Source organism: Centroberyx affinis, unplaced genomic scaffold (genome assembly GCF_046629955.1).
Source record: "Centroberyx affinis isolate AG114_WGS23_722 - 3 ecotype Tasmania unplaced genomic scaffold, CSIRO-AGI_Caff_v1 ptg002826l_1, whole genome shotgun sequence".
Lineage (NCBI taxonomy): Eukaryota > Metazoa > Chordata > Actinopteri > Beryciformes > Berycidae > Centroberyx > Centroberyx affinis.
The window spans coordinates 76,321-147,296 of NW_027280969.1; the positions used below are offsets into that span (position 1 = coordinate 76,321).

Sequence of the window (70,976 nt, forward strand, 5' to 3'; positions counted from 1 at the left end):
GTCTATCCTCAGGTCACGTAATTCTTATCAGCAAGAATTTTAAAAAAAGATATAAGTGCAGAGAAAATGCATAATTAGAGACTATATATAAAACATTATTAACATTAAACATTAATTATTAAAACATATAAACGATTTTAAAACACAGCATATATAAATAGCCTAGTAAAAAGTGCAGTAATATGCAAAACAATTGAGGCATTACAAAAAAATGCACATTATGAACTGGTGATCTAAACTTGGGGTGGTACAGATATTGACAGATATCAGAGATGATTGTACAACACAAATACCTTTTTGAAAACTAATAAAGAGTCAAATTTGATTCAATGTACCATGAAGCTGTACATATACAACATTGTCATTTAACAGCATCTCTTTCTTTTAATAAGAAGACAATGCTAAGGCACAAAGAAATCTATTCAAAATGACTGCATCTCATTTTAGCTACGCCCCACCAGAGAGGTCCATATTTAAACTCAAGCTTAGCTGTTAACTTCACCAGCGTTAGAATCAGTCTTACATGTAGTACCCAGGGGTTGAGTACAGCAGGTAGGGGTTGAGTTTCCGGTCAGCTGGGGCAAAGCTGCCGTTCTCGTGGGCCTGGCGGCGGTAGTACCGGCGAAGGGCGGGGCTGCCGGGGTGGCACTGCCGCACGTGGAGGAAGTACTCGTCAGGCCGGTTGGAGGTGTAACCGCACTCCTCGCACACGAAGATCTTGGAGCGTCGCTGGCGGTAGGCGTACTGCTGGTGGACGCCGTGGATCTTCCTCATATGGGACTCCAGAGAGCAACGCTGCGTGAAGGCTTTCTCGCATAGTTCACATCTGTAGGGGCGGATACCTGCAGCAGGAGAAGAGAAGTGGGTGGTTTTTGTGTGTGAGTGTAGATGCAGGTATGTACTTCGATTATAGAGGCTTAGTTGCATCACAATACTGGTAGTCTGATACTGATACCGATTTGTTGTTGTCTTTAGCCCTTGCCCCTTTAATTGGTCCCTACTCTGGTTTTTGGTTTTGTTAGCTAGCTAACTAGTTTACTAGTTACTAGTTTAACAACGCAACTGATATTTAATGTTAACATGTAACTACTAGCCACTAGTTATGTTCTACTATGCATTAGCTCATTTGCAAATCAGATGTGTTCACAAGACAGTGATGGTTAGCTGAGCAGATATGGGTAGCTAGCGAACAAGCTAACATTATCTAAACCAGTGGTTCTCAACGTGGGGTCCGGGGACCACCAGGGGTCCTTGAGGGGGCTTCAGGGGGTCCCCAAGCAAATTTATCTATTGTTAAACTTCACCATTATTTAATTTACAAGAAGTTAACACAATTAGAGCATGTAGAAGAATTAGTATTTTGATCATACGTTCACTCTTATCTCTCTACCTACAATACAGATATTCATGGAATTCTGGACAAAATCATATCGAATAGGGTTGGGCAGTATCCAATTTTTGACACCGTTAAACCTTCCCCAAATTTTCCCGCGGTATACGGTATTACCGTCTGATTAAAAATCACATTGTAGGGCTTGGAGGGAGCCACCAATTCCAAATGATGAATTTATGTAGCCGCTGCTATACCGTTTCCCGCCACAAGGTGGCTGCAGTGCACTTCAACTGTGATTTTCACACAACGACAAAAATGTGATACATGTTCCAGTTTTATTCTCTGAACATCAGAAACGGAATAGCAAACGTTATATATTTACAACATATTTAGAGTGGATGGTCCTGCTTGGGCAGCAGCAGCAGCGGGGGGCTTTGAACTGGACGAGATGTTCATCCTCGCAGCGGTTAGTGGGTGATTGATTCTGAGATGGGCACGTAAAACGAGAGAAGGACCGGTTCGGGGCTATTTAGCCAGACTAGGTAGCTGGCTTAGCTTGCTAGCTCTATGCTAACGTCCGCCTAGTTTGCTAGCTAACGTCAACATGGCTAGCCTAGTTTGCACCATCCGTGCAGGCGGGGGGTTGATCTTCGAAGAATGGTCGAATAGGTCCCAGTGAATATCAAATAACGTTAGTATTTTTTCTTGAAATGCCTATCCCTAGTCGGAACGTGAAATGCTGCATTTGTAGTTGCATTCTTTTTAGGGACCAACTCGCTTGCGCTCGCCATCTTTTTTTTCTAATTCTCCCTTCTGAGGAGAAGCTGTCACATGACGCGCGATTATGATCGCTTCTAACTAGTTAGTCTTTTTTGATAGGTTATTTATTTGACAAATTACATTGTTTACAAAAATTTCTGTCATCACTTTCATAGCATCTTCAACCACACAGACAGTGGTACTGGATAAACACTCTTAAGGCATTTATTGCAGGCAGCAGAATTTTTTTCATGACGGTAATGAAACGGACACCGTTGATATTTTCAAATACCCCGGGATACCGTATTACCGTATTACCGCCCAACCCGAATATCGAACAATAAAAATATTCTCAGATTTGGGTCGGAGACAAAATCTCACCAAATGGGGGTCTGTGGCCCTAATATGTACTAAATTAGGGGTCCTTGATATGAAAAAGTTTGAGAATCACTGATCTAAACACAACATTGATCAGATGTATCAGTGGGGAAATTATCAGTTCTCAGTCAAAAACAGCTAGCACAGTAATTAACTGTCTATTGCAGTCTGTTGAGATGGCCAAGTCATATGTTTAGAAATCAGCTGTTCATAGTGACTTTGGCCCAAGAGCTGAGATCCTCCAACATGGCCATCACAGGATATGTTATGTCACCTGAAAACCCTGAAAGGCCCTCCCACAATCAAACACCTGAGGAGAATCCATCGATTAAAGTTTTGGTATGTCTTTTTGTCTTCATGTTGCTATATCATCTAGGCAGGGCTTCAACTGTTTTAATGTTTTGTTTTTTTTATATGTTTGTGTGCATGCATCCCTCACCTGTATGTGTGCGCATATGCCTCTTGAGGTCAAAGGTATCATTGAATCCCTTGCCGCAGAACCGACAAGGGTGTCTCTTCACCAGGCTGTGGCACTTGAGGTGGCGCGTCAACATGCGCTGCAGGGGGAATACCTTGTGACACACCGAACACAGGAAGTCTCCTGAGCTGGGGGACGCACGGAGGCGGGGCTAGTAGAGTGAGAGATGTGGGGGTCACAACACTGCTGTAAACTTATTGATTAGGAAAGTGAAAAAAAAACAACGTACTGGGGCAAACCTTATAGGTGAAAAATGCAATTTAATAAACAAATTATTAGCTTTGTTGGTGAAATGACGGTCAGATTTGTTAAAAAAATAAAATAAAATCCTGGAATTCCTAAATTGCTGTTCATTAGGGATTCAAACTGAGCAAATTAGGCTTTAGTAAGCAATTGATCTTGACTGTATTTTACAATATGATTTTGTTAGGAACCACAATTGACAGTAAAAGCCAGCCCACAGGAGATACAGTATATATTTCACAAACTCTGACCCTACCTTAGCTCGGCTGGCCAATGCTAGTGCATTGGGGTGGTAGAAGGGGCCCTGGGGCATCAGGGTGGACCAGTCCTGGCCTGTTCCAGGCCCTGGCCCTCCTGGTCCTGCTAGCGGTACTGGCACTCTTATTTCTTGTGCTGTCCCAGGTCCTAAGGCGGTTACTGGCTGAGGGAGAGCGGCAGGCTTTGGGGCATCAGGACTGCTGAGTATCTGTTCCGTAGCATTCTCACTCACTAAAAGGGATCAAAGAAAACTTCAGTTGTCTAACATTAGTAAATTAACAGGTTCTACTGAATTAGAACTGATAATTGACACATAGTATGATTTAACAGTCTGTCACTACTAGGGTTAATCCAAATAGTATGTCTTTACTTATTCCTTTACATTTTTTTATTTGAAATAATCCAATGATGAATCAGCAGTGAAACAATCACAATAAAACTGATAGTACTTTGTCTTGATACTCTTACCTACTATAGTATCTTCTTTCCAGTCCATCTGTTCCGGCTCTTTCCATCGCCACGCACCATATGCCGCCTGTTTCTTTTTGACAAGGAAAGACCTTGGCATCCTTTGCTTTCTCTCGTTCTCCTTCTTTTGCTTCTATATCTGCTGATCTACCTCTTATCTGACCCTCAACTTACAGTCCTTGCACTCAAATGCCACGCTGCTTTTAGTTTGTGATCAGCTACTGTGAAGGACCAATCGAGAAATCACCTTGCCTCACCCTCAGCGTCCCGTCCTCATCCTTCGAGAACCGCCCAACAAGGTAGCCCAACAAAATCACAGCTCTCATTTCCATAACACTCTCTTGGAAGAGTGGTGAAGGTTTGGAGTTGGGGGGGTGGGGGGTTGGGATGGGGAGTGTTTTGACTGGTGTACACCTGTGTTGACTGTGCGCGTGCGCCGCTTTAACTGGTCCCCCACTGGTTTTGCATGTCAGGCAGTGAGAATCCGGGGGCCTTCGCATTCAAGTGGCCCTCGGCATGCAAATTTGGGCCCCGGACCAAGCCCTGGCCCCAGACAAAGGGCACGGTCTGAGTAACAGGAGCATGCACAGAGGAGCCACAACCTTAACTGCTAGGTAAATCAGCCCTTTCTCTTTTTTTTCACGTCTTTCTGTTTCAATTGTTCGGTGGGATTACGGAGCTTCTAAAAATGCAGACAAAGGCCATTCAAAGGCATTGAAAAGATGTCAAGCATGTACTGTTTGCTGTCCGTTGAATGTGTCGTTTACATAAACGCACATACATGATGGCACTTTATGTCTTTCTGGTGTCACAACTAGACTATTCTGTTTTTAAGAAGGCGAATTAAGATGCCCACAACTCTCAAATCTCCAGCAATGATTATCAATGTATTACTCAGGCATCTATACATCTCTGTCTAGCAATTCCACCACCGAAGAATGAGAAGTTTGAAATGAAACTTCTCAGCCTTGTCTAATGGTATGCACGGCCAGTAAGAAAAGAGGGAGTGCACAAGAGGAAATGAACTCCACGCATCTTATTTCACTGAATTCTGCATGGCAAATACAGATGCAGCCAGAGACTAAACCCCATCATGCAAATACCAATAGAGGTCACTCCAAGAACACCGCAGCTCATCCGGAGAATCATGAACAGTACAAATGTGTTTCAGGGGCAGGCGCTGCCTTGGTAATACATTCATTTATGTACCGTTTATGTATGTATGTCCGAAATTTGAGCAGCATTTTCCAAAGTTAGAACAATAGCTATTAGGCATCTTTATTTGCCCACTGAATAGATAAATGGTTCTCGAAATTTTTCATACCAGGGAATCGCTGTGGAACCTCATCTGACAAACACGCTCATTGTAAGTTGCTCTGGATAAGCGCGTCAACTAAATGCCTAAAAGGTAAATGTAAAATGTATGTATGTATTCATTGTTTTGTTTATTTATTTATTTTGAGGGAAGATAAAAGTCAGAATGTTACTTCTTTAAGTGTGAATCTGTTCATGTGTATGAGTAAAACACTCCTAGTGCTTTTTGGTATTAACAAAATTCTCTTAATACTGAGCTATGATAGAGTTTGTAGTGTTAGCGTTTCCTATAGTGCCTGCAGGAGACTGTTGACTGTACTGTGTGTTGCTGCCCTCCGGAGCTGCGCTCTAACTGTATGCAAAGCACCAGCCTGTGTGCTGCAGCATGGAAATCAAATGGTAAAAAGGCAGCTCCACTTTACTTTGCACACACAGATGGTGGAAATTCTCTCTTGTGACTCAACAAAAATACAAGACAGAAATACTGGCCCTTTAAATGACTGCTGTCTACTGTAGGACTGCATAGATAGACAAGAGTTATTTGTCCATTGACTTGATTCGGAGATAAGTTACACATGTAGGCTTTGCAGATTAGGACAAATGAAAACAGATAAGAGGAATATTTGTTGAAAGGAGGATGTCCTGATTTGTGGGGTACACCAGGGATCCTTGAGGAGCACCCCAGTAAAATGAAAACTTGTTTAAAGGTGCTATAACATCAATAAATCACTACCACATACATTTTTGAGACATAAGTATATTTACCATAAACAAACAAAATCATTGCTAAGAAGACTGGCAGCCTCTACCGGCCTCTACACTGCATTTTACATTGCCAACGGGTCAGATTTTGTGAGAAATCTGCTGAATTGCTTTATGGCACAAAGGGAGATGGCTTTACAGCACACAACAGGAAGGGGGCAGTGTCACCGGAACGTGTTTGGTGCCCGGTTAAAAAAAAAAAAAACAGCACTCATCTTACATCTTTTGCATTTATTTCAGCAGCATATTACTATGGATATTTCGGCATTACAGTCTTCTTTAACCATTCAGAAACAATGCAACAATTGAATTATATACTGGTGGAAGACATTTTACATTCATCCAACCTGTATACAAGTAACATTAGATTGTATCATAAACATCTTTAGGATACTTATTTATATTCTATTACTACTGGCAATGGCCTCACCGTGAAATCACCATGCATTACAATGTATAATTTTGTTTATAAGACATGCTCATTCAATGTACTATAATATCATAAAATCTTTAATGAACATTTCACGGTTACCCCATATCATCAGCAAGCAACAGAAGTACATTTTCTATTTACATTTCATAGTGACATATATGAAAACAAAAACAACCTAACTGTAATTCCTCATTAAGGCCCAGATAGATCCAGAAGACCTCTGTTTGCAACAATAGCAATTCTCTATTTCATCCCCTTTTATGTGGCTGTACTACCTCAATACCTTGGAACCTTCGCTGACTGTTTCCTGATATTGCTTTTGTGTTCTGTAATTGAAACTCTCAATTCTCTTTTAGACTTTCCCGCATAATAGAACCCACATGGACACTTTAACAAGTACACAGTGAACTTTGTATTTCAGCTTATCCTGCCTCTGACTGTTTCCGGATGTGCCGAAGAAGAAAATGCCGAAATGTCTGACTAGTGACATGCTGCTGAAATAAATGCAAAAGGTGTTCAAAAATGCTTCATATAGCACTTTTAATTTCACTATTATTTAATGTGCTGCTTTGAACACTGTAGTAAGACACTCTCCCAACTGTTATCACCAAGGAGAACCAAGTATGAAAAGGTTTTACAACCATTTACTTCACGCTTTAGTGAGCCAATAAAAATGGCTGATAACTATTGTTAATCATTGGCAAATGTGGCTTTGTTTACATGTATGTAATGAAAATTTGCTGGCCTGACGCACCTATAATGTACTGACAGTGATGACAGACTGAACGGCTGATTCTCTGGCAGGTCTTATTTGCTTCAGGTGAATGACCAGTCTGAACATGAACAGACTAGAGGCTATGTTAGACTGCTGAATGTGTTCATGGTCTGCCACGCCCTTGTCATTCTTTCAGTTCAAGGGATAGTGAGATGGTTTGGTGTGTATGCATGCGCACATGTGAGTGTATTTGTGTGTGAGTTAGTTGGCCAAACTGCAGGCTATTACAGACTATTATTTATACAAGCAAGAGAAGAAGAGATAGAGACAGTTGCCCAGTGTTTTACTCATATAGTCTATGTATAGAGTAATTGCATTAATATATCATTCTCAAATTAATTTTGATAACATAGTATAATGGCTGTAGAAAAATGAGACCATCGGCGTGATTGATTAATTCTATGTGTTACCCTCTCTGTTAATTCTCTTTGTCCCAGGGTGCGATTTGGTGTGAAATGTACAGTATTGATTTATGGCACAAAGATAGAGCCTCAACCAAAACAGAAAGAGGATTCACTTTGCATTGCTCTACTACTACTAGATGCTGCACAGTCCCACAGCGCCTAGCTAGCTGTGTGGCATCAACTGTTGCTGTAGTTGAAGTTACTACAGTCCTGGAATCAGGATAACCACATTATTCACCAATGTGTTGTGAAGAACAATAGATCCACTCTACTATACTGCTATTGTAGGTTAGCTGTCTTTCAGTAGTAGCCTGCAGTTAGCCAAAATGTTTTGTTAGCTGCCCAAACTCCACATCTAGAAGGCAAAACTGTGTTGCTAGCTCAATCTAGTTGCAACTAAACTATTTGCCAGCAAAAATATTTTTTGTCAAATAAATATTTTTCAAAATAAAAGAACCAGAATATGCCTTGGGTTTAGCCATAAAATTTGTGTTTTTATCAGATGTATTGTATGCTTTGTCTCATCTAGGCCTACCACTTTTATGTATTTACCTCTTACATCATCAAGTGAAGGAAGTTAATGTTTAATCAATTAAGGTGTGGCTCTAGCTTAGTAAGTGCTATTGAACCATAGCAAATAAAAAGAACAGAAAACTCACTACTCCCAGAGGGGCGTTTTCATCCTCTCCTCCACCAGGCTTGCACACTCAGTAGCTCCTGTTGGGTGCAACAGAGGGGCGTTTGGTAATTTTTTGGTACGTTTGCTACTTTTCACATTGCAGGTAGACCTAGGTTTGCAGGTTTGGTCGGTTCATATTGTGCAGTGTGGGGGCTGGTTTAATGCAGTGGTTGATAACGCTTGTCCATGATTTGCATTGTCTTGCTCATCAATGTAGATTACCAAAACAAACACAGCATGTTGTTTTAGCCTGGGTGAGTTTCATTCTCAGTAGAGACTCTAGGCAAAACTGCTGTTGATCTAGGCTGCTTTTTATACCAGGCAAGCTATACTGCTTGGTTGTCAACAGGTTTATTATATTCTGTTCAGTAGTACAGATAGTCTAGCCTACATTACATAAATATAATATATACAGTATATATTGCCTAATAGTGCATCAAACATACCACAGCTGTGCATACTCTTACACACAATGAAGAAATTGGCTCTACACAGTCCCAAATCCTAAACAAGAAAGCAAAAGGCTGATGATAATGAAAAATGAAATTCCTATCATGAAATAATCTCACCATGTTTTGGATGATCTCCTGTGCACCCAGACTTCTAGTGGCAATAACCAAAATCAATCACCAAGATGACCTGTGGTTATTACATGTATCTTAAAAATCGTAATATTTTCATCTGCAACTCAGAATCTGCCATCACCATGCAGTTTTTAAATGGTATCACATGCAAATCTTCATGAGAGACTTTTGAAATCAAGCACATCTTCACACAGTTTGATCCCCAATGCCAAGAAAATGGTATAATTCAACAGAATGTCTATGCCTTGTGATCAGTGGAGCAGTCTCGCTCTCATATGGCCTCCATTGTTGAAGCTGTGTGCTACTGTAGGAACATGGCATTTGATCGCCCTCTAGTGCTAAAGTGCATTTACTGATAATGACGGAAGATCAGGAGAGGTTGAGGTAAATATAAAATATACTGTACATATCAGAGGTCAGAGTGCTTAGTTATGCAGCATAATCATTGTTTTGAATAGTGGGGTGTGTTTCTGCTATTTTGTTATCTGTAGCATTTTGCATTTGGATACTACTGTGTGGAATAGGTGATTCACTTATGGAAGAAAGCCCAGTGTTTCATGGGGGAAAAAATCATCACACCCCATAGCATATATAGCTTACAATTATTGCATAAAACACATTTTCTGTGTCCGCTGGCAAGGCTGAATGAAAAGCGCCTTGTATGTTTCGAACATTGCTGTCATGTGTAATGCATAATGGCTGCAATAGCCAAATGAGCTCATCAGACAGTGTTTGAAGACAGATCATGAGAAGCCTAATGAGATTTGGCCCACAAATGTCTAGTTTGATGTTGCCTCTTTTCTGCATAAAGAATCATAAATATTGCCTGCCAAAAAGAAAGTGAAGTGGGATCTCATCAGAGCTGAAGTGTAAAAACATTTGAGTTTTCAAGATAGAAGACATTATGAATGCAAAGAGAGCTGAGCTTGTTCTGTCTTTTTGGCCCATTTTAAAGGGGTTTGGTTTGTTTAAAGATGATATTATGTGATAAAAGATAGCATACACAATACCCACCAATTGAATACACTTCACTAAAAAGCAGTATGTAAAGTGTAAAGTCCAGTGAGAGGCCACGCCCCTGCAGTTCAGCTCCCCTCCCCTTGAACTAGGAAATTGAGCCAGTGCTTTCAATCCCATTCTGTGTAATTGAGCACGGCCTAATTCGGATGTCACGTTTGATTGGCTAAGTGTGGATCATATGTTCTATCATCTCGTCTGTGTTTTCTGACTGTCCAAACCAGCCTGCAAGCTGCCAACAGATATCTGGCCTGGGAGAAAGGGATTTTGGCTCACTTCACCATGAGGTAAGAGCTGGAGGATTTGATTTGTGCACATTCTGTTGCAATTATGTTACATGTGAAGGCCAACTGCAATGCATTTACCATTCCATTATTTGTCATTCTCTTATGGAAGACATTGTAATATTTACCCTTGTTGATGAAAGGGCTCTCCAAGTGATTGATGGCACATGGGAATAAACAAAGAATTGTAAAAGAGAGCTGCAATCACTTTCTATAGCACTTTTGTTTTTGTTTTTTTCACCCCATGATGTTTGATGTTTATGTAGCACAGCGCTGCTTCAATTCTCCGTCCTACATTTGGAATATTTTTCCAGTCGCTGGTGTAATGTTGCTGGAAAATGTGGGTTCAATTTCAGCGCTCATAAAGGGATTGCTGGCAGTTGCAGATGTTGCAAGTAAATAACTTGGCACGCGTTAGAACTGTTTGCATGTAGATCTACAGTAGTAGCTGTAACTTTTCTACTAGAAGAACGACTGTCACTGTTTCCCGTCTGTGTTCTCTATTCATAAGCAGAATGGCATGAAGACTGTGAGTGATAACACAAAACATTGACCCTGGGTTCTTAAATTATTCATAGCTGACAGACCACAGCGCTACTTTCAAACTCATCATTTCCATTTCAGCTTGTCTGTCTATATGTTTCCTCACTGCCTCACTGAGGTGCTAAGGGTTAATACATTTTCACAGTTATTATACAGTAGGTTAGCTCCTTATTAGGTTCTATTTTTTTTTTTTTTTAACTTACCTTTATTTATTCAGGGTGGTCAATTGAGAGCGGGTGCCCTCTTTTACAATGACACCCTGATACAATACAATAACAATAAAGCATCACAGAGACACACGATATAACAACACAATATATAGAAAATACATAAAGCCATACATATACATATAACATAAAGCATCTTTACAGATCAATAGAAACAGGAACACTCCACTGTTACCATGTCCTTCAATACAAACTTAAAATGATTGAGTGAAACCATCTGTTTTAGTTTCAGCAATTCCTGCAGCCTGTTCCACTTGTCTGGTGCATAAAAACTAAAAGCTAATTTCCCAAGTTCAGTGTTAATGAAGGGAGTTTCAAGAGTCAAATATTCCTGTGCACGTGTCTTATAAGAGATAGATTTGAGCTTTAAAAGAGATGTAAGATATGAAGGTAACTGATTTAGTAATGCATTGTAGACAAAGAGGAGACAGTGTTGTTCCCTTCTAACACTAAGCGAAGGCCATCCTAATTTCAGATAAAGTAAACAGTGGTGAGTTCTGAAACTATCCCCAGTTATAAACCGTAAGGCACTATGGTAGACTGTATCTAGTGATTTCAGAGTAGTAGGGGCAGCATGCATATAAAGTATATCATCATAATCCAAAACTGTTAAAGAGTTGATTGTACAATTGCCTTCCTGTTTTCAAGAGTAAAGCATGATCGATTTCTGTAGAGAGATCCCAGTCTAGTCCTCAGTTTCTTTTTGAGCTCAAATATGTGAGTTTTAAATGAAAGCTTTTCATCTAGCCAGATACCTAGATATTTGTATGAGGCTACACGCTCAATTTTGGCCCCATTAAGGGAGCAAATATATACTGTTTGCAGCCATGTGCAACTGCTTTTAGTTGCTGTTTTCTGTGTTTACACCCATTTCCCAGCCTCACCATGCATCAGCATTTCATCTAAAGGGGAACCTGTGACCTGCTATGACTTGAGCTCAAAATATCGGAGGTTGCACGTTCATATCAGTGTAACACTGAAAAACATCTGTACATACATTTTCCTCTTAAATGTTTGGTTTAGACCAGGGTTATTGTAGTTTTTGTGTTTTTCCGTTGATTTATATTCGCATATAGCTCTCAATTTTTATTTCAGTTTTAGTTTGGTTTTTATTTAGTTTTAGTTCTAGTTTTAGTATTTTTGGTAGGAGTCGTATTTTTTAAAGGTGTAATGACAGAAGTTCACAACAGGTGTCTTGTATATGATTGCAACAGGTATTGTGTAGTACAAACAATAAATCATAAACTCTATTTAAAATGTATTTTCATTGATTTTTCAATTCTTAACATTTTTCAGTTCTTTCTCTTTTTTACCATGTGCATAAAGAAAAGGCAAAAACTCAAATCATTTCACCTATATGTTTTATTTTATTTTATTTTAAGCTAGTTTTAGTTCAGCTTTTATTTTTTCAGTTTATGACAATGATTGTTAATACCTAATATTAGCTCATGATAATAACCTCGGGTGAGACAGAGGTTTGTGCTGAGACATGAGCAGCTGTTAAAGTGCGACCACAGAGACTTTCCCTCTGATAGAGCAGCAGGTACTGCCTTGCATTAATGCTTCCAGCCAGTGGACCCACCCAAAGTGCCCCTCTGGAGTGGAGTCAGATTCCATGAACACCCATCCCAATGATGATGTGATTACATCATCAAGACCAGGCTCATGTTTCCACTGCAGGAGATGCTACATAGACTGATGGTTCATGGAAATATTATTGGATTGTCCTCCTGAATATATAGAATGATGAGGGGAAATTAGTAAGGTTTACACTATCACACTGTCTGCAAAGGTCATAGGGTCATGGATTGGAAAAGTGTGTTTTCCAAGAGTTTGGCAAAACTGACAGTGACCAAATGTTTTGAAAAAGTCATGAAAATGTGTTCAATGTCAGACAGGTGTGTTGATAGATCTAGGTGTATTTGAAGGGATAGTGATCCAATTACATCTTATCTTGTTACATATATTAAGCCAATAATAATAATAATAAAGAAATGGGACTGCTATAGTTGAAGAAAAATCACTTTTTACAATGGAGGTGCTGACAAATACTGGTCATGGAAATGTTTTTGGTTAGTTTTTATTAGTTATGGCATTGGAAAATGCAAAGAATTAGATTTTCCAAGATGTGTGTCAAAAAACACAAAGCCCTCTTTTTGAGAATTTAGTATCGTAAAGATGTTGCAATTTTTAGAGCTTTATATAAAATAGCCTAGAAATTTGTCTCATTAATAATTAGGGGTCCAAGCACCGCAGATGCTGGACTCCTATTATTTTTGTTCGGATTATTATTCTTCTAGATACTACTACTGCTACTACTTCTTCTTCTTCTTCTTCTTCTTCTTCTTCTTCTTCTTCTTCTTCTTCTGCCCTAAAAGTATCTGGTTACAATTTGTATTTGTCAAACAGGGTAACGGCGTCATCACTTGACTATTAAGAGCAATTGATATAAAGGGGATAGTATTCTGCACCTGACTGAAGTTGACATGTTTGTTATGTAACAGTACACTCAGCTCATAATAGGATAAAATACTTGGCTCATGATAAAATATCATGAATAAATGAAACATGTAGTAACTTTAAAACAAAGTAGCTCATGACAGGACAATTTTAGAGGACACTGCACACTGAAAAAGGAATGAATAAAGATTGAAAAAGTTGAAGTCAGTGAAACTCACAAGACGATGGGTGAAACAATGGTTATTTTTTCAGCTAAATGTGATTTAATAGGACTTTTAGTATTTGAGAAACTACTTCACTAATTGTGCTACTTCTAATTGTACAGTGAGTGATTCCTATTTTAGTTGTTCTACCGGGTACTTGACACATTCAGTGTAAAAAACAGAAATGCATGGCTTCTCACAGTGTTAAGAACACACCAACATCATCAGGCACCAAATTCACTCAGCCAAACAACAGAACAGAGATCTCCATTTTGTAGTTCTAGACTTGGAAAATGCATTTGGCTCAGTAATGCATAACCATATTTGGGTAGCTGTCGATGTGTTTAGAGTATCAAATGTCATCAAAAATCTGATGAAAACTTATTTCCAACATATACAAATATGCTTCACAACATTGGAATTTACCACAGCATGGCAGCGCCTCAAAATTGGCATCATGGCAGGGAAAACAATATCTCCTCTTGCTTTCACCATGTTGATCAAGGTAAGGCTATCAGCACATATAGTATACAGACAATATAACAACTATGACTACAATCATCATCAAGCATCCTGTACTAAAAGGCTGAGCTGGCCAAGTTGAATGATAACAAGAAGCATCTCTATTGCCCAGGGAAACTGATTTTGCATTGAAAGAGGCAACTCCAATAATACAAGAGAAGTCTGCTATAATAACATTTCTTACAAAATTAGCAACAGCACAAGACTATATACACATTTATTGTACTCTATATTTTAGAAATGTCCCCACTAAGCAGCAGTAGACATCAATGTTGCTTCTGTGCCTGGGAACTTTTTGGCTGTGTATAACCCAGTTTTAGACCAAGCATACATTATTACATATTTAAACAATGCATAAACAGCTGTAAATGTCAAAAATGTGCACCAGAGAAGACCATATGTACAATATAATGCTTTATTTTTGTCATATACACCAAACGTCACCAAAACCTTTTGTAGCCCAATTTTAGCCTAGACCTCTATAAACCATTTAATCATCTTTTAAACGGCTAATAAACGTAAACTTGCTCAGTGGGTTTGAATGATAAACCCCAGTCAATGATTTATATGAATATGAACATAGTGTATTTGGAAGAGTACTCATATTGTTCAGGTTGATATTGACAGATGGGGAGAAAGAGGAACTGCAGACTGATCGTGAGAGGTAGGAGAGGAAATTAACATCATTTACTGTAGATGTCACTGGGGCCAATGCTGGCTGTTAAAGTGAAGTGGCTGTGGTGAGTCACTGACAAGCTCGAGTGTCACGCATACACACTTAGAGCCACACACAGACACTAGAGGTTACATGTGTAAAAATGCACACAGACTAAATATACAGCACATACATATACAGCAAAGACAGCAAGGCTATATTTCTAACAATGCTGACGCTTCTTACCGGATATTTCTGTATACATGAGGGTTCAAAGGTGTTTTTAAGTAACTTTACTGTTTTAGATGTTAACATAATCCTTTGATTTTTACCTGGAGTTAATGATCTACACAATGATTTATGCATAACCTATTTTTTATTTAGTTTTTAGTTGAGGATGATTAAAAACTTAGTTCTAACAGAAAAAAAATGTGTGAGGGAGGGTATCTATGTTCTAAAAAAAAAAATGCATATGTATATTCTGTTGGTATACCATGTCAAAGAATATAGTTCGTCGATTCTTTAGTTATCTGTGCAATGGTTTCATGCAAATCCATGCAGGCTGGACATGTATGGTACATGGCACCTTGGAAATTAATGATCAACATATGAGGCGAGATGACGATTCAAATATTTTACCAGACAGTTCCTCATTTCCTGCATTAGTAGCAAAAATAATGAAGCTCACAGTTCTTCTTTCATTATTGTCATATGGCCCCAACTAGGAAGTTACCTTTCCATATACCTTTCCTTTAAGTGCTATTTAGCAGTGTTTTGACAGAGACTGAGGGATGTGAGGTCAAATGATCAGCACACCCAGCTGCACATATTGTTGCATGAACAGAACTATGTCTGTATTTTTGTTATTAAGAGATTGAGAAAGGTTACAGTTGAGTAATTGTGCAACTCAGGACGCATTCAGAGGTATCAACAAAAAGACACAGTCACAGACTCAACAGTTTTTATAGTTTTGCAGTTTCCTGTTTTCAGGGTCAGAATAGTTTGCTGTGGCTTCCACCACCCTTCATCTCCCCTTTGTATCTGATCTGGATACAGCTACATGGTTTAGATCTATGTGTACAAAGGCTGAAGCATTTTCTCAGCAGTGTACCAGAGAGCATTTACATTTATAGTGATGCAAGTAAAACAACAACTACTGCTGCTGCTGCTGCTAGTACTGCAACTACTACTACTATTGCTACTACTACTACTAAAACTACTACAACTACCACTACTACTACTACTAGCCTACTACTACTATTACTGCTACTGCTAGTACCACTGCTACAACTACTGTTACTGCTACTACTACTGCTACTACTACTACTACTACTACTACTATTACTACTACTACTACTATTACTACTACTACTACTATTACTGCTACTGCTAGTACAACTGCTACAACTACTGTTACTGCTACTGCTACTACTAGCCTACTACTACTCTTGCTACTGCTAAGTAGGCTACTACTACTATTATTACTTCCAGTACTACAACTACCACCACTACTACTACAACAACTACTACTACTACTGCTACTACTACTGCTGCTACTGCTATTACTACTACTGCTATTATGGCTGGTACTACTACTAGTAGTACTCCCACTAGTACTACTTCTACAACTACTACAACTGCTACAAACAGTTTGGTTTGCCCATGAAATATAATGACATGAGTATCAGTTGCAGATACTGCATTTTTATGAATGTCATCCAATCATTTTGAGGTGAAATCTATGTTTGGAATATTAATATATTACTTTTTTCATCATTATTATCGATAGTAGTAATAGTAGTTGAAGTAGTAGCAGCAGTAGTAGTAGTAGTAATGTGTATTTTTATTTTCATCATTTATATTTTATTTTATTTTATGTTATTGATTTATTCTGCTGCATGCTTTGCACAGCTTTGCCCAAGAGAAACTTGCAACTTCCTCAACTCTCTTTATCTGAAGTAGCCTACATAATTATGTGAAGGTTTATGACCAGTGTACTTGTGCGGTGCACCTTGTCACCCTTTCCTCAACACACACATACACACACACACACACACACACACACACACACACACACACACACACACACACACACACACACACACACACACACACTCACACAAGGCCAGGCACCAAGTGTACTGTAAACAGTTCCTGCCCCGCACACAGACACAACTGCACGGAGGAAAAGGAAAAGTGAGAACCCAGATCCGAGCTGTGCTACGGGGAGGGGAAAAAGAGAGGAAGTGTGAAAATGAGAAATAGACAGGGCAAGAAGAGGAGACGAGAACAGGGCGGGAGGAAGAAAAAAAAAAAAACCTGTCTAGGAAATGAGAAAACAAAGGCAGAAGTGGTTAGCGGTCGGTGCCGAACAATGTCGAGACAGAGAGAGATGGAGGTGTGGAGGAAACAGTGACAGTGCGTCTGACTTGGTAGAGAACGAAGGAACGCGCGAGAGGGACGAGGAAGCAGCTCAAAAGTGATGAGAAGAGGCAGATCGTCTCGAAGCAAGTGAGAGTTCAGATACAGACTACAGCTGGAACATGGGGTGAGTCTTTTTTTTTCTAATGAAGGTGAACTCTTGACAGTCAACAGCATGAAATGGAGCGTGAGGCAAGACAGAAGAGAGACGCACACGCAGGCCAGGATGTGCAGTTAGTGTGGTAACGTGAATCCACTTGACTTGCAATAGCCATTGTTCTCACTCCCGTTCTCAAGCATTTCAGTGACTAATGCAAGAAGTGAATATATCATGCAGAACAGAAATGAAATAGGTGCTGCTTCCTCTTAATTCTAGATTTGACTTTGCGTTACAGCTCTATAATCATGAATACGTTTCATGTGTGGGTGAGTGTCTGAAGCTTATAGGAGGTGTTCTCTTTTTTAGATTCCACACCTAAAAATGATGTTCAATATTTCCACATTGGATAGTGCAGATTGTTGAACCCTCAAAAAGATTACTGCTATTTGGGCTTGTTTTATACGTGCATAATTCGATCCATTTGCATTCAGATATAGCCGCTTTGACATACTTTCAACTTTTCACACTGCCTATTATAGACTATAACCAATCAAATCTACCTCCAGCCACATGGAAACATATCATTTGAGATCAAAAATCACAAATGGGAACCCAGGAAATCCAGTGAGTTAGTATCACTGCCAGGTAGACTAAACCAGTCCATATTAGGCAGAAACGACACTGAGCACAGGAAGTGGTCAGAGCATGAAAACCTCTGAGCAGGAAGTAGAGATTTTTCACAGGCTTCACCTCTACACACTTTGCAAGTAGAGGCATTATTCTTTTTTATAGTCGACGACGGGTTGCCAGGACAATGATTCATGTCCACACAGGCTTAAATGAAAAATGAGTATTTGCACATTTGTTGCAAATGTTCCCTTAGAATAAATGCACTGCAAAACATGCAAACCAAATGTCACCATATGACACCATACGTAAACACACATACTTATGATAGCATTGCATAGGCTTGGCTGCATGCAGAATATCCTTCACCAACTCTATATATGCAACCCCTAAGATGGCATAGGGTTTTTAAAGTAATAAGTCACAACATTTTCATATAAATAAATGTCTGTTTTGCTACTCTCTATCACCGACTGATAGAACACAACAGTGACTCACTCAGCCTGTATCCAGTTCATGAAAGCTTTTACATTTGCTGTTTGCTCTTTCCTGGGAAAGATCCTCTGGTGCGCAGGAAATGATGCGTTTTATGTTTCCGGTTTGTTTGGAATCAACAGAGGAAGAACTGGGTAGTTAGCATGAGCAGTGATAGCCACCATGGCTGAACAGACAAAGAAAAGAGAAACTCAAACTGCATCAATAGAAAATCCAAGGAAAAAGACTAAGTCACAGTACTGGACACATTTTTTTGATTGACAGGTGATCTCCGGGAAGTGCAGTGCAGAAACACCACAGCAATGAGCGCTGAGCACCAAAGACAAAGTCGCCAAAATAAACAAGCACAGACCCTGTACAGACCCACAGCGCGTGTGTTCAATTCAATTCAATGTACTGAAGCATTACCACATGGTTATCGGTTAAATCATTCCACTAACGTCACTTAAATACCACAGGTAATAACATTACCTACCATTAAGGTTTGCAGGACAGCAGAAGATGTGAATGTCTGTAAATTGACGGTGGAGAGTGTAACTCAATGTGTGAGATCCAATAGCCCTATGGCATTATCAGTATGGGACTCAATATGGCATTTAGCCCATAGGCGAGAGGCCATCACTTAGTCAAAGACGCCCTCTAGAAGCCATCTCACTAAGCGTTACCTGACTGACTGACTGACTGACTGACTGACTGCCCTTTGGCGGCGACATGGGAAAAAGACAAGGATCTCATGAATTACTGTAACACACTTTTAGCAACACTGTAAACTTATGGCCAGACCCACAAAGAAGGCGATATTTAGCCTATTTTTTTCTGTCCTTTTCTTTTCTAGCACAAATGTTTTTGTTTTCTTCTACTGCGCTTTTGTTGTTTGAGGAGTGTTACAGTAGAACATTTTGAGAAAAAAAAAAAAAACTTTCTCCACTTATTTGTATTGATAGTGTGCTATGTTTGGAATACACATCCATACTTTACACATTTGGATACCTGTGTGTATGTGTGTTTACTACATGTATGACAAAACTTTATTGCAAACTGCGATGCCCTGCACACAGAAAAAGCAAAAGCCACAAGTGTTTTTCTTTTATACTATCAGTGCGTAGTTGGTGCTTCGTGTGCTTATTCAAATGATGGTTTGTGTGTACTGTATTGACGCAAAAACACAATTTTTTAAAAGAGTTTGAAGAGTTTTGCAAGAATTCTTTGCTTTTGCAAGAGATGTATAATGTTTTGCTGGTTTGGTGTAAGGTTTTGTTGTAAGGTTAGTGTGTGGAGTTTTGCAAAAATAGCTTATAGTTTCAAAGATAGTGCCTAAGCAATCAGAAAAAAACTGTAATAATAGAAAAACTCGGTCTTCTCCTCCTTTTCTCTCCCTCTCTCTCTCTCTTACCCCTCCTCCTCTCTCGGCCCTGGTCTCTCCCACAGTGAGAGCAGCATCTGCCAGGTGAGGGCGACGGTCATGCTGTACGACGACGCCAACAAGCGCTGGGTGCCGGCGGGGTCCGAGGGTACGACCGTGAGCCGCGTCCAGATCTACCACAACGCCGCGGCCAACACCTTCCGGGTGGTGGGCCGCAAGATGCAGGCCGACCAGCAGGTACAGCAGCCTGCAAGGTGTACGCATACACACAGACGCACACCTACAGGCACACGCGCATTTTATCCAGTGATGTAGCGGCAAATAAAAAGGTGGGCAAACTGTATGGGATCCAGTAGGTGATCGCAACCGCCAATATAAACAAAAGCATTCATTTATGCTTTTTTTCCCTTACAAGATTCTAAGTTCTACAGCTTAGAAGTGTGATATTATTCAGTATTATGTATACAATAAATTTACCAGTCAGGCTTAAAATGGGGGATAAACTCCTAGACTGATTTTCGGTGGGGTTTACCCTCCCTGCTTCGAACACACATCATTTCTGTCTCTGAGCTATATACACCATACATGAGGCAGACACACACATACACACACACACATCATGCTGTCATGTGCAAAAGCATGTATACAGCTTTAGCCAGTGATGACGTATGATTAAAAAGTCTACCTCCTAAATCTGAGCTACTCCAATACCAATCTCAACGACAAGTCAACAAATTTACCAAATACCACGTCAAAAAACTATTTTAGTGAGAATACGTGCAGTTTTGACTACATTTTTGATACGACATCAGACAAATGAAAACAAAAATGAAACAAAACAAATGAAATCGATGACTGAAATGAAGTGAGAAATTTGTGTCAACTGACATCTGCCAATCACCAGAAATTCAAATGACACCCCCCCCCCCCCCCCCCCCCAAGTCAAACTTCTGCTTTTCTGCTCTGAGCCGAGAATTTCCAGCCATCCGTTTCTAAAAATCTGTCTGCTACTATAAATACAAAAATAAAACTAGAAATAGCGTCTCTCTGTACTTCATGCAATAACTCAATACTGGGCAGACCCGCAGCTTGCTTCCTACTCTTTGAGGTTTTTACTCTTCAGTATTGCTGGGGCCTGGTACCTTCCCTCACTTTCCTACTTCCTCATCTCACTTCTGTGAACTTTACATACTCGCTGCACTTGTTCTCTATAACTCAGGACCTCCCTCAGGCTCTATTAAGAAGACAGGCATGCTGGTAGTGTTATGAACAGATGTGTCTTATGTTAAAGGTGATGTGTGTTGCATTTTTGAACATGAATAGATCATTGTCAGATTCATTGTGATACCTTGGTATAAATGCCATAAACAAGTGAGACCATGGTTGAGACGACTGGTAGCTTCTCTCTCACATCAGATATTGTCAGTCGAGTTTCTCTCCTAATTAAGACCGCATTTCCCACACACACTTCCTGTCACAAAGAGGATGTCGCTACTTCTCCCCCTCCGCCTCCTGGTGTTGCTCTACATGTGTTTGCTTTCTTTGTCTTTACTGAAGACGATCAACATGTTGGAAGGGATTTTTCCATCGGCCTTTTACTCCTTACACCATCTGCCAATCGCCAGAAACTCGGAAAAGTTTAGCTCCGTTTGCTCTGGAAGAACAGCGCCCTCTTCCTGTTTTGTGCTGTAAAGCAATTCAGCCGATTTCCTGCCAAATTCAACGTGTAGCACACAGTGTAAAACGCAGTGTAGAGGCTGCTAGAGGTTGACAATCTTCTCGGTGATGGTCTCGTTTGTTTACAGTAATCATACCAATGTGTCAAAATGAATGTGGTGATGATTTATTGATGTTGACCTTCTCACTGCTGTTTACAGCCACATGCACGCAGCACAAAATCGAGCATGAGATCAAAGAAGGAATGAGGATGCTTCTTTTGAACAACACAGTCTCAACACCATCTAGAGGACTTTCAGTCTCATTGCAGTCTGTTCAAACCTTCAGACTGGGAGACAGAGAACCTAGACACACAATCGGGATAATCCACAGCATTTTTCCCCTTCCGTCTTCTTCCAGGTGGTGATCAACTGTCCGATCGTCAAAGGGCTGAAGTACAACCAAGCCACGCCAAACTTCCACCAGTGGCGGGACTCCAGGCAGGTGTGGGGGCTGAACTTTGGCAGCAAGGAGGACGCCGCCCTCTTTGCCAACTCCATGCAGCACGCGTTGGAGGCGATGAACGCACCGGCTGACCCAGGTGAACACAACACCAGCGAGGGGTGGACCTCAGTTCAGCAGGTCCAGATCAGGCAGCGTAAATGCAATCAGTGCTATGTCTCAGACTCTCAACATTGGATAGAATATGTACTAATTGGCGTAATTATTTGGATACCAGTGGATTGTGCAATTGTTTTTCTTTTTCTTATAATCCTACTATATTCAGAAAATGATCCATGTTTTTGTTTCCTTAGAAGACCCTATCCTATAACTTAATCATAATCAGCTTGATACCACCTGTTATGATGTATACTATGAATTTACAGTGGTGGAATGTAACTAAGTGCATTTACTCAAGTACTGTACTTAAGTACAATTTAGAGGTACTTGTACTTTACTTGAGTATTTCCATTTTATGCTACTTTATACTTCTACTCCACTACATTTCAGAGGGAAATATTGTACTTTTTACTCCACTACATTTATTTGACAGCTTTAGTTACTAGTTACTTTGCAGATTTAGATTATTAATACAAATTATAAATCAACTAATAAATTATGATATATTTTTATAGGTTAAGCTACCCAGCAGTATATAAAGTAATTAAAATTAGCTCCACCTTTACCAGCTGCAACATTAAAGTGATGAACACATTAATGCATCAATAATTCTAGTCCAATAATATGATATATATGATTCTGAAATGGGCCATTCTGCATAATGATTACTTTTACTTTTGCTACTTTAAGTATATTTTGATGCTAATACTTTTGTACTTTGACTTAAGTAAGATTTTGAATGCAGGACTTTTACTTGTAACAAAGTATTTTTACACTATGGTATTGCTACTTTTACTTAAGTCAAAGATCTGAATACTTCTTCCACCACTGTGAATTTATGCGATCAACATTGATGTGAGTCTGAAATGGTGGGTAAGCTGAGTTTCTACTACATCCCTAAAAAAAACATGTTTCCTCAGGTCAGAGCTCCGCTCCCCGCCCCGCTCAGAATGGACCCTCTGCAGAGGAGCTGGAACACCAGAGGAGGTACTGTTTGTTATACATATCTCAGGTGCAATGATGTACTGTTCCAAATTTGGACTGAAATGTGGAAAAAGCCAAAGACAGGTGGGATAGAACAGACTGCTTAGTGTTAACACTAACAGGAGCTTGCCAACCCCACACCTCTGAACTGATAGTGATTCCTTCTAATTTGTCGGTCAGTGGGTCTATAAAATATGTGCACCTGTGCTTTCTGTATGATCGCAGCATTCGCCTTCATGCATATATTCATGTAGAGAAGGGAAACACTTGCACACTGTATAACATCCACGAAACGGATTGAAAAAATGAAAAAAAAAGTATGTGAAAAAAGTGAATTAAACACAAAAATAATGGTGCACAGTCACAAAAATATGAATAGACACCTACGATCCTTTTGTTTACATGGCCTGGAAGTATTTCTCTGCTCCATCCTGCCCTTGGGCGTTTATCTGTGACACTTCCAAACCCATCTCCCTCTCTTTTTCCCTCCGTTTCTTTCCCTCCTCCCTCCAGACTGGAGCAGCAGAGGCAGGAGCAGCTGGAGAGGGAGCGTCTGGAGAAAGAGCGACAGGCCGCAGCCGCCGCCGCCGCCGCTGCCCCGCCCTCCCCGGCCGCCCCCCCTCCTGCTCCTCCCCCCCCGCCTCCCCTGCCGGCCGCTCCGCCTGCCCCGCCACCCCCGCCGGGCCCGCCCCCGCCCCCTGCCTCGGGACCACCGGCACCCCCTCCCCCGCCCGGTGGAGGTGGCGGTGGCGGTGGTGGTGGAGGTGGAGGTGGTGGAGGTGGAGGGGATGGAGGAGGAGGAATGGCAAATCTGGCGGCGGCTCTGGCCGGAGCCAAGCTGCGTAAAGCACCCAAGGTGAGAGTGTGCAGAGAGGCACGACTGCTGCTGCTTTTCATGCTGAAGGATTGCATGGTCTTCAGTGGGTTGAGAAAATTCCACGAACACCTTGGGCTTACGAAACCCTTTCAAAACACATTGGGGGTCAATCTGAAAACAAGGCTGCTCTTAGTAACTTAAAAGTTGACATGAGGGAGATACAAGGTTTTCACCCGACATCACCCCACATTGTACATCTTCACATTCTGCACATATATATGTACATATTCTGTACATATATTACCTCCAGTGGTGGAAAGTAACTAAGTACATTTACTCAAGTACTGTACTTAAGTACAATTTTGAGGTACTTGTACTTTCCTTGAGTATTTCCATTTTATGCTACTTTGTACTCCACTACATTTTAGAGGGAAATATTGTACTTTTTACTCCATTACATTTATTTCACAGCTATAGTTACTAGTTACAGTTTCAGATCAATATTTTATATTTAAAACATTTGATCATCTTTATAAAATAACTATAAAATAGCATTGTTATAGATTAGACTACCCAAAAGTATAGCTAAATTGTTAAGTTTAGCTTCACGTTGACAACTTTAAAATGCTGCTTACATGTACATGTATGTCAATAAATCAGTATTAATATTCCAATAATTTATGAAAAATATAACTCTCTAAATGATAAAAGGAGGAGGAGGAGGTAAAAGATCTCAGTACTTCTTCCACCACTGGTTACCTCCATCTGTAAAGCTGATGATACTAATAATTCAATACGTTCAGCTGTTGTGATCTTTTTGCTGTAATCATTTCTTCAATTACTCTCACAACTCACTAGTTGTCATATTCTTAATCTATAATCTATTTGATATAATGGCTGGAATTAATTTTCTCTCTGTGTATATAGGATGATGGTGGAGCATCAGCACCCAAACCAGCCCCCTCATCTGGAGGTGGAGGCGGTGGAGGAGGTGGAGGACTAATGGGAGAGATGAGCGCTATCCTTGCCAGGCGGTAAGTTAATAGTTGTGCTGGAGACAGAGGTCTATGTTTATGTGTGTGTGTGTGTGCATGTGTGTGTGTAACATACCCCAGTGTCTGAATGTCTGCATTGCAACTCTTTCTGAATAGGAGGAAAGCTGCGGATACTCCAGCCACAAAGAAGGAAGAACCTCGCAATGTAAGTCCCCAGTCAGTGATTGTTTAAAATAATTCCTGGGTTTTCTTCTCATCAGACTATGTGTTGTATGTCTAGTATGGTGTCAGATGGGAACGGATTAAAACTCTGGTATGTCTCCTGTGCACAGGAGGATTCTGACTCTTCAATATCAAAATCCTCAGGACCGGGAGGTGAGTTACAGGACTGCCATCCAACCAAATAAATAGTAGAGTTTATAAAGTTGAACTCTATAAACAGCCTGTCTTTGTCTCACTACTGTCAAAAAAATTATATTTCACAAGACGTTTGAGAAAAAGTCTATCTACAGTTTATCATGCTCTTATGACTGACACTTCCTGTCTTTATACCATAACATGGCAAATGTGAGTGAAAGAAGAGAAAAACACTGCAAAACGCACATAAACACACAGATGCACACGCAGTCACTCCCAGACGGAATTTGATCATGCAGTCCTGCGCTAATACATAGAATTATATTTTGCCAGAAAGCCCAGGAAAGCCCAGGGAAAAATCTGCCACCATGCCAAGGTAAGAGCCGGATCTATGAGGCGCAAACTCGCTTGCACCTTCAGCATGATCAATCACTCAATTAAAGCACATTTCCACGGTGATTAACACACATTCGATACATAATAACCATCTCTGTGGAGCCATAAGAAATTCATAGGCCAAACCAGCGGCTTGTCTTGAAGGATGTGCATGTTTTGAAACAGGCCCAAATCCTTATCCACCAATCAAAGGGACAGCACCTCCTCCTCTGCCACTCCAGCTCCCTCTAACTCCACTTCTGCCCCAGCGTCCAGGTACCTGTCCTCCCTCTGTCCCATATCCGCTCGCCAGCACAGTGGCTGCTGGTCTGCAGCTACAGTACGGCTGAGGCTCTTTGCTGCCCCGAGATGGTTCCTGCTCACTGCCTTCTGCTGTGTACGCTTTGTCCGTTCCCTATGAGCCAGCGAAGTGAGCGGTAAATCAGTATCGCTGCTGTTTACGTCAGTGGTGCGCTTGCAAATGAGTCACTGCAGTAGATGTACCAGTTAATATTTACTGGTTTCTCTTTGAGGCTGTAGCTATAGGTACGGTGGAGGATTAGGGTCACATGTGAAAAACTGGAGTTCTGAGATATTAGTCAGAATTCTGAGATTCTGAGAAAAAAGTCAGAATTCTGAGATTCTGACTTTATTCCCAAAATTCTGACTTTAAACTCAGAACTCAAATACATTTTTCACATGTGGCCCTAATCCTCTTCCGTACTATAGCAAGAGAGTAGTCACTTGTTACTAAGCTGCTTTGGTGAACATTAATAGCACCCCAAGCTTCTGCTCCACTGCAATCTGTTGCCATGGTGGTGGAACGCCCCTGCTGCTGCGTCCAGCATCTTTCTTTGACTTCATGGGCGTCAGCTGGGTAATGCAAGGTGCAGCACTCATCCTACCTTAGCCTAAGTGACTCTAAATTTGATCCTGCGGTTTTTACCATTACAATGGACAGCAAAGATGAAGCAAAGACCGACCAGGAATTTATTTGGAAGCCAATGTTCCCTCTAAGCTGATAGTTTGGTGACTTCTAATAATTTATCACATCGAACAAATAATAATGCTCATATTTTATGTGGATAGTCCATTGCTGATATTCAACTTGCTATCAAGTGACTATAAAATGTCACCAAGTAGTCCACTGACTATCCAAATGAAGTGTTCCCATAATAACTTGTCAGTCATCAGTCATCGCATTGTCCCAAGGAATTGAGTCGATATAAGCAAGTTTCCAGGTTTTGGTGGCAAATGGTATTAGATGCAGGGACTTAAAGCTAGGGTTTAGTGAAGTGATGCCCCTGTTTGATTTTGTAATTTAGTATCTTTCATCTTTACTCTACAGTCTTCACAATCGCTGCTTCTCTGCATATGGCCTAGGTAAAGACTTGAAATGGAAGAAACTGGTTGCTCTTAATGAATTTAAAGCAGTTGTTGGGACAATGGAAGATGAATCCATTGGAAACTTATAAGTTGACTGTTTTAGGACTGTGCTGCTGTCCTCTCTCTTCCCCTTTCTCCTTGTCTTTCTAAGATTGTCTAGTGCCTTTTTATTTTTTGCTCCGTCTGAAACTAAGTGTGCTGCTTCTCTCTTGGAAAAGACCTCCTTGCTCACATGGGGACTAACCCGGTTAACTAAAGGTTAAGGGTTGATCTTTCTCTCTCAGGATGAAGGTGGTGAAAAAGAACTCTGATGGTTCAGCATGTGAAGGAACCGATATGGAACGAATCAAACAGGTTGGTTCCTCCACTTCCAGTTGAGACACATCACAATTACTCTGACACCTACACTCAATACCTTACACAACAAGCAGATTTTGTCAAAGTACAAGCTTCTAATACCAAGGTCTAATGTTACATGTGTTTGTGTGTGTTTGAAGGAAATCCTTGAAGAAGTGAAAAAAGAACTTCATAAAGTGAAGGATGAGATTATCACAGGTGAGTTTCAATTTGCATGCTGTTATATCCCATGCTAGATTACTTTTTATCCCACAAAATGTTTTGCCTTTTTAGCTCATTCTAACTATCATACACCATACATCTACATCTACATATACTATCTGACGATATATGCCAAAAAAAAAAAATTGTATTATATTTTTTATATCTAAATCTCATTACTTTTACTTCCTGGAAAACAGGATATCTTTAATGGTGTACCAGGAGGCATACAAAAAATTCCAACCAATAAAAATCATCAGATTTTTGAACAATCAAAAATGTATTTCCTGCCCCAATATCCTGTTTCAACAGGAAATACATCACATTGAGGAGGCAAGATGCTCTCAAAATGCAGCTTCATTGTGACTTTAAAAAGTAACTGTGGTGAAGCCTGACACTTAATGGTGAAAAGCCACCTATCGTACTCTATAGAAGATGACATCACCTGGCACAAAGACCAGCCAATAGCAGATGGCCAGTTCAGTACTTTTCACCATTAGGTGTCAGGCTTCACCACAGATTTGGGTTTGAGGTTTAGTTACTCTTTAATAGCCCGGTATTGCATTATATTACAATTAAGGCATTCATGTGACACTCTTATCCAGAGCACCTTATAGTGAGTGCAATAGTAAAATTAGCTTAAATTCCTAGATCACCAACATTACCAGCAACTAATAATAAGTGCCAAAGATATTCTTGTATATTAGAGAGGTACCAGATATAGAGGAAGAAGCCTGCAGGGGATATAGGGCTGGGCCATAGTCTGTATTATAGTTGTTTATAGCTAGATTAAGTTGGTTATATAGTTCATAAGCAGTTTGCAATTAGTATATAAGTACTTTACAGTTTCTTGTTTATAATCAAGTAGCTCATAAGGTCAGAAGCTCTATTATTAATATTAAATACCTAATCTGTTATTCTCCTCTGTGTCTTCCAGCATTGATTCAGCAGCTACAAAGTGCACAGCTCCAGACTGAAGACTCCTGAAAGACTAAGGAGGGGATAGAGAGAATAATGTGAATGAAGGGACGTGAAGGTCCTCTCATGCTCTGCTCAGGCCATCTGCATAATGTTTACCCTCTGGAAATGATGTAGCATTTTTACACCTACAAAATATTTCCAAGCGCCCATCTTCAGGTTTGCCTAATGCACAAAATGAAGCTTTATTGCAGCAGTTAACTAAACAGTATGCCCTACATCAGGAACAGAGGTAAAGAGAGAACAAATTGGTAGACAGTATTACTATGCTGCAGTATGAGTCACTGCTGTTCTACACTGCTTTACAAAGGATGACTGTTTGACTGACTCATGTCTCAGCTCTCCTCCAATTATAGAATTGTATTTAAAAAGTAAAAGTTAGTGAATTACATTTAGATTCTATTTGTATTGGAAGCATTGTGGAAATGTCAGCAGATGGTATTTTTTTAGTTTATTTTTGTTTTTAATAAATCATGAATGTTATTTTTCATTCTTTAAAAGTTTTTTTTTTCCTTTTAGAGACGTTTTACACTGATATGGTGTGAGAAAATGCAATAAAAACACTGTAAAAAAAAAAAAAAAAAAAAAAAAAATCATGCCTTTCTTGCAAAATACACCTGCTTCTTGTAAATAGTCGTCTGCCTCTTTTTTGAAATTAGAAAGAAATATATTTTGTTTAGAAACAAAGGTATTGAAAATATTTTTTCAAGTCAAATCTATTACAAACTGTTTACTGCACATTACTATATTCTCACACTGCATCTGTCATGTTTGAGTATTTCTCTCAAAATGCAGTAGGCTATACAGGATATTTTTTTAATCATGAAGTCATATAGTCTATAATATCTATTCAAATAAATCATTCTTGTTTTCTACAATTACAAGTCAAAATAATATATATAAATAATGATAACCAGTCATATCTCCCACACTGCCAGTTGGAATTACATAAAATTTTATGTACATATACAGCTGGCCTTGCTCTACAAATTGGCCTCTAGGATTTGGTTTTCTTGAAAACAGTTTCCCCATAAAAACTTTTACATTTGATTACTGATTGGCCCACAGGGTGGCTGCATCATTAGCAGGGGAGTGCATGTTTACAGTTGAATTTTTGAATGTTTTGACTCACTACCGTTTGTGAATTTTCCTCTGGAGGGCAGCAATAACATGAGATTCATCTAGTCTGCACTATCTGCATGGCCAAGAAGACGTTAGGACCTCAGAGTGCTTTGCGCCACCACGCCTGCAGGTGGCGGTGTGTTCCAGAGAGCAGCGACCCTGCTCTCTGGAACACACTGATTCCAAGAAGAAGAAGAAGAAGAAGAAGAACAGTCCATGGTGTTTTCCTGGGTGGATGGCCTGCTCTGGATCTAGCCTGTCAAAACTGCCCTAAGACGAGAGCAACGTGTGGTAAAGACAGAGTGAAATGTGTGTTTAACTGTAACGTTATATCATTAAACATAAGTACTATCGGATCACGAGACTCGTTGAAGAGCTTGTAACTCATAGCTAATCGGATGACTCTTTGACTGGCATGACTCGCTACTAGCAAAGCTACCTGTACCAGTACAACAAGGCATATGATCGCTAATGTAAGCCAGTGTTTACTAGTAACTTAATAAACAAACATTTACTAACTTAAGTTAGGACAAGAATCGCCCGTTACTACGCTACATTAGTAAGCACATTGAAAAGGTTAAAAAAAAAAGCGTGGTTAGCATAAGTAGCCGCTTTGCTGTAAAATGTCAGAATGTGCAATATTGTGTTGATAGTTTGCTTCAAATAATTGCAAGTAAGCTAACGTTACAGTTATTAGACATGTATTTGAGCCACTACAAATAATTTACTGGTGTACCATAGGTTCGGGTGCAAATTTAATGCAACGTTAGATGCATTGCCAAACTTTAACTGGCTAACTGCTAACCAGAAAAACAAATGGTAGTTCCCCGTAAACGGCTTGTTGAAAGTTAACTTGGCTCTGTTAGCTTGTAGCTAACTGCTGTCAACGTTAGGTAATATGCAAGCTAAACGGCACCCTAGCTAATAACCAACAGCTCCGAGTTAAATGTCGTGATTTGACTAGCAACTTCGAATAGTTGCATTCTTGCAAGTTCATCTGTGTGTCAAGTAAACTAGCAAGTTCCCTGCCAGCAAATTGGTTTTAAATTTAGCAATTACTTGGCCCCAATACGTGCCGTTCTCTCTTCGATGGATAGAACAACAAGCCAAAGTCTGTTCAAACATCTGGAAATCTTATCTTGCCATGCTTCTTGGAAAAGGTATACACCTCGTTAAAAATGCCTTAAGACCTATTACGAATCTTTACGATCTTCTGGTAAATTCGGCATTTTGATGATTCACTAAGCGACACTTTATTTCATTAAAATCTCAACTTCAAGAATTGATTCACATTGCTCGCTACCGCCATCCAGAATGTATTTTTGTAATAACAGTTTGGTGCTACGTTCTCTAGATGCAACCGAGAACGGCACGTATCGGGGCTAGTATGGAAATAACGACATTTTTTACTTTAGGTACAACTTGAGGCTAAGTTCATTAGCTAACATTCAGCGCATCTAACTAAACAAAAGAAACTTGTGAAGAAATGTTTTTCTTCTATTAATTTTCTTTTGAATGTGTTTTATATTTTCAGTGCTTTATATATATATAGGTATTGCTATTTTTGTTTTTATGCTTTACAGGGAAGCATAAAAACAAACAACAGCACAAATGGTGTACTTTGCTTTATATAGCATAACGTTAAGTGCTATATAAAGTTTGCATTTCATGTTTAGCTTTCATTTAGGTGGCACGTCTTTTGCAGTGATTGAACCAGAGATGAGTTTTGGGATAGTATCTCTACTCCTTAGTATTATTATTATTAGTAGTAGTAGTAGTAGTCAGTTAATATTGGTGAGCTGTTTAGTTGTGGCCTTGTTAACTTGGATTGCATTGCACAACGCCACATATCATCTGAACCAGCTATTTTCTGGTCTAAATTAGTAGGTTGTAATCTACAGTTGTCAAATTAAGTACGACAGTATGACAAAACCTAAAAAAAAAATGCACAACTAATACATTTTGGCACAGTGATATACCTAAACATATTCCTTGCCCCTCACTACATTTTAAAATGTCCTGAATTATGTTATAAAACCTTAAGGCCAAGGCCTTGAAAGGTCTTCAATACAGTTAGATAAAGCATTTTAAGTTTTAAATTAAGTTTTAGAGGTGTTGTGCTTGCTTTGCACACAATTTTTCGTGGTGAGAAATCAGTCCAGTACTGTTGTTGTTGGGTTGTTTTTTCCATGTATTTGACTAGGGCTGGGCGATATGGTAGAAATCAATATCATGATAATCATAAGGATTTTTGTCGACATCAATATATATCACGATATGGTTAATGTATGCAAAATCACGTTAAATAATAAAATTAATGTTCATCTCATTGAACCAAATGGTAATGTTAGGTGTGAGGTCAAACAAAACAGAAATATTCAAATAATATTCCTACCATAACTCATTTTATGAGTTTTTAAGTTAAATTTGCTTGTCATCATCAATTTAGACAGCAGAAATGTGTGTCTCGATATTAAAATATCTTCATATCATCACGATATGATTCCACTGAAAGACCATAAACGATAATATTGAATTATCGCCCAGCCCTATATTTGACTTGCAAAATTGGTCTTGTATGTAATTTTAACTGGCATTAATGTCTTAAAAAGTCTTCAATTTAGCTTGATGAAACCTACAGACACCCTGCAACTAAATTGTCTAAACATTGTCACTTTGTCTCTCTGTGAAATATTTACAGATGGTCATTTTGTCTTTGTTTTCTTTATATATTTGTGCCATTCAGCAGGTGCTGTTCAGACTTGTTGACTCTGATTGAGACCTGAACAGGCCCAGAGAGAAATCCACTGTCCCCTTCCCCGACCTCCTGCTCCTGACCCTCTCTGCAACACAACGTCTTTCACCATGAATGAAGTCAGTATAGTCAGAGAGGGCTGGCTCCACAAAAGAGGTAAGCGCATCAAGATTAAACAAGTTTTATCACGCTGATAATTCATGCAAATGTTCATAGTGGGCTTATATATTCTACTGTCTTTTTTGTCTCGTCCAGGTGAGTACATCAAGACATGGAGGCCCAGGTACTTCATCTTGAAGAGTGATGGCTCCTTCATCGGCTACAAGGAGAAGCCTGATCTAACCGACCAGAGCTTACCACCACTCAACAACTTCTCAGTGGCAGGTCAGTCCTCATTTTCCATTCCCCCATTTTTAAAGCTTCTGACCCAAGCGCTTGAGTGTTCAATAGTTCTGTATAACGTTAATCTCTTGTCTTTTTCACAGAATGCCAGTTAATGAAGACTGAAAGACCCCGGCCCAACACATTTGTCATCCGTTGCCTACAGTGGACCACCGTTATTGAACGCACCTTTCATGTGGACACCAATGAGGAGAGGTGAGAACGGCGTTAAGTAAACTCTTGGATTAAGCATGTCAAGTAATCGTTTTTTCACCAGGTTCTTGTAGCACTAAAGCACGAAGACTCTAAAAATGATTATTAGCTCTAGCATCCAGCTACCCAAATGAGGAGTGCAAAAGCCACTTTATGGTTGTTTGAAGCACCAATAGGCCTATAGAAACTGACATTGTGGGTTAAGGTTAGGGTTAACCCTAACCCTAACCCTAACCCACTAGTCTTAACCATACGAGTGAACACCCACCCCAGAGTTTTCCATTCATATTGATTCTACTACTACTACTACTTCCTACTTCAAAGGCAGAAGGAGCGAGGTGCAATCTATTTACGGTGGATGGCCAGTGCCTGACCTGGATAGCTCTGATAAAAAGCCCCTCTGTCCTGTGAAACAGTTGTGGTCAGAGCTCTGGGTAAACATCTACACACAACCAACCTAACCCTAACCCTAGCCCAGCAAGGAAATGTGACAGACTTAATTTCAACATGTTAGGATATGCCTTTAAGTTGTACATTCTGGGCCTTTAATGAATCCAATGCTTTTATTACCATATCAATCCAAATAAGGAAGTTTGCTCAGTCAAAATAGGTACTGTACATCTCATACAATACATCACCCATCAAATTCAATCATATTTCGTGTCAATTTTACCAATCTCCTCCTCAAAACTACCAGACTTAACCACATATCATTTATGATGACTAACCATTTAGCTCTAGAGCTGCTACAAGTTCTCATTTTCTCAATTTTGAGATAAAGCTCCTGGCCTATTACCATCAATAAAGTGTATGCTAAAGTATTAACATGCAGCACCAGAGCCAACGATCTACCAGGGGACCCATGGATTATGGGTCATGGTCTATGTTCTCATCACTTAAAGAGCAATCTCCCCAAAACTTGGTGCATTCCTTTAAGAACTCCTAAGTGTCAGTGTGATGTCTGATGGTTTGTGGGATTTTTTTTTCTCCATCTTAGAGAGGAGTGGATGAGAGCGATCCAGGCCGTGGCCAACGGTCTGAAGATGCGCGAGCAGGAGGAGGAGGAACCCATGGATCTGTTCGGCTCGCCCAGCGAATGCAGCCTGGAGGAGATGGAGGTGGCCATGTCCAAGAGTCGCACCAAAGTGGTGAGAAGATCTGTTGTTGTGTACATATAACATGGGGTTTCTATTAAACAACCAAAAGCGACAGTAAAAATTACATTATCCAAACAGTAGGCTTCAAAAGATCTTGAATACAGTTATATATGTAGCATATATGTTTGTTTTTTTGAGAAATCAGCCCAGTCATGCAAACCTAAATTCTAATAGGTCTACACTAGTTTTCATTTTCACAGGCCGTCCTTGTAAATAAGAATTTGGTCTTAAGTGACCTGCCTGGTGAAATAAAGGTTAAATAAAAAAATAAACAAAAAAGCAAACATGTACTCCAATTGCAAAATCGGTCTTATATTTCTGGCAAAAGTAAATGTAACTTTTTGGAACCTGCAGACATCCTGTGTGACATCCTGTGTGAATGGGAACAATTGTTTCAACAACTTGTAGCCAGGAGATTATTCGAAATGGGGTTGTATAAAGTCACGTTTTCAGTATTTTTCCCAATTTCTTTCTATCTCTCACCTTTTTCTTATTTAGCACAAGGCTGATTTTTTTTTGGACACAAAGCTGACATGTTTGTGTCATTATTAGATTAGATAAAATTGGAATGATCCCCTTGAGAAAACTTTCAGACTGCTGTCGGCTATGCCTCTTTCAGCATATTTCTTTTGAGAGTTATCTGTTTTATATTGGTATATTTGAAATTGGTTTTAATTTCCATCCCTAATGAATTCCCACACCTCAGCCTGAGTTTGATTGATAGGATCCTTAAGAACATCTTTGTCTACCTTCCAGACAATGAATGACTTTGAATACCTGAAGCTGCTTGGCAAGGGGACGTTTGGGAAGGTGATCCTGGTCAAAGAGAAGTCCACTGGTGTACACTATGCCATGAAAATACTGCGCAAAGAGGTCATCATAGCCAAGGTAAACAAAAACACAATTCATTACAGACATACAGTATCAACTGCGTGAAGATGGAGGCTTCCTGTATTCCAACACTTCTTCCCTTGCAAGTGCGAAATACGTTTGACCGCTTTGCTCTGTCGGTATTAAAAACAATGATGTCAAACCAGGTTACCATCTTGATACCATAGTGTGTAGAGCGGTGTAATGTTGTGTACAGTGTCCAGCATTTCTGACAATAATGTGTGTGTGTGTGCAGGATGAGGTGGCCCACACAGTTACAGAAAGCCGCGTGTTACAGAACACACGACACCCCTTCCTCACGGTGAGTGCAGCTTCCTTTCCCCACTTCTTACCCACTTGCACAGAAGTAGAGCACTACAGGGAGATTGCTGGTGAAAGCAGGCAGGCCCTATCTCAAACAGAACAGCCAGCACTCAGCCACTTGAGATTGGATTTTTCAAGAGCCAAGTGTTTTTTTGGACAGTCTGTAAGCCCTCAGTGCTGAGCCCCTATTGGATGGTTCCCTCAGCCACTTGGCTCACAACAAGCAATGCTACTCACTCAGCATGTGTGACAGTATATTGTTTAGCCACCGTGTATGCAGATTTGTTGCAGTGTTGCCAAACAGCTGTTGGGAATGTGAGTGCATTGTCTAAATTCTCATTTTTAGCTAAATGCAAACACAGAATAGTGACTATTTTGTTACTTTCAAGCTAAATGCCTTCTTGATCAAGTGTGGAGAGGCCTGGTGGTTGGTTTGTAGTAAGACCTTAGTAATAGACCGACATAGTATTTTGAAGGCTGATGCTGATATGTTTGAATTGAAGCTGCCTATATTCTGTGCTGATATTAAATATTTTTAAATTTCATAATTTTCATAACCCAAAGAAATACAAGGATTCAGTGTTTAACCCAGACTATTATTCTTGTCAGAGTGGTAAAGCCTCATTCAGACCATCATAGCACATTAAAACTCTCATTGAAAGCCATACTAATGAAATAGTTTTAGGTGGGTTAGCAGCTCCTTAAGGCAGGGTGAGGCAGGTTTCACTGCAGGCTTTACAGACTGTTGAGTAAAATCCTCCCACACCACACTAGAATGACGTCTCTGCTCAGACATCTGATATAAAAATAATAATAAAAAAAATATATACTAAATCGCTTTCGTGTCATCGAATCGGAGGTGGATGACACTGACTGACTGTCTGAGTTCCGATTTTTAATAAAATGCCAACATTGTCCTGATATAATATCATAGTCATCAGCAAACAAATACATTGGTGTAAATCTAGATCATACAATGTGTGTTTGTTTTGTTTCTTACCTGATACTTCTTGTCTTCCAGACACTGAAATATGCTTTCCAAACCCATGATCGGCTGTGCTTTGTAATGGAATACGCCAACGGAGGCGAGGTGAGAATGCACCCACACCATATTCACATCCACATCCACATCCACAGCACACGCCACGCCGCGGTCACATGTACATACATACACAAATCGCACATGGTGTTAACAGCTTGGCACGCACACTCACCCAAATCATCTCTAACCTCTTCTAAGTGGTCGTCTCCATCTGCTCTCGCCTCCCTCAGCTCTTCTTCCACCTGTCACGGGAGCGAGTGTTCACGGAAGACCGGGCGCGATTCTACGGCGCCGAGATCGTGTCGGCGCTGGAGTACCTCCACTCACGTGACGTTGTCTACCGGGATCTAAAGGTGAAAACCCTCTCAGTCTTGACTTATCCAGCTCCCACATAGGGTTTATGTCATGACTTCAGTGTATACGGTGGGGGAAAAAAACAATGATATAATAACACTAAAGTCTGGGTGTGAGTTACTTGAATTTTGGAATTGAATAAACAATACATTTCTCCGTTAAATAGAATTAGCATCTAATAGTCAAGTGGCAATCACTTTGCATCAATCAGTTGCTCCATGAAAGTAATGCAAATCAATAGTCAGCAGCTCTACTTTCGTGCTGCACTGGCCCTCTAAGAAGTCCTTCAAACTCTGCACTTCATAGTTGAAGTGATTTTGACACAAAAATCATTCTGGAGATGCTAATCTGTCATTTTCTGGATCCAAAAGTCAAAATTTCACAAAGCAAGATGAACATCACTAATAAGGGCATTTTTTAATTTCCCTTATTAGTTGCTGGCAGTTTTGATCTCTAAATTCAAGATCTCTAGACTTTTGAGACCTACAATTAATTGTTGATCAGTTAGATAGTGATAAAGGGCTACATAAATGAACAAACTTGAACTCAAAATTACTGAGCTTACAAAAAGTTTGCGCAGCTATTCTTTCCATGAAATGACTGGAGAATCCTCATGAAATCCTCCTGAAATCTCTCATCCCTTATTCATTTCACTTGTAAATGTAGATGAAGGAAAGGAGACAAGCTTAAAGAAGCATTTTTAAGCCTCGAGACAGTTGCAGCTCATTATGTGGAACGTGATGCTAATATTCTTGTACACTTGGTCACTTGCTCATTACTGCTCAAGCTCTGCTTCTGCTGCCACTCTCCTCCTGGCATCAGCCTGCACTTTGAAGGGAAATGTCTATTGTATTTGAATCTGAAAGTAACGTCAGCTGCACATTGTATGGACAGAATTGGTGTTTTTCCCCACATAGCCTCAACAATGGGCAGTAACGTAATGTGGAGGCTCTTTTGTCACCTCATGTGTAGTTGAAAAATAACTCAGACCAATGAGTCACAAGTGACCTATAATATTTTTTCTAACTCTATGTAAACACGTTCCCTCTCTCAGCTGGAGAATCTGATGCTGGACAAGGACGGCCATATTAAAATCACCGATTTTGGCCTTTGTAAGGAGGGCATCACTCCCGACGCCACCATGAAGACCTTCTGTGGAACCCCTGAGTACCTGGCACCCGAGGTAAGGCACAGACGATGACACCTTATGGGTGCCACATGGTAACCAACGGTGCCAACAGTGTTTTTGCCTTCCGCCCTGACAGTCACACATTCTCCCAAACGTCGGATCCCCCTTAATGTCTCCACCTCATACACTCACCGGCCACTTCATTAGGTACACCTGTTCAACTGCTCGTTAACACAAACAAACCGGGTGTCACTCCTGTCAGCTAAGAACAGGAAACTGAGGCTACAATTTGCACGGGCTCACCAAAATTGGACAATAGAAGATTGGAAAAACGTTGCCTGGTCTGATGAGTCTCGATTTCTGCTGCGACATTCAAATGGTAGGGTCAGAATTTGGTGTAAACAACATGAAAGCATGGATCCATCCTGCCTTGTATCAACGGTTCAGGCTGGTGGGGGTGGTGTAATGGTGTGGGGGATATTTTCTTGGCACACTTTGGGCCCCTTAGTACCAACTGAGTATCAATTGTTGCTGACCATGTCCATCCCTTTATGACCACAGTGTACCCATCTTCTAATGGCTACTTCCAGCAGGACAATGTCACAAAGCTCAGATCATCTCAAACTGGTTTCTTGAACATGACAATGAGTTCACTGTACTCAAATGGCCTCCACAGTCACCTGGGGCCTCATTTCTATAACTGTGCGTGGATTCCACAGTAAAAGGTTACGTGCGCACAAAAGAGGAAAAGTACGTACGTACAAAAATAAATCGGATTTATAAAACACCTGCACACAATTTCCCCTTTATAAATCACAATCCAACTTGAAATGTTGCGCACGTGCACAAGCCTCATACTCCGCCCCTTAACTCCCACAATTAACCACAGATGGTCAATGAAACGCCCTGAATAACAATGAATACTGATGTGTATGTAAATATGTTTGTCATTCCGTTCTCCCGTGTGAGAAAATGGCAAAGCCGGAGCCAGGCGGAAAAGATACATTTCCCCGGTGGCCTCAGTTCGGGCGTCACCAACCAGAAACAGTTTGTTGAGAGGCAAAATGTCACAGCAGCAGTTAATGCTGCCAGCTCCGAGAGCCAGACCCTTTATAAAACTAAAACTAAAAAAAAAAATTGTCCAATATAAAGGTTGACGCCAAGAAGCGCATTGGACTGTTGTGTCAGCACCACCGGCGGGGCGAGGAGATACCGGAGCTCTCTCCTCTTGAACGTTAGAGTTTAACGTTAGAGAGGAAGAAGAGATGCTGCGACTGACCTAGGTATTGTAAATGTGCCTTTTGTTCTTGGAAAGAGTGAACGTAACCACGCACTCAGTATTTTTAATTACCTTGAGACATCCAGTCCATTTGCCTAACACCTTGAATTTGGCGGATTTAATTGTGACAAACTGGGTCTCTGCTAAAAGACTGTAATGTACGTACTTGAGACTAATTCACACCATGTCAGCCTATAATGACATATAGATGCTTTTTGGACAAATGATCGGGTTTGGAACTAAAGCAACAAAGACACTATTTAGTTGTAGCCTAGACGTTCTACCAACAAGGACTATTATTATTAGAGGGGTTTCTAAGTTGATATGGGGTCGGCCTGGAAATTAACTGAGAGTAAAGGCCATTTTTTGCTTTATTTTACTACTTTGCCATCTCAGTCACCGTTTCCCACTTACTCCAAAATGTTCGTACGCATAGGTCAGAGTTTACGTACAGGTGCGCACATTCTCCCATCAAGTTTGTTTTTATAGATCACAGGCCCTGTTTTGTGCATACGCAACGGTTATAAATGACACCCCAGATCTCAATCCAATAGAGCACCTTTGGGATGTGGTGGAACGGGAGATTCGCATCATGGATGTGCAGCCGACAAATCTGCAACAACTACGTGATGCTATCATGTCAATATGGACCAAAATCTCTGAGTAATGTTTCCAGCACCTTGTTGAATCTATGCCACGAAGAATTAAGGTAGTTCTGAAGGCAAAAGAGGTCCAACCCAGTACTAGCAAGGTGTACCTAATGAAGTGGCCGGTGAGTGTATATTTACCACAATCTCCCGCTGTCATGTTTAGGCTAATTTGCTGACAAACTGGAATACATCACCCACATATTTGTCAACACATATATTTAACACATTCTTTCCTAATCAAATCATCTGATTCATATCTTCTTCGTTTTCTTGAACGTGTGAAAGGATATGCATATCAGCGTATAATGTGTATATCATTAAACTCTTGCTAGGTTAGACCTTTCCTTTAATTTCTCATGCTTTCACATATGATCCATGGTTAATTGCATAAACCTAACACTGGTTAGGTGATGAGCCGTAGAAAATCTCTGTCTGGGTCCCCAGGCACTAGTGGTTACTCTCCTTTTATTGAAATTCCTGGAGCTGGAGAGCAAACGATAGATCTTTTGAATAAATGTTTGGAAAGAGATCAGTGAGCTAGCTCGAGGGATAATGTACTTCCTCTAACTAAAAGGGAACATTTTGTGGAATACACACACTCATCCAGAGGATTTAATGATTTGAGGACTAGAAGAATGAGGGATCAACAATGCAGGAGACACAAGGCTGGAATCTGCTTTTTATATTCTGCAGTGGAGTCTTTCTTTATTGGGGTGATTTTTGCAACGCATTGCCATTTTTGATTTCTAGTTTTTGCACTTCAAAGGGGAATATTTTGATTTAAGATGATGAATTTTTGAGCAGTATAGAACCAGGGAGTGAGTTTTTTTATTTTTTTTCCCAATTTAAGTTGGACATTTAAGAGACATTTTTTGCAGTATTATCAAGTTTGAACTCTTAAAACCTTTTATATGGAAATGATTATTTAGTATTTGTCAAACTCGGAAATTTTACAGTAGCAAGGCTCCAGGCAAAGCTTTTCCACTGGCACCACTAATATCTTCAGTTGTGGGCATCAGCAGATATAATTTAATAGCACCAAAATTTCGGTCACTGAACTGTTCCATACACAGCAATGATTGTATTATGTGTAGCAAAGCCAGGTTAGGCCCTTATCAAAACAAAGCTCCAGTGAACCTTTTATAGTTGGTTTACCTACAATATCTAATGTTGTATTGGAAATACAACAAAAATACACACGTCTTCCCATCCCATTCCCCCAGTTTGGAAGCTGTAGATTCACCCTGTTTGCCCACGTTACATTCTGGTGTTGGGTATGAAGACTGATGGGAAATCCTTTCCACAATACAAAGAGTCTCTTAAACCGCAACGAGCAAGCACTCTGTCCAGAGAAAGCTAGACTCATCAAAGATGGCTGATCCTCTTCACTACCCTCATCCTGTCACCAGACACTAAGAAGCAGACATTTAGGTCAGAGGAGTGCAGTTTACTGACGTCTTCTGATGACTCCTGCGTATTGAAGTCTCAAAATTCAAACAGTTACCTCCTGCTGCCATTTTCCGTGGGACCGTGCCTAGTGTAGCTTTAAAGTGACTGAAAGTTAATAATAAGGGATTCCTCTGTTCATCCCTCAGGTCCTAGAAGACAACGACTACGGCCGGGCGGTGGACTGGTGGGGTCTGGGCGTGGTCATGTACGAGATGATGTGCGGCCGGCTGCCGTTCTACAACCAGGACCACGAGCGTCTGTTCGAGCTCATCCTCATGGAGGAGATCCGCTTCCCCAGGAACCTGGCACCGGAGGCCAAGTCCCTGCTGGCCGGCCTGCTCAAGAAGGACCCCAAGCAGAGGTACTGTCCGCTGGCCGGATCCAGTGTGTGTGTGTGTGTGTTGGAAATATGTACTCGGTTCTTACATTATCATGCCTCGACTGACAGGTTAGGTGGAGGTCCTAACGATGCCAAAGAAGTCATGAGCCACAAATTCTTCATCAACATCAACTGGCAGGATGTGGTACAGAAGAAGGTAAGAAATTGTGGAAGAATTACAAAGTAGGGCAAATGAAATAAGGTAAATATCATAAAATGTGTAGTTTAAATCAAAGATGTGAATGGGACCGGTTTTGTGTTCTTATGTTGTATTAGATTACTTGCACTTATAGTTGATTACTGTAAGTTTGACCCACATGCACGTCCACTCTCTTAATACAGGACAGGGTTAATGCAATACGCCAGACATGTTTTGTTTTCATCGCTTCTGCTTTAATAAATATAATTGGACAATTTGGATGTCCCCAAACATTTAATTTCCTGTCCTTTTTCTTATACAATTTCAGAACTGTGATTAGCTCATTCAATTGGAAATAGTCTGTTTTTGCCAGCTTCTTCTTTGTTTTGTTTATTAAATTGGTCTTAAATTCAATTTAGGTAGCATTAAAAAGACTTGAATTTGGCTTTCTGAAACCTGCTCATACCCCTGTACATGGGAGCAAGTGGGTATGATGTTTCTGGGAAGCAGTGGTGGAAAGATATTTTACAGATTGAGCCATTCGTTTGGCCGATCATGCACAGCCTACAACATTATTTATTTGACAGTTTGTATCGCAGTGTTTCTTTCCGGCACAAGTGAGTTTAAATTTATTTATTTTTAAATGCCGATATTGAGGACATTTTATTGAAATGTTCTTTTTCATTTGACCCTCTCTAATTTGACACTTTGAAAGTTGCGTTTTAATACTTGGATGTGAACCCATCTCATGTGTTTTCTGAACAGCTGACACCCTCAGTAACCGCTAACTTTGCTCCTTCCCGCTCCAGCTCACCCCGCTCTTCAAGCCGCAGGTAACATCAGAGACGGACACCCGGTACTTTGATGACGAGTTCACCGCACAGACCATCACGCTCACACCACCGGACAAGTGTAAGTATCGTTGTCCGTGTCTCATCCACTGATATCGATGGTTTGAACGCAGGTACTGACTCCTGTCTCCTTCGTGTTTTTTTTTGTTTTTTTACAGATGACAGTCTGGATTGCGATGACGGCAACCAGCAAGCACATTTCCCCCAGTTCTCCTACTCTGCTAGCATAAGAGAGTGATAACTGTCTCCGCCACACACACAAACACACACACATAAAACACACGCACACGAGGCATGAACACAGACAGCTCCCATGGCCACACCCCTCACAGCTATAAACGACCAGAATCTCCAAACAGCATAACGGAGTTTTTTGGTCCCGGCAGGATCTAAGTGCCTAGACTGGCGGCCATATTGTTCTGTATAAACCCCCCCACCCACCCACCCACCCACCGTCGTCCACACTACGGACAAAGCCTGGCCACATTGGCTGTACTGTATCAAACTGGACTTCTGTACCTCACTTTTGTCATCAGCACAAATCAACAACGCGATCAGGACTCCGTCTGGCACCTTCTTGGATGGCCTAACTGCTGCTGCTTCTTCGGACTGTAAAACCACCCCGGTCATTTCGAACGCTCTTCTTCTCTCTCTCTCTCGTTTTTTTTTTTTATGGTCTTGTAAGAAGCCATACAGTTTCTCTACGACTTTTCCAAGTGCTCTTCTCCGGGACGATCTGTCGCCAGCGGTGACGGACTGGTCCTTAACACGAGGGAGGAAGAACCGTGGCAATTTCTACAGGCTGTTTTTTTTTTTCTTCCGCTAGGCGTGTGTTTCTCGAGAAAACAGGGGGCATCGAATCCAAACTGAATGTCATCATTTTAGTCGGAGAGAGAGTGTGAGAGCATGAGGTTTTTGTTTGTGTGTGTGTGTCTTTATATAAAATGCTTGCCCGACGTGCATCAGGAACAACGGATGAATTGGTAATATTGCAAATACGAGCGTTTCCCACGGCGGAAACCTCTCACAGTGCGGAGCGCGAGGTGTGGGAGAGAGGGGTGTCCTTTTTAAAAACTGTATGCAATGAAAAATTGAACTTTGTATTATTAGTTTGCTCTTGTCTCGGAATGTGATCTCTGTTAATAGATCTATCTCAAGTGCTACACAGCGATGAATGGGAATTGGGAATAGCTAAATGCACAAGGTGTATATGTTATTTTTTTTTTTTTTTTAAACAAGGTTTTTAATTCTAACACATTTTTTTGATCTCTGATCAGCGAAAAAGACACGCCAGCCATGTGATTTAAGAGGGTCAATAAGCACTTAGTTACTTAAAGCAGACCGTTTTTTCTCAGATGGACCATGGGCATACTGTAGCTGACAGCTTCCTGTTTCGGTGTCAGGTTTCTACCCGTGCAAAATGTCCCAACGGTTGCTTGCGTTCATAAATGAACGCAACACCAGAATTTACCCTGGCCCCAAACTGGACCTTTGTAAATTCACAGCGCTTTCAGAGCACTTGTTCATATTTCCTGAGTGTCAGAGCGCACTCTGGCCGAGGAGACGTCCGTATAATATTTCCAAAGTTTACAGTCGTAGCTAAATCATGTCGCCGAGCCAGCCGCTTCTCCGCAAACTGACAATAACTTTTCCTCAGGTCGTAACTCACCAACTTGCTCACCAGAGGCTTTACGGGTGTAAACTTGTGGCCGACAGTTTACACTTTCTCATCTCCCCGTGGCCATACTGTATCTCATCTGAACCCCTTTTGGAAGTCCTCATACTTTTATGGCGTTCCAGTGCATCCGATGTGCTTTTTCTTCAAATTCGGAGTGTAACATTGGATGTGGTTGAAAACGCCTTAGAGCTGGAGAACTGAAAAACCACCATCTAGGAGCTGACGTGTTTCATGAACATGGTCCATTGTGAGATATGTGTTTCAGTGCAATTGTTATGCCTTGCAAGGATGTCTTTTTTTTTTTTATTATTATTATTATTATTTTCAATTGTTTTCTCAGTTTGTCCCAACAGTCAAAAATGGCCGCACACGTGGAACACCATCGAATGATAACGGAGAGGGCTGCACCTATTTTTAAGTTGCAATATCTGGTGTGTTACGAATTAAAATGCGCCCACCATTGTATTTGGTGCTACTCTGCTGAGTCACTGGTGATGAATAAAGGGCCAGTGCAGACGACCCGCTTAACTTCCCGTCACTCATAGAGCCTTCTATCCCATGTGCTGTTTTGAAATAATTTCCGTTATTATTTTTGTTTTGTTTTTTTTTGTCTTGTTTTTCCTCTGGTTTCGTTTTCAACTTGCTGTCACCCCCCCCCCCCCCCCCCCAATATCTTCCTGTACCCTGAAACCCTTTCAAAGATACTCTCAAATTAAGGAAATTCATAATGGTTGAAAGAAATGTATGAAATGTTTTTTCAATTACATTAATCTATTCAAACAATCCATTTCTATTTGTCTATGAATGTAATTCCGAAAGACAATGATCGAATACACATTTTTATCTCTGTCTTAATACATATTCGTCTGCGTGTGTCTTCATAGTTTTCTACCTAGCAACAGGCCTCTGCCTCCGCTAATGGGTGCTGAACCCCTTTTATTTCCCACTTGGGTTTTAGGGGCTTGACTCTTCATGGTTTGGCAGGGCTGGTTGGCACGATCAGCTGAAAATCTGCTACACTTGTCAGGACTTCTGTGTGAAGTAGTTAGTTACAGTAGCTACATAATGCAACTTTTCGCCCCGGAGGCAGCAAAGTATATTGTTAGTCCCACCCTCCTCCCCCTCATTTTGTCAAGTTCCCACCCCAACACATGTCACTCATACGGCTGAGCTTTTCTAGCTTGAAACAGCATCTAGCCCGAGGCTGAGGCAGGGATAGGCAAGCATGTGTCACGGAGGGCCGAGAGTCTGCAGGTTTTCGTTTCCAACTAAAGACCACACCAGGTGATTTCACTGATTAGTTCATCCTCTGTGGTTGACGCAGAGACAGTGTTCTACATAGAGACGGTGCACTCTGTCAGTTTTGAATGGGGAAAATCCGTAACGATAAAGATGGCGGCTCCGACAACGTAAAACGCACCGTCAGTGAAAGTGACCAATCGACGCACCTTTGTGTGCAAATCATAAAGAAAATAGTGACTAATGTATGGGACTACCGCAAACCAGATTTGTCTTGATTGTTGTAATCTCACTGTTTCGTGAAGCAGTGGACGCCATCAAGCATCAGAAAAAAAAAACAGTGGAAAAAATGTTTTTCTGCGTCCTTTGAAACAAATTTTACCACTCCATGTTGTCAACAATTCAGCGGTTTCCATAATTATGTAATGCAAATGCTTGTACCTATGTCAGAACTTTAGACACAGATGATTTCCCATTCACAGAGATAGGAATCTTGTCTTGTTAGTTACAAACTCCCTTTTGTTTCTTATGTTTCCTCTATTGTTGCTATGCTGCCACAACCAGCTCATCACTGGCCACGCCCACAACAAATGGTATACACCCCAAAATCACATCACTGAAAAGCCAACTTCAGGCTGGATTTAGGCATGAACACACAGACAGACACAGGTTGATCGTGTAGAATACATCCTACATATTATTTTAATGTAAAAAAAAAAAAAAAAAAAAAAAAGTTGTGTATTGCAGCTTTAATGCAAAGATGCACACATAGGTAATACATTGTGCAATGTCATTGGATGCATTCCCATACAGCCATTGACTCCCCACAGTCTTCAATTTTGCTCCATATGGTCATGAATTTATGAATGAATGGATGATTACACCCTAGGCAAGAGTGAAAATCGGATCATAACTTTTTCTAGGAGTACCTCAAACTTGGAACATTTCTCAAAAGCTACTCTGGTGCTTATTGGTTCCAGAAATGTGTCTCCAGTAAATTTAATAATACAATTGGAAGTGGAGGAAATAAATGAAGAAATGACCAGAGGGAGAGAAAGAGAGAGTGATCATCTCCAAGTGATGTCGTGTTCAGAGGATAGGTGAACGTGCAGAATTACGTGATCAGGTAATGAATAATGGGTTGTTGTTTTTTTTTGGTCTCTACTGTGTTGAGCCAGATTGTGGAGCTGCTGTGTGCTCCGGCCCAGACACACGGGAGCCTCACGGTGCTTTTCAACACTCCCCCAGCGGGGAACATGTGCTGCCGGGGAGCGACCACGCCTCCACCGCCTTTTACTCACATGTTACCGCACACATTCATACCGTCTTATGCTGCGTTCACGTCCTATGGGAATAACGTAGGTTGTAGTTTTCTCCAGACTCAGCTGTTTCACACATAACACACACACGTGCGACTTAGTGTGCGGTGCATTTGAGTTCATGTTTTACAGCCAACAACAGCACCAATGAAAAATCCAGCAAGTAGTTGTGTCTGGCCAAAATGGCCTCTAATATGATGAAAATTATTTATTTTGTTCATTTTTATTTATCATTCCCTACATTTGCCTAGAAGTATTCCCTAGTTGGTGACGTCAGAATTCAGGGTGTCGGAAAAATCGGGGTCCATCACTAAACCCCGAGTTCCCAAGTGGTATTTACCTTCTGAGGTGAGCAATATTGTCTAGTAGTGTTTCCCATCAGCACCAACTGAATACTGAGGTAACCAGGAGGCTACTTTCAATTAGGACGCTGGTATCTACCGTCTTTCCCATAGGACCTGAATGTAGCATCGTGTAAGGCTTTAAATCATGTTGTACCAGGTATAACAATATCGGCTACGTTTTCCGATATGCAAGTAGACACTGAAACGGCAGATTTCTGACTGGAGTTTGGTGTTATTAGTAGAAACCCAGTGTAGCGCGTGCATAGTAAAATTAGCTGTTATATGGTGCGAGGCTGGGAACGTGACTCGGCCAATGATAGCTGAGGTGAAGTATCCGTTTCATGAAATATAATCCATAGCCTACATTTGTCACACAGCTGCACGAGCAGCTCGATAACATACACACAATTTAAAGTTAAAAGAGTGCTGTCTCCTGGATGTTATTCACCTCAGTCTGTTTTCTAACACTATACAGGCCACTTGTATGTTGTACTAGTCTACAGTCACAAACGAACCATCCTCGACACACACCCGCACCCACGCGCTCCACAAGAAGTTCCGATGCTGCCTTCATGTGCTCTGCCGAAGCTCCAGCTTCCGAGTTCCCCGAGTCGTAAATATGACTCGACGAGCATTCACGGGCTTTTGATATGGCCATAATTTAAAAAAAAAAGTCAGAGCGACTTTGTGCTGCAGCAGTACAATGAAGAGGAGAAACGAATCTCCCCATTCTGATTATTTACCCCTAATACCAAGCTATAAAATATAATAATGAAATGCATAACTGTTCTACCATCATTCTTTTATATTAATATTATGCTCTCTGCCCCATAAAGATCACATAACAGCAACGTGTGCAAGTAGCCTAATTTTAGCTTTTCTGCTCCGTGTTCCTTGTCTGCATTGTTTTTTGTTTTGTCTTTTATACATACATGTTTGGCACATGTATGTATAATGTTTGGCACACCATTTTAGTCAATAATAGTTGCTTTAAATGTGCTATATGAAAATAACTTGACTTATATATTTCGTTTTGTATTGAAATGTTTGAAAACCATTTCGATCTCAAAGCTCAAACTAAATTAAAACTTTCCTAGTCGTATTTACCACTGTTTGCTTCATTCATGTGCAAGTCAACTAGTAGTTCCAATATTTCCAACAGCAGATGAAAGCACCATAATAGTACTGAGTGTATCACTCACGTGGACCGTACGACGTCACCGCCTACACACGTGTCTCCGCACGGGATTGGCCAGGCCACCGCTGTTACGTCACCGCTGACCGGTTGAACGCCGCTGGGACATTAATTAATATTCCCATTAGGGGGCGTGGCTATGCTGATGAACATCATGGATGCTTTCTGTGCACCAGACTGGACGTGTTTCCAAGACAAGGACACCCAGGTGAACAATAGCGTCACCATGTATCAACTTAACAACCACTGACAACCAGAAGCTGATGATTTCTTCTTGTATCTCTCTCTTAGTGACGATTCCTCAAGCCAGGAGGGGGATTATAGCAGTTTTTTCTCTCCAGGATGATACCTTAAAACTCTGTACTGGAGGAAGGCTGTTGCCTCCCAAGATCCGGAGATGTAATGTTTTCCTGCTGCCAAAAAGTGAGCTCTCCTCCTAGATTACGTGGATAAAACACCAACAGGTAAGTGAAGCAGTTTTACTTTGAGTTTGGATGTCTCTAAACTTTTGTCCAGTGGTCTATACTCTCTGTCCAGCCTGTCTGCAGGTACTCTAATATTCTGTCAGTTGTTCTTTTGTAGGGTTAATATGTAATGTTTATTATGCATACCCTAAACATGTCATACAGAGGGAGTTAGTAGCTTTGCCCCAGCTATAATGTTAAAGTTGCATTCGAATTGTAACAAAAAAATGGCATATACTGGCTTGCCGTACAGACAGTGAATGGGGAGTTGCTTTGTACAGTTACACCAGGCTTATTATTTCCACGGAGCAGCAGCAGCAGCAGGCTATTACATAATAGTGTTGGGGGTGGGACCATACAGCCCAGCCACAGACCATCTTATCAAGTTCCTGCTGCTGCTGCTGCTGCCTCATCCGCATGTGCATGCTGTGGTGTTTACACAGGAGGCTTAGGCAAAACACATGGCAAAGCCTTTTACTCCACACCACTCTGATGAATGGGAGTCTGGACGGGCAGCAGAGCACTACCAGCCCGCTGTCTGTTTCATTCGTTTACATCGGCTTCATGCTGGACCATATTGTGGTCTCATGTTTGGGGACATTCTTATATATAGTTCTTACATAGATGAAATGAAAAATACTCTTTAATATTCTTATAGGGACTTATAGTGTATCTGTGGTACTCCGTAGTGAGTGTATAGTGGCCCTATTGTCCTTAATGCTAGCTTTATCTATGATATTCTTATTGGGACTTGGAATATGCTGTGATATTTGTATAGTATCCTTGTAAAATGTGTCACAGGATTGCTATAGTTCTTTTTCATAAGGATATGAAATGGGCTACCTTTCCTAAACTCACCAGTTTGTTTATTTTCACTAAAGGCTTTAACTATTGCCTGTTGCACTTCTATTGTCTCTTGCATGTCCAGTTTTCCATGCAAGCTACATCCAGTTCTTTGTACACCTCTGGGATACAAACTCATGTTCCACTGAGAGATCAATAAGTATCTTTTGGACTGTAAGTTAGTGGACTAATGTGTCACATTTGGTATAATTGTCATCAACATCCATTCTGATTTACAAGAACCTTGTGGTTTTGAGAAGATAAAATAGTTTTCTGTGTTACTGCAAGAATGGAGCATTGTATACTATAGTGCATCTAGCACCAATGGTAGGTCCTATGAATAGACACCTGGTTCATAAACTGGTCTTGGGTGGCTTGCACCTTTGCTGAATTGAATAACTAGGGTGCGTCAGTGGGGATTTACCATCAATAGCTACATGGCACACTGAGATAAGCTGCTTGATACACCTAGATGTTGGAATATGACAGACCTTAATATCCAACATGGAGGCTTGTAGCAACTGATTATGTAATAACTGCCGGGTAATGTAATTATTTCTCAAAATGTAATAACATGACACGATGAAAATGTGATCCAACCTGTTAATGCAACAAATTCCCGAATAATGTAAAAACATCTCCTTATTACTTTTTGATAATGTAATAACATAATGCTACAGAACTTATTATTTCATAGGGGGTGTAACATATTGTAATAATAATATTATTAATAATGATATTGACTAATAATGTAATAACTATGAGTTGAGTTTTTACATTATTAGTCAATATTATCATGACACAATCAGTTACAAAATATCATTATGTTGTTATTACATTTTGTGAGAATTTATTACATTAACAGGTTTGATCACATTTTCAATCCATTTTAAGGGACATTTTTTTATGTCCCTCCACCATGGTACATGGTGCAGGACATTATGTTGTCATGGTGTGAAGACACATTCTTATGAACACAATACCTCAAGAACAATACATGATAGAAACTTCTTACTTACACAACAGGTTCCCCCCTGTAGATTAGATGATCTCCTTAGAATTTTGAGCAGCTTGCTGCATAAATTTGCATATTAATGAAGAAAAACGGACTTACTTGAAACAAACAAACAAACCAACTAACTCCTAAAATACTTTAAAATGCAGAGTTCATATTCATATCACCCATGTGTTATGTGAAGAAGTATGTTGACAAATATTTGCTAATTAATGCATTCATTAGCTTAGTTAATGAACTCATTAGCACAACGGATCATGTTTAATATATCATGGTGATGGTGGGACATTAGGAGCTCAAGTGTCTCTTGTATTACATTTTAACAACTTATTACATTATCCTGCATTTATTACATTATCAGTTGCTGCCAGGCTTGGAGAGGAGTAATATCCCTAGACTGATACCAAAGGAGAAGTGGTGTTAAGGCATAAGACTTTTGCCATTAAGTTGTTCAAGTCAGCTCAAGCTCAGGCTTGGGGAGCCAAATTTCCCCTCTCACTGGTATCACTAGTCTCTGCACAGCAGTATTTCCCACAGCGCTCCATCCAACAGCAACATTATTCCGGGGAACCAAGGTTCGGTGGTCCAGGGAGGATCCACTAGGCTTGTAGTCAGTGGAGTATCTCTGTCTCTCAGAGAGGAGTGAGGGTAGTATGTTTTCCTCCAAGGTGAACACATCTATGTCTGCCTTTCCCGAAATCTTCCAAGGGCAAAGGGAGCGTGTCCGCCGCGTTATCACTGACAAGCTGTCTGTGTGGACAAGAACAAGGTGTCCAGATATCAGCTCTGTTCGATGGAGATATCCCAGCACCAATTGGACTGTAGACTGTAAAATCTATTTCACTGGAAGTTATGATGTCCTGGCATCGACTGAAATCTGAGATTCTTTCAACCAAAGATTAGGGTTTGTGAGGAATGTAAGCCAAATTGTTTATGTCTGTGTTCGACTGATATGGGTTTTTGAAGGCCATTACTGATGTTTTTTGTATTGAAGCTGCCGATAGTTGATATTCTGTGTCAATATTCAAAAGATCTTTAAGTTTGACTGTTTTTATGCCCAAAATACCAGTATTCCATGTTTTCCCCAGACTTTTACTGTTGTCAAGGTGGACAAGCCTCTGAAACAGTATTTAGACCATCATGTGACGCTAAAACTCTGTATTGAAATCCATACTAATGAAATTCTTTTAGGGTTAGCAGCCCCTTAAATCAGGGTCATATCATTGGTGGATGACACTGTTATATACACTTCAATGTTATAACCTACATACCCGTGATTTCCAGTGTTACCAAAGCTTTTCACCAGTTGCTTTCTTTTTCAGAGGTCTGGAATGCCAAAGGAACAGGGGCATTTTGGGGAGCGGGTCTCCCGGAACACCTCAAAGAATGCCAAGGATAAAAGTAACAGCGCCACCCTGCGGGCGTCGCAGGGTGGCGCCCACAGAGACCAGTCCGGAATGGGTAACATGAGCAACAGGATGATGCGCCGTGACTCGGAGAAGGACTCGGAAAAGGACTCAGGGTACTCAGGTGAGCAAGAGTCCACTTGACATACGGACAGAGAGTTCATGAATGTCTTGCAGATTTCATCCACTTAAAAGAGGTTCAAGGAGAACACTGACTGCCCGATATCCAATATTTAATCAAAGGCCAATATCGGCTTGATGTATTGACAAACTGATATATTGGTCTAACCTGAAAATACGTGTGATGGTGTTGGGATGAGTGTCCTTTCTTTTCTTCTTTTCTTCCTGTTTTCTCTCAATATCCCTGCCTACTTTTCTCCTTCTTTTCCGTCTTTGCGTTTAATTCATATCTTCCTTTTCCTCTATACACTTTGCTCTATCTTCTACATTTTATATCCCTCTGTTTCTCTCGCTCTCTCCACAAATCTCTCCGCCACCCTCTATACCCCCTCTTCCTCTTCCTCTTCCTCTCCCTCAGAGGCCGGCTCTGACTCAGTGCAGACCGATGTGGATGACCAGCGCAGCAGTGTGAGTGCGCGTCACAGGGAAAGCAGCAAAGGCTGCAACAACAACAACACACACAACATGGCTCCTTATGAGGAGCTCACCCCCATCTATGTCATCGAAAACCTGGTGGTGAAACCGGTGAGCTATTCAGTTCCAGATAACAATGTGCTTTTGCATGCATTTTACGTTGTTGCACGGTAAACAGAGATTCAGCAATGTGTACAACTGTAAGTAAAGGTTATGATAATGAAATGGGTAACACTTTATTTTTAAGTACGCTCATTCAATATTAATTATTTGTTCATAGTTTATTATCTCTTTTTAGTCATCATTAGATCAATAATTATTAGATATTTTTTATTAGCTTACTCTGCCTTGCCATTTTCTACTCAAAGCCTTTAACTTAAGTGTTGCAGCTAATCACTGGCTAATCTAGTGTGCTTAAACTGCTAAAACATGGTATTTAGCACCAGATTTTCTTCATTAGCATGAGACGTGACCTCCAACATGCCTACACCATTGTTTGTGGATGTGTGAATACCCTAAAATATTACCATGAATTGATAGGGAATTTTTACCTGTTCCAAGCTTAAATAGTAGAATCCAAATAGGAATCTCTTACCCACTTCCCATTTTTTTGGTCTAAATACTAAATTACTAATATATTGCAATTATGGGGCAATTCAAAATTATCTACTTGAATTTTTACTGAATTTAAGTTGTTTAAGTTGTTTAAGTTTATCCTCTTTTGGCAGACCGTCTATTAGTAAGTACTGTACTACTGAATACAATATTTACGACTATTAATCTCTGCTTTAAGGCTGCCCTCTGTTAACAAAATTTCTTCATGTCTCTTCATGGTCTCAGTTATTTTTCATTTTTGTGTCTCCTACTGTTTATCTCTTTGTGACTTTAACCTCCTCCAAATCTTTTGCTCTTTCTCTCTGATCCCCAATTGCTACTCACAAAAAATCCCCAATCACAACCTCCCGGTGGTACAGTCTAGACCGGAGCAGCTTCTGCATAGCCCCCTGGCATGGGGGGGAGGTTGGCACAGCCTTACTGGTGCCAAGGCGCCCACCCAGCTCTTACTGATCCAACAGCCAGCAATGCCTGCCCCGTCCTCTTCCACCTCTACCCCATCCTCGACTCTAGCTAAACCACAAGGCCAAATTAAGAAAGGAGGCAGTCGCAGCAACAAGAACCACAGCAGCAAGACCTCATATCTGCCCATCCTCAATTCTTACCCCCGCATTGCCCCCCACCCCAGGAAAGAGAGCCATGAGGGCATGGGTGCAAGTGGGGCATGGGGGGTGAAGGAGAGCGGCGGTGAGGGTCAGAGCCAGAGCAAGAGGGTGTGCACTGAAGAAGGAAAGAAGGAAGCCGTATCTACCACCAGCCACCTCCCAAAGCCCCAGCAGCAGCACCACCAGAAAGAGGGCCGAGTCCATTCCCACTCCCATTCCCAGTGTAAAGCCAGAGGCGGTCACAGCTCCTTCCCCAACCCATCACACTGCCCGCTGCCGGGCCGCGCCTCCTCCACCACCCAGCCCAAATTCCACCACAGCCACCAAAGCTCCCGCTCTGACAGCATGGGCTCGCCCTCTGTCTTGAGCTCCCAGACGCCCTACCCACATTTCTCCTCTGACTCCCGCCCATCCTCCTCTCCATCCTCTTCCTCCTCCTCCATGGCATACAGCCCCTACCGCTTGGCCCCTGAGGCGGCGCTGGGCAGTTCCCTTTCCGACTCCCAGCCAGCATGTTCGTCCGTGCGCCAACGGCGTTTCCTCAACACCGCCGAGATCCTGAACCAGTCGGGCCTGCTGGCCATCACGCTGCGCACCAAGGAGCTGCTGAAGCAGAACGCTGCCACCGAGAGGGAAATCGCTCAGCTCCGTCAGCACACCAATCTCCTATGGCAGGTGGCCCAGGCCGGCCAGCAGGTCTCCAACGAAGGCTCCAACAGCCTTGAGAAACTTCTCCAGGCCATGACCGAGTCGGACTCCTACCCCAGCCTAGATTTCAATCAGCTCAAAGCTGTCAGCAACAGCCACCAACAGAGCAAGAGGAGAGGTGAGGATGACAAAGAGAAGGATCGCGACGGGAGAAACATTAAGACGCATAACAACCCGCCGCGAAACCTGACGTCTTTACGCAACATAGAAGATGAAACGTCGCCACCTTCTCCGCTGTTTGCCCCCTCTCCAGAAGCAGCAGGAACAGAGCATCCTGATAGTCTGTTGGACTTCCTCTCCGCCTCCCTGTCAGCATCTCTTCCCGGGCTTGTTCCTCAACACGGACATAGACAAGCAAGCATGGATAAAGACCTTACTGGTCTGACTATGTCCCCAGAGAGCTCTACATACAATAAGTATCTACTCTAGCTTCTGGGGGGAAAGGGCATGGATTAGCAGTGATTGGCAGGGTAATAAGTGGACCTAGCATTACTGGATGGCATGAATTTTGTTTGTTTGTTTTTGAATCATCCAAAATGTCAATATAACATTGAACATGATTGACTGATAGGGTAAAACGATGATTGTTTCCTTTTCATGTGGTGATTTAAAGTTCAATATGATTGATGCGTTTTCCTAAACTTTTTGGTCAGGGATTTCACAATTGTAAACAAGTCAATTTCTCCATCTTTGCCTTCTGTGGGTAACATTTAAGTGGCTGCACACATAGTCAGTGATGGATGTCCAGTATGTAATTGTATTGTATCATTACTTTAAATGCTTCAATTGGTGTGGGTGACAGAAACAGTCTGCCATTTGAAACATGTTTACAGGGAGATGGAAAACATGCGCATCTACTGTAGTTATCACCAATCAAGTTCATTTTCTGTATAGATTTTTACAATTTATAGGTTACTTCTATGTTTTGCTCAAAATATGCTGCTTGTTAGAGTTTCAAACCTTTGACAAAAGAGGTCACTTCACATAGGGGTTGACAAGCTTTCAAACTGTGGGACATTTCCAAGGAGGTTTTGGGCTTTCAGATGACACAACACACCCTCTAGCGGCCATATTGGAGGTCCTCAGCTCTTGGGCAACAATGGCTGAGAACAGCTGATTACGTTTCTAAATGTACATTTTGGCTTAGGCTGTCTCAATAGAAGTGAATAGACACGGTTAATCTCTGTGCTGTTTTTGACTGGGAACTGATAATTTTGTCACTGATACATCTGATCACTCAGATCAGCTTGTTAGCTAGCAAATCACAGTAAGCCTATCTGGTCAGCTAACCACTGTTGTTGGGAACATATATAATTTGCACACTGGCTAACTAGTAGAAGCAACAGTAGTAGTTGCATCTTCATTGGTTGCTTTGCTAAATTAGCCTGCTGGCTAGTTAGCTAGCTAACAAAGCCAAAAACCAACAGTTTGTTCAGTTTAACTGAGCTCACTCTTCTCAAGCTACAACTCAGTATTTTGGAGTAGAGATGAGTAAAATGTCTTCTGCGTAGACATTTTACTACGCAGAACACTCAATCTGGAAACAAATCTACCTTCAGACTAAGACATAATGTCACTGAATGGACCTACACCACACCACGACTATGCTTTCAAGTATCTCTCTTTTTCTAGCCTGGTTGTAATGTATTTAGACATTATTTGTGCACAGCCATTTCTCCACTGGACCTGCATGATGATGCCATGCAGCTGTGGTTGCTAGATTTGTGCAACTGCAAAGCCTCTCCTGGCAACAAGTAAGATTTATTTCACACCTTGGGGACTGGTAGATCTAACACATTGTGGATGGGGCTCATGGTACAGGGTTATGTGTCTAAATGAGATCATCAGCACATGCAGGAGGAAACTATTCTTTCGTTGTGGACATCGTCTGACCCAGGATGTGGATACTCAATGGATTACTGAATGAAATTGTTTTACTCAGTGAATTTCTACTGAAAAACTCCAATAGTTGTACAGTCTTGCTTGGCAGTGCAATATTGTGGATTACTTGGATTCATTTTTGATTTTCTCCCTGTCATGTTTGAATGTCTGGTGTGTGCATGTTTGTGTGTGTATGCACACGTTTGTGTTAGTGAGTGTGTACAGATCTGTAATGCATTAGCTTGTAGAACATGAATTTTCTTGATTAAAAAATTATATAGGTTTTATTATAGAGCATTTAGAGCACATATAGAGCACTTTCTTCCACATGCTCTCAAAACACACCCTTAAACAATAAAACCATGACTTACCAAAAGATTGTTTATTGACATGTGTTGCTCATTTTGATAACATGTGAGCTGTTGAATGCCTGGCAGCAAAAGCAAAAATACCTCCAGGCATTCTCCTTCAATTTTCGTACGAGAATATTTAAGGGTATGTATAATGAAATGGGTTTTTAAAGAAACTACATAAGGCAAACCATTGCTGAATATTTCTGACACAAATAATAGATAGTATTAGACTGCTAAATGATGTGTTAGCCATATTTTAAATGCAGTTTCTCTTTCCGCCTCTTAAAGGTCCAATGCAGAATCAGAGTATAATGCTACAGATGCCCTAATACTGACATTTTTTTCATGAGATCGAAGATATTTATTCATTTCAAATTCATGTACCGATAGGACAACTCCTGATACAAACACTGACAGTGTATGTCAGCTAAATATGGGCTTACAATTTATTGTGAAGCTGTAAAAGTTTGTTCACATGAGTATTATTTGTGAACTCTGAAGTGTAAGTATTTTGAGTTATGATGGGGGGATTGTAGAATTATTCTCCATCTGCAAGTCATACCAATGATTTTCCACAGAGCAGAGCAAAATAAGAAAATGGGGGAAACAAAGAACATGGGCGAGACTGCTTCACAAGGCAAAGTAAGTCGATTTAGAGGGCAGAGAACTAATGATTCTAGGATGCTGGATCAATACAATCTATCACTGCCTTTACTACACAAATCTGTCCTCATGAGGTCAGTGATGATTTCATGATGCTAGGGAGATATGAAGTTGGATCCATATTTTTACCTTGTATAGTCCAGTAAGCGGCCTTTGATGCAACGTCATGTTTTAGGCTATGCCAAAAAGTTAGCCCATAATTTTTCAACGATGAAAACTAAGAGCCACACTTCACTATGACATCTGCTCTGGCCTAATTTAAGATGAACAACTAGCTTCCTGTACTGCAGACAAACTGGATGCATTTCATAGTACAGCACCCATTGTCACAGCTAGCCCAGGAATGCTGGATCCTAAATGAAAGACCAGGTCAAATAAAGCCCAAGCAAGTATAACAGCAGTAACTGACACATTGATAGAAATTGATCCAAAGCTGACCACAGCAATCCCTGTAAAAAGCAAGAAGAGATACATCAAAGCTTGCATAAGTTTACACTGACAGTATTCAAAGTCTGATTGATATGACATTTCACCTACTGCCAGCTGACACATCTTACAGCAGATGGCGATGTCGTCCTGGGTGAACTGACCAATCACAGGCTCTTGCAGGCATAGAAACATGCAACCCACCATAGCAAATAGACTGTATGTCACTAGAAAGACTGCTTTTTAGAGGGGCAGAAATTTCAAAAACTTGCATCATACTACATATTATCATTTATGCACGCTGCCAAAGAGAGACAGAGGTAAACAGAGAAATTGCCTCACATCAATTGATATTGCATGGCCTTTTGACTTTATGATGTAAACTAGCTCAAATAAAGAAATACCAATACAAATTCCAGGGCTGAGGGAATTCTTCAACTAATCTTGACTAATCAAGGATTTACGGCTGAACCTCATTTAACTAGAGAGTGTAAAATATAGCATTCACTCTGTGAGATTGTTTTAGTTGAAAAGATTTACACCTTCATTGCTAATTCCACAAAATGCAATACAACATATGTGCAAACACAGCAAACAATAAATCTAGACCAGCATTGGCCACACCAGCCCCTCCCTACACCCGGCCAGGCTTACGGCTGTCAGCTTCACAGAGGTATATATGTCAGGTATATATGCAAAACTGGAAATGACATTTATGACTGTAGCTAGTTGGTTTCCTTTGATTAAACATATTTAATTAAGTTGTAGGCCTGAGTTTGAGAAAGGCATCACAGGCATTGATACAACACAGAGCCGTTCTGCAATTCTGCTCAATGACCTGGGCCATTTATAAATTCATTATATTATACATGCTACATAATGTATGATACAGATGTTGCTTTACTGCATGTGTGGTGCTTTCCCACATTGTGCAAAACTGATTTGGCCTGAATGTGTGGTTCAGGAAAAAGTGAAGAGATCTGTCAAGAAAAAAATACAAAAACTTGAAATCACAGGTAATCCAGACTAATTTCTCTGGTTTCTGGATTTGGGAGACTCATTTATGTAAAAAGGTGTAAAAATGTGTTGGTTGGTTGGTGGTATTAATCTCATGGGCAAGAATTGCTGACATCATCAGGCTGCCAATGAAGTCCTGAAGACGTTTTAGCTGTTCAGTCTCTTATAGTCAGATAGCTCCATCTAGTGATGATGTAGCAATTTGCTTAATTCCATGAGGTGGATTCAGAGGTCCCATATTGTGTGAAACAGGTGTTGCCTAATCTTGGTATGGATTAGAAGTGTTCTTAATGATTTCAAAAATAAACAAACCCTAAAATGGGTAAAACTGTCCATTTCTCCAGGGTTTGTATCACAAGAAATCACCAGACTAAACAAGCCAGTCAGAATTGGCCCCAATACTGATGTAATTGCTGGGCTCCAGTGAAAACAACCAATCATCTTTGAGCTACTATTTGCATAAGCCCACCCCTGGACAGCCCCTACCGTGCAGACATTACATCAACCTAAGGATTAGCTCAATTTATTAAAGGATAATACCAGTGTTTTCATATCAGTGTGTGCATTCACAGACCACTCATTGGACCAGAGAATATTTCAGGCTCTTTGATTGGATGAGCGAGGCTGGAGGGCATGCATGTCACAATAGCCTATAAACTGAGGGTCCCTGTGCTATTTATTTGCTATTTATGTGCTATTCGGATGTTTGTAATTGAATGTGGTGTGGTTATGTGTTTTATGTGCAATGTCATGTCATTGTGTTTATTCTGAACGGAGCTGCTATGATGCATGACAAATTTCAGAGAAATCTGACAATAAAGTCCTATCGTATCGTATAAACATAGGAAGTGGACAAAACTTTTCACCTACTGCTGACATCCTTTGTGATTATGTTGTGCTACTGCTTACTGTCAATCACCTGACACACACCTGTCGCCTTGCAAACTATACTGTCACATCCATGTCTTTTTATTTAAGACTTTTGTTAGTCGACACTGTAAAGTTTGAATTTCAAAAGTGACAAACAATGAGTGTGTTAAAAAATCTAATTACATATGACATACATTGCATTATTATTGGTAGAAATGTAAACCAAATGTAGAGTAATAAATGGGCTACTCTAAATGTAACCGGTATTCTCCTTTAAGAGAACCTTTCACAGGCTACTGTATGGGCATAGGCCACACCAAAACAAGAAACATGCCCCTATACCCTGCTACTAATAACTTCACTGAACTCTCTACTCAACATAGTAGGGGAAGAGGTAGCACCTAAGGGTGCAAACATGTATAACAGGATAACAAGCCCAGCCCCCCAAACACAAGACCACCAACCACATGGGCACCTTGGCCCAAACATACAGGGTAGCCTTCACCAGTGAGTTTAATAACTGATAGGCTTTGATGAGTGATAACTGACATATTTATGAAACACACAAATAGCAACAAGTAGCCTAGCCATAATATTACAGTCCTCAGGTTGCTACAGTACTTTTCCTATAAAATAAATTAAAATGATTAATTTATTAAATTAAAAATGACAAGTACATGTGGGCATGTTAAATGTGTTGTTTCTGGCTGTCGAAAAAAAAAAAAAAAAAATCATATGCCTTTCTAAAGAGGAAGAGAGCCACAATGGGTGGCTGAAAATTATTTTCAACCTGTTCGGCTGAAGTCAGCTCAGCTCACTTCTCCCCGACTGCCCACCCAACACAGTAGGTCTACAATGCAAGACTTTGTAGTAGACTTTGTCAGTAGTTTTCAAATAGTTTTAATAAATCTCAATGTGAATACCTAGTAAAGTTATGCACTAAATAACTATGGTTGCTGTAATATCGTAGCTAACGCTAGCTTATCAGTAAATCAGTAATGTTACACTTGTGTAGCAGACCTAACGTTAGCTCTTTTTGGCACCAGCAGTGGTGTGTGTGTGTGTGTGTGTGTGTGTGTGTGTGTGTGTGTGTGTGTGTGTGTGTGTGTGTGTGTGTTAATTTATTCCTCAAAAGTGACTAGTCACAAACCTAGCTAACTGTTCTGGTTAGCTAGGTGGTGTTTACGTGTTTGACTATATGTAGCACTGCTGATGCCGATGCACAATGACTTGCTGTTACTTTCTTGTCTAATCCACATATGTCTGATCACTCATACACACCGAAGACCCTCCCTCCGCCAAGAGCAGGGGGAGAGCAGGTCCCAGCTGGTCCAGTTGTGTGGTCTCCCTCTCAAATTCCCACTGTGCGTGTAAGTAAACACGATATCATCATTCATATGCAAAATAGCATATGGCATAATCTGCCAACTTCTAGCTTCTAACTCTTTGAGCAGCCAATAGCTCCCTGGAAGAGAGCTGGCAACACTGGGGTCAATGTCTTCCAGTATGACACCTTTCAGAGGCATGCTGAGATGTAGGCTACCTGGAGCCAGCGGCATCCACGATTGAATAGAAAACTCTTTGCAGCATCTGAGCCCAGGACTTACCAGGTGATGAAAATAAATAATTTTTTGATCCTCTTTATTTGTTGTATTTGTATTTTATGCCTGTACATTTAGTTTTTCTGCATATGCGACTTGCTCTCTCTTTTAGAAAATACTGTGACTGTGATCTTTTAAAAAAAATAAAATAAAAAAAATACATATACAGTATATCATATCCTCAGGCCACTGTGCTACGTTTGGCAGCTATTCTGTGATGGACCTGAAAGGTAACACCATTACTGACATCCAGCTAGTGCAGGTTAGTAAGAGACATGTCATCAGCACAACAGTATAACACAGAAGTTCCCAATTTTTGTCATCCCAAAGAACCCCAAATAGTTCCGCAATAGGCCCAGGGACCCCACCAACAAAACTGTTGTTGTTAAATATGATTTAGTACAGATTCTATACTGTAGTTGTAGAAATTAAATAACAATTGCGAGCATGAACCCTATGATTAAAATAGTAATTCCTCTGCATTTTTCACAGAGCTTACTTATAGTGAAGATAATAGTGAAATTTAACTATTCCTCATTTGTGCCTTGCTCTGATTTGTCAAAACACCTACCCATTTAACAATGGATTTGTGAAATTTAATATTATCAGTTTACCAGTTGCCTATAATTAAATTTACTTGAATGGTTCTATTTGCCTTTGTCCTTTGACCTTTTTAAAGATAGCAATTGAGTGATAATTTAGCGTAGCAACTGGATACTAAACTAAGCAAGTACAATGGTATCTGACATGAGCAAAAAGTTCCCCTCCCACTGGTAAGTAGCTTACTAAAAAAGGTAAATTAAGACAGCACCATAAATGTGATGATATAACAATTTTTATTTTATAAAGCATGCTGTACTCAGAGTTAAATGCTTTCAAACACATGTATTTGTATAAATTCTCAGCATACAAGTACACAGCGCTCTACTTCCACAGCAGCTGAAATGTTTTACCGTAGCTTTATATTAGTGAGAAAAAATGCAAGCACTTATTTGCTACTACTTCTTACTTTATTTAAAGCAAACTTCAGCCTGTTTTGTAGTATTTGGCTGCCATGTGTTTATATGAAGCACTGCATGTTTTTAGCAGGACTTGTGAAAATATATTTAAACATGCAAATTACATGCCAGAGAATGCCAGTATTCAGAGTTATCACTGAACCATTGGTTTAACAATAACTATTGCAATCTAAATATGTTAATGAGTTTGGAAGTAAATCTGAGAAGCCTATCCAAAAATAAAAACATTGATTTCTGCATTTCTATATAGTACTTTTTGAATTTTATTACAAACTCACACTGGGACAGATGGAAAATTCAGAACTCTAAAATAATTGATTTGTATTTTACATATAATTGATATGCAAACAAATAATACATAACGCTGTAGCCAAAAAATATCTTGTCAAAACTCACCCTAAGCACACTAGCCTCACACACTTTTCACTCTGATCTTTGAAGAAATACCTTGACATTTTAAGCAAGCTCAACAATAGTTTAATCATATCATTCTGAGCAATTCTTGTTTTGCAACAAGCTAACTTGCTGGCAGCGGTATCCATTATAATAAGAAAAGTTAACATTGTTACTGTAACATTCCATTTTTCGGTTAACTGGACAGCCAAAACAAAAACCCTTTCCTGACAATGTGAACCTGATTCATAAAAGTAAAAAACTATTTCCAAATGTCCAGCTATCCTCTTTGTTTTTATGAAAATATTACAAGTAGATAACACGAATAACCTGTACAAGCAAAAATAAAGAAAAAATACCGTAGTTTCAGCGTGTCCTTCAAATTTCTGTGAGGCAAATACTGAAATTGCTCACAAAAGTCTATGTCTCCTCTTGGCACACTTGTGCACAGCAGTTGCAGCAGGGGCAGCAGCAGCGATAACAGTAATGCCGAAGTTGACTTAGCAGGCCACTGGATCTGTCTGGAGCTGCTTCACTTTCTTGCACCCTAATCTGAGCCAGTTCTTGGATCTTCTGCTCTTCAACTGGTTCTCCATGCTTTCTTGTCGTTGTCGTCTCAGCTTGTTCTGTCACCTGTAGTATCGCATCCCGTGTGGATATATCCACCTGGAATGTTTGCATGGCTTTGTCACTAGTTTTGAGTGTCCTAGACTCTTTTTCTTTGTAATTGAGTTTTTCAATCTCTCTGTGCATCTGCACTTTAAGTAGTTCAAGCTCTCTGTATTTGTCATCGAGTACCTTTTGGTCTCTTTCCCGTTCACTTTGTGGAGTTATGTGTCCTTGTTCCAGCTCCGCCTTCATCTTCTCTAATGGCTCTTTTTCTCTCTGTATCCAAGTTCTCTTAACAAACTCGTTGATCACCTTTAGTCTTGTCTCCAGGTTCTTTCTCATCTCATGACCTCTTCGCTTCATTTGATCAATCTCCTTCCGTTCCATTTTAGTCTCTTTCCAGATCTTTCGCAATTTATCCTTTTTTGAAATCTCCTCCTCTGTGAAGTCAACCTGCTCTCGTGTCGCCATAGGTTCAAGGTCTTCAATGTTAGTGTATTGTGTAGAATCTTTATCCAGTCTCTGTATATCAGTCTCCTCTATTTCCAGCTCAGTATGCCTCAACATGTCGAGGTGTGTCACACTGTCTTTTTGCTTGACCTTTTCTGTGGCCATTTGTGTTTGGATTTGAAGAGTCTTCTGGTCAATGTCTTCCTTCTTTCTCTTTATATCCTGCAAGAGCTGAGCTGCATTTTCGTATTGTGTTTGTTTTCTCACCCTGATTTGAGCGCTCAGGCCAACTGTTGTTTGCATGACATGTTCAATCTCTAATTCTTCCCTCTCTTTCTTAATCTGGAGAGCCATTTCCTCCACATTCTCCATTTCTTCTGTCTGTATTGCTACATCAGACCTTATATGTGTGAGATCTTCCCTCACTGTCTGTGTGAGTCCAAGGTGAGCATCTATCTTCTCTCTTTCCTTAACAAGTTCATCATGCTTACGTTCAGTGTCTTTCATTTTTCTCATGACCTCATTCTCCCTCATTCTCACCTCAGACATATGTCTTTCCATTCTGTCCCTTTCATCCAACAGTGATCTTCTTTCCCTGTCGATATCTGTCTTCATTTGTCTAACATGTTCTTTATCTCCACTGATACTCTCCATGGCAGCCTCGGTCTCTTCTTTCTTCTGGATTAGATCCTTCCTTAAAATTTCCAGTTCTTCTCTGTCTGCTAAGATAGCGTCATGGCTCTTTTGCAAGTCATGTGCTTGTCTTTTGATCTCATTATCTTTGAGTTCTTGCTCTTTCTGTTTCAAGGCAATAATATTCATGACATTCTCAAGTTCTTCCTTTTTATTTTGAACCTGGAATGCAAATTCTGTTATATTCTTCCTTTCTCTGTTTATGTCATTAAGGACACTTTCAATATTTTCTTTCTTGTTTTGGAGCTCTGTCTTTGTAATTTTAAGCCTTTCTATGTCCTCTTTTACATTTTGTTTGTCTCGTTCTAATATGTTAGCTTGTTTCTGGATGTCAGACTTCATCAACTCCAAGCCACGTTTCTCTTTGTTTATCATTTGATTCTGTTTATCAAGATAGTCCCTCTCTCTCTCTGTCTCTTTCATGAGCTTTTCAAGTTCTTGCTTTTCCACCTCAAGCTTCTGCTTGAGTTCATTTTCCATTTCATCAGTCTGTATTACCATGTCTGACCTAATTGTCAGCAGATCATCCATCTCAGTTTCCATGTGTTTTTTGAGTTTGTCAAGATCTTGTTTTTCCACCACTAGCTCTTGCTTGCTTTGATTTCCAAATTCTTCTGTCTGTGTCGCCATGTCTGACCTGGTTCTCAGCAGAACTCCCCTCTCAGTTTCCAACTGTTTGAGTTTTTCGGGATCTTGATTTCCCCCCACAAGTTCATGCTTCCATTCTGTTATCATTTCCTCTTTCTGCATCGCCATGGCCGACTTCATTCTCATCAGACTGTCCTTTTCTCTCTGTATCATTTCAATACAACCATCCATCTTTTCTTTCTCTTTGTCAAGTTCATCATGCTTTTGCTCCAATACAATGCTGAGTCTTTGTATGTCGTCATTTTTCTGCTCTAATCTGTCCATTTTCTTTCTGATGTCTTCACGTGTCCTGTCATTCAGCTGTTTGAGTTTTGCACTCAGATCTTCAATGGTTGTCATTTTTCTCATGAGCTGATCCTCTTTCATTTTCAGTTCAGACAAATCTCCTTCCATTTTGTCCCTTTCATCTACAAGCATGTCTCTCTCCCTGTCAATAACAGTCTTACTTTGTTTGAGCTGTTCTTTCTCTCCAATGATACTGTCCATGGCAGCTTCAACCTCATCTTTCCTCTGGATTAGATCCTTCCTCAAAAGTTCCAGTTCTTCTCTTTCTGCTAGTGCAATGCCACGACTGTTTTGAAGGTCTTGTGTTTGTCTTTTGATGTCGTCATCCTTGAGTTCTTGTTCTTTTTGTTTCAAGGCAATAATGTTCATGACATTCTCAAGTTCTTCCCTTTCTTTTTGAAGCTGAACAGCCAAATCTGACATGCTGCTTTTCTCTCTGTTTATCTCATCCAGGACACTGTCAAAGTTTTCTTTGTTGTTTTGTAGCTCAGTTTTTGTGATCTCCAGCCTCTCTTTTTCTTCCTTCAGGTCTTGTTTCTCTTGTTGTAACATGTCAATTTCTTTCTGGGTGTCAGACTTCATCAACTCCAAGTCCTGTTTCTCTTTATTCATCATCTCATTCGCTCTACCAAGATCCTCCCTCTCTCTCTCCATCTCTGTCTTGAGTTTTTCAAGATCTTGTTTTTCCACCAAAAGCTCTTGTTTCCATTCCTTTTCCATTTCTTCTTTCTGCATCGCCATGGCTGACTTCATTGTCAGCAGATCATCCCTCTCTCTTTCCATTTGTTTCTTGGATTTTTCAAGATCTTGTTTTTCCACCAAAAGCTCTTGTTTCCATTCACTTTCCATTTCTTCTCTCTGCATCGCCATGGCCGACTTCATTCTCATCAGACTGTCCTTTTCTCTCTGTATCATTTCAATACAACCATCCATCTTTTCTTTGTCTTTATCAAGTTCATCATGCTTTTGCTGCAATACAATGCTGAGTCTTTGTATGTCGTCCTTATTCTGCTCTAATCTGTCCATTTTCTTTCTGATGTCTTCACGTGTCCTGTCATTCAGCTGTTTGAGTTTTGCACTCAGATCTTCAATGGTTGTCATTTTTGTCATGAGCTGATCCTCTTTCATTTTCAGTTCAGACAAATCTCCTTCCATTTTGTCCCTTTCATCCACAAGCATGTCTCTCTCCCTGTCAATAACAGTCTTACTTTGTTTGAGCTGTTCTTTCTCTCCAATGATACTGTCCATGGCAGCTTCAACCTCATCTTTCCTCTGGATTAGATCCTTCCTCAAAAGTTCCAGTTCTTCTCTTTCTGCTAGTGCAATGCCACGACTGTTTTGAAGATCTTGTGTTTGTCTTTTGATGTCGTCATCCTTGAGTTCTTGTTCTTTTTGTTTCAAGGCAATAATGTTCATGACATTCTCAAGTTCTTCCCTTTCTTTTTGAAGCTGAACAGCCAAATCTGACATGCTGTTTTTCTCTCTGTTTATCTCATCCAGGACACTGTCAAAGCTTTCTTTGTTGTTTTGTAGCTCAGTTTTTGTGATCTCCAGCCTCTCTTTTTCTTCCTTCAGGTCTTGTTTCTTTTGTTGTAACATGTCAATTTCTTTCTGGGTGTCAGACTTCATCAACTCCAAGTCCTGTTTCTCTTTATTCATCATCTCATTCGCTCTACCAAGATCCTCCCTCTCTCTCTCCATCTCTGTCTTGAGTTTTTCAAGATCTTGTTTTTCCACCAAAAGCTCTTGTTTCCATTCCTTTTCCATTTCTTCTTTCTGCATCGCCATGGCTGACTTCATTGTCAGCAGATCATCCCTCTCTCTTTCCATTTGTTTCTTGGATTTTTCAAGATCTTGTTTTTCCACCAAAAGCTCTTGTTTCCATTCACTTTCCATTTCTTCTCTCTGCATCGCCATGGCCGACTTCATTCTCATCAGACTGTCCTTTTCTCTCTGTATCATTTCAATACAACCATCCATCTTTTCTTTGTCTTTATCAAGTTCATCATGCTTTTGCTGCAATACAATGCTGAGTCTTTGTATGTCGTCATTTTTCTGCTCTAATCTATCCATTTTCTTTCTGATGTCTTCACGTGTCCTGTCATTCAGCTGTTTGAGTTTTGCACTCAGATCTTCAATGGTTGTCATTTTTGTCATGAGCTGATCCTCTTTCATTTTCAGTTCAGACAAATCTCCTTCCATTTTGTCCCTTTCATCCACAAGCATGTCTCTCTCCCTGTCAATAACAGTCTTACTTTGTTTGAGCTGTTCTTTCTCTCCAATGATACTGTCCATGGCAGCTTCAACCTCATCTTTCCTCTGGATTAGATCCTTCCTCAAAAGTTCCAGTTCTTCTCTTTCTGCTAGTGCAATGCCACGACTGTTTTGAAGATCTTGTGTTTGTCTTTTGATGTCGTCATCCTTGAGTTCTTGTTCTTTTTGTTTCAAGGCAATAATGTTCATGACATTCTCAAGTTCTTCCCTTTCTTTTTGAAGCTGAACAGCCAAATCTGACATGCTGTTTTTCTCTCTGTTTATCTCATCCAGGACACTGTCAAAGCTTTCTTTGTTGTTTTGTAGCTCAGTTTTTGTGATCTCCAGCCTCTCTTTTTCTTCCTTCAGGTCTTGTTTCTTTTGTTGTAACATGTCAATTTCTTTCTGGGTGTCAGACTTCATCAACTCCAAGTCCTGTTTCTCTTTATTCATCATCTCATTCGCTCTACCAAGATCCTCCCTCTCTCTCTCCATCTCTGTCTTGAGTTTTTCAAGATCTTGTTTCCATTCCTTTTCCATTTCTTCTTTCTGCATCGCCATGGCTGACTTCATTGTCAGCAGATCATCCCTCTCTCTTTCCATTTGTTTCTTGGATTTTTCAAGATCTTGTTTTTCCACCAAAAGCTCTTGTTTCCATTCACTTTCCATTTCTTCTCTCTGCATCGCCATGGCCGACTTCATTCTCATCAGACTGTCCTTTTCTCTCTGTATCATTTCAATACAACCATCCATCTTTTCTTTCTCTTTGTCAAGTTCATCATGCTTTTGCTGCAATACAATGCTGAGTCTTTGTATGTCGTCATTTTTCTGCTCTAATCTATCCATTTTCTTTCTGATGTCTTCACGTGTCCTGTCATTCAGCTGTTTGAGTTTTGCACTCAGATCTTCAATGGTTGTCATTTTTGTCATGAGCTGATCCTCTTTCATTTTCAGTTCAGACAGATCTCCTTCCATTTTGTCCCTTTCATCCACAAGCATGTCTCTCTCCCTGTCAATAACAGTCTTACTTTGTTTGAGCTGTTCTTTCTCTCCAATGATACTGTCCATGGCAGCTTCAACCTCATCTTTCCTCTGGATTAGATCCTTCCTCAAAAGTTCCAGTTCTTCTCTTTCTGCTAGTGCAATGGCACGACTGTTTTGAAGATCTTGTGTTTGTCTTTTGATGTCGTCATCCTTGAGTTCTTGTTCTTTTTGTTTCAAGGCAATAATGTTCATGACATTCTCAAGTTCTTCCCTTTCTTTTTGAAGCTGAACAGCCAAATCTGACATGCTGCTTTTCTCTCTGTTTATCTCATCCAGGACACTGTCAAAGCTTTCTTTGTTGTTTTGTAGCTCAGTTTTTGTGATCTCCAGCCTATCTTTGTCTTCCTTCAGGTCTTGTTTCTCTCGTTGTAACATGTCAATTTCTTTCTGGGTGTCAGACTTCGTCAACTCCAAGTCCTGTTTCTCTTTATTCACCATCTCATTCGCTCTACCAAGATCCTCCCTCTCTCTCTCCATCTCTGTCTTGAGTTTTTCAAGATCTTGTTTTTCCACCAAAAGCTCTTGTTTCCATTCCTTTTCCATTTCTTCTTTCTGCATCGCCATGGCTGACTTCATTGTCAGCAGATCATCCCTCTCTCTTTCCATTTGTTTCTTGGATTTTTCAAGATCTTGTTTTTCCACCAAAAGCTCTTGTTTCCATTCACTTTCCATTTCTTCTCTCTGCATCGCCATGGCCGACTTCATTCTCATCAGACTGTCCTTTTCTCTCTGTATCATTTCAATACAACCATCCATCTTTTCTTTCTCTTTGTCAAGTTCATCATGCTTTTGCTGCAATACAATGCTGAGTCTTTGTATGTCGTCATTTTTCTGCTCTAATCTATTCATTTTCTTTCTGATGTCTTCATGTGTCCTGTCATTCAGCTGTTTGAGTTTTGCACTCAGATCTTCAATGGTTGTCATTTTTGTCATGAGCTGATCCTCTTTCATTTTCAGTTCAGACAAATCTCCTTCCATTTTGTCCCTTTCATCCACAAGCATGTCTCTCTCCCTGTCAATAACAGTCTTACTTTGTTTGAGCTGTTCTTTCTCTCCAATGATACTGTCCATGGCAGCTTCAACCTCATCTTTCCTCTGGATTAGATCCTTCCTCAAAAGTTCCAGTTCTTCTCTTTCTGCTAGTGCAATGCCACGACTGTTTTGAAGATCTTGTGTTTGTCTTTTGATGTCGTCATCCTTGAGTTCTTGTTCTTTTTGTTTCAAAGCAATAATGTTCATGACATTCTCAAGTTCTTCCCTTTCTTTTTGAAGCTGAACAGCCAAATCTGACATGCTGTTTTTCTCTCTGTTTATCTCATCCAGGACACTGTCAAAGCTTTCTTTGTTGTTTTGTAGCTCAGTTTTTGTGATCTCCAGCCTCTCTTTTTCTTCCTTCAGGTCTTGTTTCTCTTGTTGTAACATGTCAATTTCTTTCTGGGTGTCAGACTTCATCAACTCCAAGTCCTGTTTCTCTTTATTTATCATCTCATTCGCTCTACCAAGATCCTCCCTCTCTCTCTCCATCTCTGTCTTGAGTTTTTCAAGATCTTGTTTCCATTCCTTTTCCATTTCTTCTTTCTGCATCGCCATGGCTGACTTCATTGTCAGCAGATCATCCCTCTCTCTTTCCATTTGTTTCTTGGATTTTTCAAGATCTTGTTTTTCCACCAAAAGCTCTTGTTTCCATTCACTTTCCATTTCTTCTCTCTGCATCGCCATGGCCGACTTCATTCTCATCAGACTGTCCTTTTCTCTCTGTATCATTTCAATACAACCATCCATCTTTTCTTTCTCTTTGTCAAGTTCATCATGCTTTTGCTGCAATACAATGCTGAGTCTTTGTATGTCGTCATTTTTCTGCTCTAATCTATCCATTTTCTTTCTGATGTCTTCACGTGTCCTGTCATTCAGCTGTTTGAGTTTTGCACTCAGATCTTCAATGGTTGTCATTTTTGTCATGAGCTGATCCTCTTTCATTTTCAGTTCAGACAAATCTCCTTCCATTTTGTCCCTTTCATCCACAAGCATGTCTCTCTCCCTGTCAATAACAGTCTTACTTTGTTTGAGCTGTTCTTTCTCTCCAATGATACTGTCCATGGCAGCTTCAACCTCATCTTTCCTCTGGATTAGATCCTTCCTC

General features: G+C 40.5%; 5 protein-coding genes across 8 annotated transcripts in view; 3 read left to right on the forward strand and 2 right to left on the reverse strand.

Moving 5' to 3' along the window:
• Window positions 1-494: 494 nt before the first annotated feature.
• LOC139658075 (putative transcription factor Ovo-like 1) lies at window positions 495-4,028 on the reverse strand. The gene is made up of 4 exons (XM_071536103.1): window positions 3,918-4,028; window positions 3,448-3,680; window positions 2,910-3,099; window positions 495-842 (listed from the first exon to the last, which is right to left on the reverse strand). Exons 1-4 carry the CDS (start codon window positions 4,015-4,017, stop codon window positions 520-522), a joined length of 846 nt encoding a protein of 281 aa, XP_071392204.1. The 5' UTR covers window positions 4,018-4,028; the 3' UTR covers window positions 495-519.
• A 6,007-nt stretch (window positions 4,029-10,035) lies between these two features.
• Window positions 10,036-29,106, forward strand: LOC139658079 (vasodilator-stimulated phosphoprotein-like). 3 transcript variants are annotated; one of them, XM_071536108.1, is made up of 13 exons: window positions 10,036-10,172; window positions 19,851-20,022; window positions 21,862-22,042; window positions 22,983-23,049; window positions 23,560-23,902; window positions 24,791-24,897; window positions 25,015-25,063; window positions 25,191-25,233; window positions 25,549-25,591; window positions 25,777-25,866; window positions 27,261-27,330; window positions 27,474-27,531; window positions 28,472-29,105. In XM_071536108.1, the coding sequence occupies exons 1-13, from the start codon at window positions 10,168-10,170 to the stop codon at window positions 28,519-28,521; spliced, it is 1,278 nt and encodes a 425-aa protein (XP_071392209.1). In that variant the 5' UTR covers window positions 10,036-10,167; the 3' UTR covers window positions 28,522-29,105. The 3 variants fall into 3 exon arrangements, with proteins under 3 accessions (XP_071392209.1, XP_071392211.1, XP_071392208.1); XM_071536107.1 differs by lacking the exon at window positions 10,036-10,172 and adding an exon at window positions 17,031-17,327 and having other exon boundaries at window positions 28,472-29,103; XM_071536110.1 differs by lacking the exons at window positions 10,036-10,172; window positions 25,777-25,866 and adding an exon at window positions 17,027-17,327 and having other exon boundaries at window positions 28,472-29,106.
• A 735-nt stretch (window positions 29,107-29,841) lies between these two features.
• On the forward strand, window positions 29,842-45,128 carry LOC139658078 (RAC-beta serine/threonine-protein kinase-like). The gene is made up of 14 exons (XM_071536106.1): window positions 29,842-29,943; window positions 32,381-32,545; window positions 32,645-32,773; window positions 32,875-32,986; window positions 33,981-34,131; window positions 34,897-35,028; window positions 35,267-35,332; window positions 36,356-36,424; window positions 36,607-36,729; window positions 37,785-37,913; window positions 41,384-41,598; window positions 41,686-41,773; window positions 42,565-42,667; window positions 42,765-45,128. The coding sequence occupies exons 2-14, from the start codon at window positions 32,500-32,502 to the stop codon at window positions 42,842-42,844; spliced, it is 1,443 nt and encodes a 480-aa protein (XP_071392207.1). The 5' UTR covers window positions 29,842-29,943; window positions 32,381-32,499; the 3' UTR covers window positions 42,845-45,128.
• A 3,397-nt stretch (window positions 45,129-48,525) lies between these two features.
• On the forward strand, window positions 48,526-56,882 carry LOC139658076 (CLOCK-interacting pacemaker-like). Of its 2 annotated transcripts, XM_071536105.1 has the most exons (5): window positions 48,526-48,589; window positions 48,673-48,845; window positions 52,026-52,233; window positions 52,648-52,814; window positions 53,678-56,882. In XM_071536105.1, exons 3-5 carry the CDS (start codon window positions 52,035-52,037, stop codon window positions 55,058-55,060), a joined length of 1,749 nt encoding a protein of 582 aa, XP_071392206.1. In that variant the 5' UTR covers window positions 48,526-48,589; window positions 48,673-48,845; window positions 52,026-52,034; the 3' UTR covers window positions 55,061-56,882. The 2 variants fall into 2 exon arrangements, with proteins under 2 accessions (XP_071392206.1, XP_071392205.1); XM_071536104.1 differs by having other exon boundaries at window positions 48,567-48,845.
• Window positions 56,883-62,270: 5,388 nt separating this feature from the next.
• LOC139658081 (trichohyalin-like) overlaps window positions 62,271-70,976 on the reverse strand; it is a 21,356-nt gene continuing 12,650 nt past the window's right edge. The window contains exons 7-10 of the mRNA XM_071536112.1: window positions 70,796-70,858; window positions 67,802-67,960; window positions 67,271-67,375; window positions 62,271-65,467 (exon numbers count right to left, since the gene is read on the reverse strand). Of these exons, the coding sequence (XP_071392213.1) occupies window positions 63,275-65,467; window positions 67,271-67,375; window positions 67,802-67,960; window positions 70,796-70,858 (2,520 nt within the window). The 3' untranslated portion in view covers window positions 62,271-63,274. The remainder of the gene's footprint in view (window positions 65,468-67,270; window positions 67,376-67,801; window positions 67,961-70,795; window positions 70,859-70,976) is intronic.

Excerpts from the sequence above, each read along its gene's own strand:
- LOC139658075 (XM_071536103.1), bottom strand. The coding sequence starts at position 4,017 with ATGCCAAGGTCTTTCCTTGTCAAAAAGAAACAGGCGGCATATGGTGCG. Across the intron at positions 3,681-3,917 it reads GAAAGAAGATACTATAGTAG|TGAGTGAGAATGCTACGGAA; the intron begins GTAAGAGTATCA and ends GATCCCTTTTAG. Across the intron at positions 843-2,909 it reads GCATATGCGCACACATACAG|GTATCCGCCCCTACAGATGT; the intron begins GTGAGGGATGCA and ends CTCCTGCTGCAG.
- LOC139658079 (XM_071536108.1), top strand. Across the intron at positions 23,903-24,790 it reads AGCTGCGTAAAGCACCCAAG|GATGATGGTGGAGCATCAGC; the intron begins GTGAGAGTGTGC and ends CTGTGTATATAG. Across the intron at positions 27,331-27,473 it reads ATATGGAACGAATCAAACAG|GAAATCCTTGAAGAAGTGAA; the intron begins GTTGGTTCCTCC and ends GTGTGTTTGAAG.
- LOC139658078 (XM_071536106.1), top strand. The coding sequence starts at position 32,500 with ATGAATGAAGTCAGTATAGTCAGAGAGGGCTGGCTCCACAAAAGAG. Across the intron at positions 35,029-35,266 it reads AAGAGGTCATCATAGCCAAG|GATGAGGTGGCCCACACAGT; the intron begins GTAAACAAAAAC and ends GTGTGTGTGCAG. Across the intron at positions 36,730-37,784 it reads TTGTCTACCGGGATCTAAAG|CTGGAGAATCTGATGCTGGA; the intron begins GTGAAAACCCTC and ends TCCCTCTCTCAG.
- LOC139658076 (XM_071536105.1), top strand. The coding sequence starts at position 52,035 with ATGCCAAAGGAACAGGGGCATTTTGGGGAGCGGGTCTCCCGGAACACC. Across the intron at positions 52,234-52,647 it reads AAAGGACTCAGGGTACTCAG|AGGCCGGCTCTGACTCAGTG; the intron begins GTGAGCAAGAGT and ends CCTCTCCCTCAG. Across the intron at positions 52,815-53,677 it reads AAAACCTGGTGGTGAAACCG|TCTAGACCGGAGCAGCTTCT; the intron begins GTGAGCTATTCA and ends CCGGTGGTACAG.